The 60,948-nt window shown below is 36.4% G+C and overlaps 5 protein-coding genes across 6 annotated transcripts in view; 2 read left to right on the top strand and 3 right to left on the bottom strand.

Annotated features, from left to right (window-relative positions):
• The first annotated feature begins 1,800 nt into the window (after positions 1-1,800).
• On the top strand, positions 1,801-3,981 carry LOC146136604 (uncharacterized). Its single transcript, XM_083395862.1, has 4 exons — positions 1,801-1,963; positions 2,160-2,710; positions 3,343-3,567; positions 3,654-3,981. Exons 1-4 carry the CDS (start codon positions 1,829-1,831, stop codon positions 3,814-3,816), a joined length of 1,074 nt encoding a protein of 357 aa, XP_083251988.1. The 5' UTR covers positions 1,801-1,828; the 3' UTR covers positions 3,817-3,981.
• A 286-nt stretch (positions 3,982-4,267) lies between these two features.
• Positions 4,268-13,877, bottom strand: LOC146136603 (DNA replication licensing factor MCM3-like). The gene is made up of 18 exons (XM_083395861.1): positions 13,728-13,877; positions 12,035-12,150; positions 11,745-11,867; positions 11,576-11,681; positions 11,266-11,451; positions 10,932-11,095; positions 10,276-10,486; positions 10,056-10,199; positions 9,718-9,864; positions 9,240-9,341; positions 8,678-8,852; positions 8,213-8,354; positions 7,977-8,121; positions 7,689-7,829; positions 7,289-7,395; positions 6,390-6,472; positions 5,022-5,176; positions 4,268-4,511 (listed from the first exon to the last, which is right to left on the bottom strand). Exons 1-18 carry the CDS (start codon positions 13,794-13,796, stop codon positions 4,386-4,388), a joined length of 2,442 nt encoding a protein of 813 aa, XP_083251987.1. The 5' UTR covers positions 13,797-13,877; the 3' UTR covers positions 4,268-4,385.
• Positions 13,878-19,093: 5,216 nt separating this feature from the next.
• LOC146136602 (copper-transporting ATPase 1-like) lies at positions 19,094-42,933 on the bottom strand. Of its 2 annotated transcripts, XM_083395350.1 has the most exons (22): positions 42,778-42,933; positions 41,757-41,865; positions 41,688-41,705; positions 40,641-40,735; positions 39,912-40,142; positions 36,074-36,908; positions 35,584-35,756; positions 33,975-34,136; positions 32,536-32,772; positions 31,483-31,716; positions 30,633-30,855; positions 29,628-29,797; positions 28,443-28,570; positions 27,857-28,040; positions 27,248-27,439; positions 26,597-26,725; positions 26,097-26,223; positions 25,000-25,187; positions 24,074-24,277; positions 22,371-22,591; positions 21,474-21,684; positions 19,094-19,406 (listed from the first exon to the last, which is right to left on the bottom strand). In XM_083395350.1, exons 1-22 carry the CDS (start codon positions 42,886-42,888, stop codon positions 19,290-19,292), a joined length of 4,299 nt encoding a protein of 1,432 aa, XP_083251476.1. In that variant the 5' UTR covers positions 42,889-42,933; the 3' UTR covers positions 19,094-19,289. The 2 variants fall into 2 exon arrangements, with proteins under 2 accessions (XP_083251476.1, XP_083251475.1); XM_083395349.1 differs by having other exon boundaries at positions 26,097-26,253; positions 40,641-40,747; positions 41,667-41,865.
• Positions 42,934-46,393: 3,460 nt separating this feature from the next.
• Positions 46,394-51,209, top strand: LOC146136601 (uncharacterized). Its single transcript, XM_083396221.1, has 9 exons — positions 46,394-46,827; positions 47,221-47,334; positions 47,409-47,564; positions 47,751-47,900; positions 48,314-48,385; positions 48,444-48,551; positions 50,283-50,429; positions 50,577-50,751; positions 51,075-51,209. Exons 1-9 carry the CDS (start codon positions 46,645-46,647, stop codon positions 51,116-51,118), a joined length of 1,149 nt encoding a protein of 382 aa, XP_083252347.1. The 5' UTR covers positions 46,394-46,644; the 3' UTR covers positions 51,119-51,209.
• Positions 51,210-53,359: 2,150 nt separating this feature from the next.
• The window catches only part of LOC146136600 (tubulin--tyrosine ligase-like protein 12), a 19,881-nt gene continuing 12,292 nt past the window's right edge, over positions 53,360-60,948 (bottom strand). The window contains exons 11-13 of the mRNA XM_083395408.1: positions 60,411-60,564; positions 59,941-60,085; positions 53,360-53,693 (exon numbers count right to left, since the gene is read on the bottom strand). Of these exons, the coding sequence (XP_083251534.1) occupies positions 53,539-53,693; positions 59,941-60,085; positions 60,411-60,564 (454 nt within the window). The 3' untranslated portion in view covers positions 53,360-53,538. The remainder of the gene's footprint in view (positions 53,694-59,940; positions 60,086-60,410; positions 60,565-60,948) is intronic.

Below are 60,948 nucleotides of genomic sequence, written 5' to 3'. Positions count from 1 at the left end.
ACAATAAACAGTAATTATTATGCGTTACGCGGTGTCTGTTTAGTGCGGCCAGGCATCAGTTTCAAGATAATGCAGCCAACCAAAAATCATTTCACAACAACGAAGTAGAAACTACTCCCCCAGACTGCAGCTGCGGAAAAGACGTCAAACGTTTGTGCGCCCAACTGATTTCCTAAAATCCTAAGACTCAATTGACATATTATTGTGACATTAAATTTAAAAAAATAATATTTGAATTGAAAATCGTTTTTTAAACATTTAAACCAAAATGGGAGAGTTTGTTACAAAGGGGCCACATGAGATACAAAGTTGACTTTTGTAAATCTTATAGAATTGAGCAACGATTCCCTTAAAGCGAGCTAAATCATACTAGGGTTATGTAGAGAAACGACGCATGTCTGTTTGTGCTTGTAATTATAGCGTGTTCGCCTGGTAAAGTGTTAAATATTTCACCTAGATACCCATTTCCTTTCGTGGCCGTTCTGGCAAATCTATCCGACATTCCACTCAGCTAATCTCCATCGCAGTCGCTCTTGTGCTATATAGTGTCACGCTGCTGTTGGATTAAACACTACAGTCAACTGATGCATGCCTTACTTGCGAGACCCGTTTTTACTGCGCTGTAAGCTCTTTTATTGAAAGCGAGCTATGCTAAATTATGTGAATGTACAATAAATCTATAAGCGACCTGACAGTATGCACTTTGAAATGCTATGACAGTTTGTTTAGTTTCGATTTAGTGGAGTTCAGATAGCACGGTGGTCATGTCTAACCTGTTGAAATATACAGTTACAACGTTATACAATGTTAGCTTTTAGGGTTGAATTAATAACATACCGTAGTACGTGTTTTTTACAGTAACGTTATACGTTTCAAAGAATTGATTATATTATGGTTTGCTTAAAGCATTAATGATAAAAATAAAAATACACATATTTAAAGGCTTTTTGAAACATAATGGACAGTTTTCGTAATTGCAGATAACAGCCGATGGCAGGGAAGATGTTTAGGTTTCGGTAGTGTATTGACATACTTGTGTCTGGCGTTTCAAAGCAGAATGTACTCCCTTGGCGGAATCGTCGTTTTAACCAGATCCATTTTTTAGGAAATATTGCCACCGCTAGGTAGGAGTACAAAGCTAAAACCAATTTTACGATGACGTCATATTTTGTTTCCAATTTCTACCCCCAGCTGAAGGCCCCTAGGTAAATAGACTTCTAAAGCCTTAAAGGATCATCTACATATACGCATCCATCTTGAATGGACATTTGAAGTCTCTCCAAATTATAGTTTTCCTGTGAACCTCTGGACAAAAAAGTAAAACGGTCTGAAATAAACCAAAAAAAACATAAAAGAATTCGAGCAAAAACAAGATGTGTCCCGAAAATAAATTTTCGGCCAATATAATTATACAGTTACAGTTACAGTTTTTTTTTTTTTTTTTCTTTGTTTAAAACTTTAAATCGCAAAATTATTATTTTATTACAGAGATTATTCTTCTATAAATAAGTTAATTTTTTGTTAGATGTTGTTTAAAAATGCATTCCAGCATTTTTTTGTTTTATAAACAGTTTATTTCGTTGATTTATGCAAAAGCAAAATAAAAATAAACACAATTATGGTAAACGTTAATCTAAAGTTTTCCAAATTAAAAAAAAATCGCCGAATTCACATTTGGTGGAAGAGTGCAGAGTTGCATCGATTTGATTACAATTTTACTAATAATATGGCTTAGCACGAGATGTGTTGGTATATGAAGGGAAAATATATATTTGTTTTGCTTGCATCTAGATTATTTATATTACCGTGCTGTGTTATATTTTGTAATATGGAGGTGGATTGTTCTGAAATTGATGAAACTCAAAACGGAACAGAACAGTTGGAGATTTTAACTGAGAACGATGCAAATACTTCAGATATAAACAACATTTTAGAGCAAAATGAAAGCCAAGATGAATCACATGTGAGATTTATTTACAAGTAATTGTGGTTTTTATTTGTTACATTTTTTGACAAAGATTGTAAACCATCTGAATACAATAGCCAAAAAGTCTCAGTGGTAATCTCAATGTGAAAGGGTATCGTTTAATTGAGATGAATTTATAATTCAGATTGAAAATATTCTGCAATAGTAAACACTAATATCTATTATTTTGTAGATTGAAGAAAGTGACGGAAAATGCCCAGATGACATTTCAAGAACAATTGATGATGGCCCAGTTCAACCTCGAATGACTGTTTACCCCAAAACTGTGTTTGGCACCTGTCGTACAGCACGGTCTTTTTGCGCCAATTGGTATGACCGCTTTCCTTGGCTTGAATATTCAATTTCATTGGACAAAGCCTTTTGCTTTGCCTGTCGCCACTTCGGAACTGAAGATCCTAAAAAACTGACAATTTATGCATCAACTGGTTTTTCAAAGTGGGGCAAAGCCCATGACCGTCTGCAGAGACATAACAACAGCAGCAGACATTTAGCTGCTATGCAACCATGGCTGGAGGACACTCTCAGGAGAGAAAATGAGGAGGGCATTGAAACAGTGACTTCTGAAAACAAAATAACTGAAACTGTACCAGTTAAAAAAGAAAAGAAACATGTATCACCAGTTACTACCCCCAAGAGAGGCCGAGGAAGACCTCGCAAGAATCCAATCTCTCCAAAATCACCTGTTGTTCCAGCCTTGGAACATCACTCAGAAAACCTTACATGGTTACCATTTTGATAATTTGTTTTTTTAACTTGTAGCGATCTTTATATTTTAAGGACGCTTTATTATCTCACCTATTTTAGGCATGCAATAGATCAGGGTTGGCAACCTTTCCTTAGCCTAAGGTCTTGGTGGGCCATAACAAATTTCAGTGGTGGTTTAGAATCCTGCCACATTATTGTCCAGGGTTTTTTATTGCTAACATTCTTTGGGTTAAGGTGTTTAGTTAGTAACATTTGGGTGGGTCAAGTATTTATTCTTCCATATTTAACTATGTAATTTCAAATTTGACTCTCTTTCATAGCTAAAAAAGTGGTTACCTTCTAGTAAATTTCCACTAACAATTAATTGTCAATATGTGTAGGTTTATTTTTCTAAATCAGGGACAGATGAAGGATTATGTAAAAAAATTAAAGTCTACCTATACTCAAATAGACATTTTTGGGCTGAGAAATTCACACAAGACATAGTTAAAATAGACAAAAGCATGGTGTATGCTGTTGTGTCCAGTTTTTAAACAGGTCTCACAGACCATAGACGTGCCTACCTCTGGATTAGTTAATACAACTATAAAAGATTTTCCCTGACCTTGTTTTTGTCAGTTCTAACAAAATGCTTTGAATATAAAATTTAGGTGCAGCTGCACGAAGTGCCAAGCAATGCAAGATCCACAGAAGTGCGTTTGCTGTTCAGATGTCAAAGCGATTCAGCACAGAATTAAAGAAATCAACCCGCCATTAAAATGCATCACTGATCATCCAGGTTTTAGAGCTGTGTGTCTTAACCACTGGGTTCTACAGGTTGCTTACTATCAGCATCGCCAGGAAATGGGAGAGTTATCTGTGACAAAAGATTATGAGTAAGTAGTTCTACATGTCTACGATATAACATTTGTAGCTAAATTTTTCTGAGTTTTATTGGCTATTTTAATATTTTTGCTTTCAGACGCTACCGGTATATTGCATACTGTCAATTTGTGCGTTGGTGTTGGGGATATTTGACTGAAGACATGCATGTCCCTTTGCCATCCTGTGTTGTTTCAATGATTAAACTTATGTTTAATGCAAATTCCTCAGTCCACCCAAGTCTTTGCATGCCTTCGACATAGGAAGAGAAATTAAACTGTTGTTGTGCTCTAATAATGCTGATCATTTTAAACAGAAAAATTATTTTATTTGCTTAAAAATGCAGTTATTGTGGGGTTTGTGACAGAGGTACTATTGTAAGTGCAGACATTCTGTTTTATTTATTAATTTGGAATCAATATTAAAAAATCGTTCAAGTCTATTTATTTTTATGTAAAACACATTCCTGCCTGTTCAAACTTTTGTAACGCATTGTACTACTTAAACCTTACACTTGTAAAAAGTACTCCAAACTGTTGATTTGATTACTGTGTGTTTGTTTCATGCTAAAATGTGCAACTTTGTTCCTACAGTAAATGTTTTTCATGTTTATTCACATTATGTTTTGGTCATGTATATGAGTTTTAACCAGAATCTGCCTGCTTAAAAACACTACATTTTACAACAGTATTTATTTAAAAAAAAAAGGGCAGAAACAACATGATGACTATATACAAAGTATTGAAAGCAAAACTATACAGTTTACACTTAAGTTCATTCTTTATTAATTTAATATTTTCATTTTAAATCTTGCGAAAGCAAATTTAGGGTTTTAAATAAGGAACACAATATCATCCGAAACCATTACTTGATTGTCATCCATCATCTTTGACAGGCAACTAGTTACTTCTTGTGATGTAAACTTTTGCGAAATCTGACTGTTTGCCCAGCTTGTTATCTAAAAATCAAGTGGTCTTTTTAAAGCACAAACACTAGTGATAAATCGCCAGAAGGTAATTCTAAAGAGCCTTGAACCGATAATATATTGCATTGCATAATTTGATAGGTGTACTGATGCAACTGTACTTTACTAAGGTTTTAAATTTTGTGACATTAGATCAGAAGTAACGGGCAGAGAAAGAAGTCTGGCAACCAAATCCCACAAATCTTGACCACTATGTTTGTAGTAAAACAAAGCTAAACCTGAACCATTTTAAACTGAACGACGATCAATTAAGATGAGTTATTTGAAGTAGTTCTGCAAATAAAATGTGCCAAACGAACTATGTGATCAACTTGTTTTACATCAATGGACCGTAAGCTACTACAAAGAATATTCATGTCACGGAGCCACATATTTTCGCTCTGTGGGCCGTATTTTACCCGCGAGAAGACTGATTTATGATACACGTAAGTATACACTTATTTGTAACGAAAGCGCCCTACGCAAAGCGGGGAAATATTTTACCTCTGACACAGCGAGGCTTTGTTTGTGGGAAGCCTGAAATTTGCTGTGCACTGCGCTGCGGAATTTTTCCAGTCGATCTTTCGATACTTCAACTGGTTGCTGCGACCCGTCAACATCATCATCTTGCGAGGGAGGTGCCGGCGACTTTGTATTTACTTAAGATAAAAACATCAGCTATTATTATTTAGGGTTATTATTAACCAAACAAGGTATAGGTATTAATATTTGATCTTGACTTGGTGCAAACAAAAAAGTTAAACGTGCACCGAATTAATTAGAGCGGAGTATTTTTTTTGCAAACTTTTTTCACTTGAGGAACAAAATAAACACATGCTTAGGGAACCAAGGGATTGGCAGCACCACATAAATTTTCATAGCCAAATTTTAATGGTGCCTGAGGGTTTAATGGAATAATTCTAGTTGGTCAGACGACTCAGTATTATCTGAAGTATCATCTAAAATGAATAATATATTGTGTGATTTATTTTGTTTATATTTTGAATCACACATATAGGGCACCAAAGTCTTAAATGCTTAGGGCAATTAAATGGCATGATCTGGCCCTGCTTGCGGCACACCCAAGAGACACTGTTCCCGCTAAACGCATTTTTTCGCACTTGTTTTTTTTAAGCATGTGCGCAAGCAAAAATAAACACTACGTAGCAAAAATAAACACTACGCAATGTTTGCTGTGTTAAAGTTTACGTACGAACAAACAAGTGCTAAAGTTTGTTTTATTCGAGCTAAGTGTTAATAAAAAATAGAAGGAATTGTGTCGTCAATTATTATTTATCGGCCTCCGACATCTTTAACGAAGAGATTTTCTTTCATAGTTGCTTAAGGTCTTGGCGGGCCATAACAAATTTCAGTGGTGGTTTAGAATCCTGCCACATTATCGTCCAGGGTTTTTTATTGCTTACATTCTTTGGGTTAAGGTGTTTAGTAACATTTGGGTGGGTCAAGTATTTATTCTTCCATATTTAACTATGTAATTTCAAATTTGACTCTCTTTCATAGCTAAAAAAGTGGTTCCTTTCTAAATCTAAACGGTTATTCTGGCTTTTAAAATGGGATGGCCTTAAACCAACTTGCCAACTTTGGTAACGCTAGGCATATCGCGGACCTTGATTTCAACGTTTAACAGACTGAAAGGAAATGATGACCAAAAAAAGGCCTTCAGTGGATCCAATTTGGGCATTTCTATGTTTGATAACTTTGGCATTTCGCCAATAATGTTTGGCTCATGCTTTTGGGGTTATGAGCAAAGTTATCAGTTTTAACATAATCAGGCAACCAGAAAAAACAATACAAAACACTACGGCAATACATCGGTGTTATCTATACAGCACTTTTAGAGTAGCGACTCACTTTCTGGCGTTTCTTCTTCAGCAGAACCGAAGTTGTAGGGGTCATTGGGGTCACCGACTTCATTTTCGCCCGATGATCTTTTACTAAATAAGGTTACCGTTTTACAACACGGCGGATTATTTGGCTGCCTAAAAATAACTTAGCTAGCAATAAAAAAGAATCTTTTAAATTAATTTGGTCACGACCAAATATTTAAAGGGACAAAATTGCTCGGCAAATAACAATTAGAAACCACTGACTATAAAAAGATTAAGCGTTCGCGGACTCTAAAGTAACACGAATAATAAATAGGTTGTAAAGTCATTTATTTATGGATACACTTGCAATTTTATTTGAGCTTTAAAATTGAAAACTTTAAATGCATCGATGGCCTGCTTTGGTTTATATTTTTAACAACAATTTAACTTTTTCCTACATAGGAGTTCTTCTGTTGCTTAAGACTGGCTGAAAAATATTCCAACGTGTTGATTGGTCAGCACCGATTGATGTGGGGATTTCGTACTAATTCGAAAAAAACTGCTTACGCCTTACAGCCACGGTAATTGTAAGACCATATGTTGAAGCAATTTTAGTGAGCGACAACGTACCAGTCAGACTAGTGTTCTGGTATAAAAAAAAGAGAAAACAATTTTAAAATTAAGAACTATGTCAGCTCAAATGTGCTCTATGTAGTACCATGGACCTCTATAACAACTATAAGCAACTTGTTTTTAAGCAGATAATGGAATTATATGATTTACACAGCTCGCAACTCGTCGGTTATATGATCTATATATCACGTACTCTCTTATCAAAAAATTTGTTAATTAAAACCGATACCACGTTATATTCAAATGGGCCATAAAACCAGTCGTCTGAGTATTCGCGTCGCCGGCTCATCTTTTAGCTCTAAAACTTACGCCCTCTTTCGTCGTTTCTTCGCACTCCCTTCTTCACCATTCACAAGTTCTTCGTCGCTAAGTTCATCGGCATCGACTCTTCTCCTCTTTCGCTCACGTTCCTCCACCTAGAAGGCACTTTTTAAATTAATAATCCATTTAAAAACATTCAATAAAAGGCCTTTTGGCATGACTCTGCCTCTTTATGCTTTGACATAACTTATGCACAAATTGAAATCGAAAGCTATCACAATGTTGTTTTACATTTATTCCACAATAATAAATCGATGCGCGTAGTAAACAAAACTGTACTAATTTATTTTATGGACAGTTAAACACCAAGGCATTAGTTGAGTTATTTCATAAGTTAATTAACCTAAATACTGTTTACCAAACAAGCAGGATTTCTAAAATCGCGTACCTTGTGGAAATAGGCGAACTGAACGAGTTCAATAGCAACTTCGGCGTCTCTTAGGGACACAGTGCGAGACATACGAGCTTTGGCGTGTGCTGTCGAAAGTCGGATGAGTGTTTCCAACGTACGTGCGGTAACTGGAGTCGTCTATAGATACAAATTATGCAAGCATACTAGTTAATAAACAAATTTATAAAGTAAAGTAAAAACGGCCTGGTCAATACACCGCTGCTTTGTATAACTTAACTGCAAATTTCAGGCGTCACAGAAAAACAGTTGGACTTTAACAATTACCCTCGCTCTATCCTGATTTTCTTGGTCCTGACAACGCAGTTTGGCATATTCTTCCGCAATACAACTTGCAGCCTCGCGGGACAAAACAGGTTTCATCACCTTAGCTACGTGCACGTATTTCTTCATGAAGCCCATACTGACTAACCTGCATCAAGAATTGGGTTTAGTTTTTTTAAAAAAATGCCTTGTTGGTCGACGCTTCGAGAGTGGCCATTCGGCAGTGGACATTCACTTACTTGGTTGCCTTAACGTTTCCGGTGTTGTCACCGTGCAAAGCGTGGTCGTGTTTCTCGTATATCGGTGTCTCCTGTTTCTCTTCGTCTTCCACATCAGGATTGTTGGTCGAAAGAATGTCGGCTCCAACGTTGATCGGAAGCGCTGGTCAGGATAACGGATCATTTAAATTCTAATTCTAGTTTATAATAGTAACTTTCAATTGAAGTTACTAAAGCGTAGCTAGTTAAATAACGTTTAATTCACTAATCGTATTATTGAACTCGGCTTGTTCATATTTAGACGTTTCATTACACAAAAAAGCCTTTTAATTCTGCATAAGTAAGACGGAATTTCGAAATCAGGAAAGTCGCAGTGCTAGTAAAAAAGTCCTACAAAAAGGTTGCTATTTATTAGCACAAATTTTAACGTGCTTCGGGTTCATTTCTGGAAATCTTTGCATTACTTTAGGATTATTTTGAACTTACGGTCCCCATCCTGCTCGTTGGGAGAGCGGTATCTGTGGATGCGAAGCACATGATCCGAGATCCTTCGGTCATTTTCTGGCTCCATTTGATCCAACACTATGAAGAGGAGATCAAAACGAGAGAGAAGAGAATCCTGCATCCCGATATTTTCCATAGGTGGTTTGTACTGGTCATACTGAACGCAAAATATTGTTTTACTTGACTATGTAGTAAGTAGTATAACGACCTTAACATATAAAAAACGATAGCAACTATAGCGGCCTTCATATAAACCACTAATCATCAACCTGTGGTAAAAGAGCAACTTATCGGACTTAAGTGCAGTTTGGCAAAACCTGAGCAGTGGTGGCGGCGGCAATGTATTGTAACTTTGCAAAAAACAATATAATCAATTTAAATTACGAAGTTACCTATCTCAACTTATCAATGTACGCAAATTTGTTTCATTATTGTGGAAATCAAGTGAAAAAATGAGGTGTTACAGAAGCATTTATAACAAAACACTAGTTGGTGTAGGAAACTGGAGGTTTTTAAGCGTGTCATAATTGCAAAACATACTTACTCTTCCATAAACAGGATTAGCGGCGGCAAGGACACTGCACCTCGCATTTAGCTTTGCATGAATTCCGGCTTTAGCCACCGTTACTCTTCCCTGTTCCATTACCTGGTATAAAATTCATGAATACCAATTACCTAAAGCAGGTTTTCGGAAGCTTTTGTAAAGAGAGTCACACTTTCTTTTGGTTTTAATGTAATACAAATTAAATTGTTACTTTCTAGAAAAATTGTTCTTTCCTAGGCAAAAAATCAAGATGCCAAATATTTCACATTCTAAATAAATACTTTATCTTTATTTAACATATTAATCTCACAAAAACTATTAAGTTCCAAAGGCAGAGTGTGTTTACAAATGTTTAGTGAAATATTTGTTGCTGGTAAACGATAACGCTATACTATATGTAAGCATATAATGGTGTAAATATTTTTATTTTGGTCAGCACAAATATATTCCATTTTAAATTTGGATCTGAGTGGCTCACCTCGTGAATTGCAGTCCTGTCAATATCACTCATTTTGTCGAACTCGTCGATGCAAACAACGCCGCGATCAGCAAGGACCATTGCTCCAGCTTCTAGTCTTCTTTCCCCACTTTCCTCATCAGCAGTCACCGCTGCTGTCAAACCGACCTTGAAAATTATTGTAACAAAGTTAATACCAAGTTAAATTATCAATATTTTTCAGAAAAATATTAAGTTGTTAATGTCTAGTGTAGGAATGCAAAATTTACTGACTAAAATATGAAAATAAAAAAATTGCAGATTCCAAACAAAGTTCGCCAAGCTGTTTATAACATTACAGTAAAGCAGAGAATTTTTACCCCAGTTGTTCCGCGCCCTGTTGTTGTTATCGCTCTTGGAGCTGTATGCAAAACATATCGCAGCATTTGCGACTTAGCTGTACTAGGATCACCAATGAGGAGTACATTTATGTCACCACGAAGCCTAGTTCCATTGGCAAGAATCTACACAAATGACAATGTTTATTCAAGAGGCTAAAAGCAAGCATTTAAATAAAGTTGATTTACCAAAATAATTTACCTTTTCTGTTCCTCCCAGCAACATACAAAGCACTGCCTTTTTAATGTACTCATGGCCATGAATGGAAGGTGCCAAAGAACGAGCCAGCGTATCGAATACATCAACACTTCGTTGCTTGGAGAACTTTCTTATGTTGGCCACATCTTCGACGGTGAACATGGGCTCAACATCTTTACTGAGTGCTTTTACATTGTTTGCAATCAACACTGTCCTGTAATAGCACCATATTTCACTTTTAGCACAAAATTTTAAACTTTGTTAATGTAACTAAACTTTTAAATATTAGCAGCGCCCTTTCTGTCATTCATGTACCATTACAGCTTAAATTAGACAAGCTCAGTTAGAAATATATGTTTAATGAAAGTCACAAACCAATTTTTATCATTGATGAACTACTCACTGTACATTAGATTACAATCAAACATTGCATTAATACACAATTTGGTCAGCTTAAAAGAATAACTAAGTCTGACAAATTTTTAGCTGATTGGCTCTCACTTTCATGTTTATGGCCTAGTTAAGTAGCACTGAAGCACTGATCCATACCAGGCAATTAAACATAAATCACAAAAAATAAAATTTATGTATTATATAAGGTATTTAAGATATCCATATTATAATATATTAATATCTGTTTAAAAAGCAAAATCATATACCGAAATACTCCAGAAGTGTGTCCCCCTTTCTTTCCAGGTAAGCATCGATAGGCTCCGATTATTTGTACTCTGTCACCTGGCTTGCATTGATCCACAAGATCGTCATCAGTTACTATATCGACTGATCTGGGAAGTTGACCTGCTGGTGCTTTTTCTGGCATTTCCTACAAAAAATTGGACATTCACCTCAAACTGCCAATATCACTCAATTGCACACTAAGAAGTGATTAGTTTTGTTTTTTAAATTTTCTCATCAACAAGTAGTTATTAAATACAAACTAAAAAGTTGTAGCACAGTAATGGATCTTTAAAAAAATGTTATTAGTCAAAAGACCTGAATTGTAAGAGTTTGGTGGTCTTTGTAAACTGACAATCCAAACTCAGTTTCCAAAGGATTGTTGTCCTCATCTTTTGTGGGATAAACAAGACTGCTGGGAAAAGGGGTTGCAGAAGTCATGTCTGTGTATCGTCTGTCTAAAGTCTTGTTGGTGGCAGGACAAAAGTGAACACTTCTTACGACCTGAATTGAAAACATGTATACAATATATCATACTATTAACCTATCTATAATGAAAATCATCACAACTTAATGTTATATTATGGTTACCCAAACAAGCAATTTAAAACTTGATAGTATAAAGTACCTTTGGCCTGACCAAAGAACATTTGGTAACAATTCCTTCAACACAAACCAGATTCCCAATGTAATGTGATGTCAGGGTACGTGGTGTTACATGCTTTGCACCAAAGCTTAAAAAAACAAGACAAATGCAAATTAAGGTGTTCAAAACTAGAAAATTTCTGACTACATACCTTCCCTCAAATCCAACAAAAAATTCCTCATGCTGCTTTGCGTATACTGTATCAATAGAAGCAACATAACTTTTCAAGGCCCTTTGAAAAGCGCCAAGTTCTTCGAAGCAACCATCCAGAATCCTTTATTTATTAATAAATGTGTAAAATAGTTACAATATTAAATCTTGAGACATTGGACAAAGTTTACTCAGGGCAAGAACATTTTGTAAGATTTAAAATGATTAATTGAGATGGATAAATAGAATCATTAAATTACTACTTTGCTATGTTAGAGTAAATAAGCTTACTTTTGACATCTAGTGTTGTTTTTCCGTCTCAAATCATTGATGTTGACAATAATTCTGTATTGGTTTTTCTCAATCATGTGGCGAACAAGTTCTGCATATACTCCTTGATCAGTTACCTGTTGTTAAACAAACACAAATTTATCGTTTATGGGTTGAGCCGCTGTCTGCACACTTCCGACCAAATTTACAACTTTATAATTGCGCGGGGGATACAGTTACGTAGCTTAAACAAGCACGGCTGTAATAAATTTCTGCAAATATTCCCGTATCTAGAATAACGAAAACCGTTAGTGAGAAAACTTTGCATGTTTGAATGACATTCACAGCTGAGCGCATTTTAAGGAGATTTTACATAAAAGGTGCGGCTGAGCCAAAGCTGAGCGTGCAACTGTGCAAATCCCCATGCAGACCTTTTTCCCACCTAGCCTTTATACTTTGTTGCATTAATATAGCGAGGTAACATTGTGGTTCGGGTAGGTCAAGTAATATTATCATATTATAATCATATTGTTTATTACTAGCATTTTCATTTTTGAACACTTTTTGTTACTGTAAAAAGGTGGTTGGATTGCAGTCCTGGGCTTTCCAAATTGGAGGTCGCACAGTGAGTTTAACGGGTCGTGAAGTCGCACAGTGAGTTTAACGGGTCGTATAGTTTTTTTATAGGAAAAGGGAACATAGATAACATTTTTTTTCTGTTTGATATGCTAATGGTAAACCTTATGCAAAAAAAAACTTAAAATACATTACTTCCAACAACGAGAAATGTAATGTTTAAAAAACCGCAGGGAACATGCAAAAATTAAAAGGGGTCGCCAACTGTTTTTGAAGCCCTGTTCCCACTGCTGGAAAGTATGACAGATCTCGACGAGATCTCGCGGGTGCACGACCGAAAAAAATCCGGGTGACCGGGTGCAACAAAGGTAAAAAAAGTGCACCTCGAGTGCACTTTATGATTTTCCGTATCGCTTTGTATTGCACACATTGCACTGTAAACGTATTCCGTTTTACATTCGGGTGTAGTCCAGATTTTTTCGGGGTGCACTTTTAAAAGGTTGAAAAAATCTCGCGGGTACACTTGTCATACTTTCCACAGTGGCCTGTTCCCAGTGCCCTTATTTTATGCTAAACAGCGCGGGCAAGTAAATGTCAGTCAGCAGTCGGCCAGATAGAATTGCAATCGCATTGTCGAGCAAGGCTAAGTGCAAACTTTGGCGCTCCATCGATTGCGTACATAGAAAGTAACGCAAAAAACGTCTGAAAACGGTCTACAAATACCGCAACACACATTATTTGTGTTAGGGTTTAACAAATGTTGTGTTTTCAAACTTAAGGTTGAAGTTTAGGGGCTCTTTCTATAAAGTAATGCAAAAAAATGCCCGAAAACGGTCTACAAATACTGCAACGTACATTATTTGAGTAGGGTGCATGTTAGCGTTTAATTTTGAGTGGGTCCTGCATTATAATTAATAATGAACATAATAATACTTGAACCACCCACGCCACACCAAACGCTTACCGACAGGACACCCCAACCCAAACAATGTGCGTTGCAGTATGCGGTATTTGTAGACCGTTTTTTTTGCGTTACTTTCTACGTACTAAATATAAAAGCCCAAAAACTTTAACCTTAAGTTTGAAAACACAACATTTGTTAAAATACTACAAAAATAACTAAATTAAAGTGACTTACCCCATCATCTAGAAAATCCATGTACTGTCGTTCAGCTTCCCTTAGTTCTTGATCTATATCCATGTCCATATTGAGAAATAAATTTTAATACACTATTACAATTTATAAAGAAAAACTTAAACTTCTCTGGCAAACAAATGCTTATCTTTGACAGCGATCCTCGTTTCCCGCGAGTTGTACGATTTCCCGCCATTCAATATTGTAAACTACTGGACCATGAAATAATTCTTTTATATGGGTTAGTTTTTTCTGATGATCAGGGGTGAGTCCAGGTGGAAGGCGAAAAAAAATTAAAAAATTGTGCACATTGTGTGTGCATTATCGAAATGTGAGCCAAATTTGCAAACGTGCAATTTATACGCACGGAATGTAAAATGTACACAGGATGTGCATTTGAACTTTATGTGCCGCAGGTAGTCTAGTCTAGAATCCTACCACAACGGACATTATTTGGGTTAGGGTGCGTGTTAGCGTTTGTGTAGGTTAGGCAATAATATTTAATAATAAATATAATAATACTTGACCCCCCTCGCACAAACGCTAACCTGCACCCTAACCCAAATATTGTGCGTTGCATAAGTTTTTCACCGCTGTGAGAAGGCGTAGTACAAGAATGTACTTCTTAGTTTCAAACTAATTCTTACCGAACTTTCAGGGACCGGCTCATTGTTACATATATGAAAAATGGACCGGTTCAGTACTTCGAAGTTCGGTAACCGGTTGCTGGAAAAATAGCTTTTTCCAAATTGTACTACCGGTACTGCGCATATCACTAGGGCACATTATACGCACAATGTGTATATAGGTGGGGACCACTGGTATAAAAAAAATCCAATTTTGCCTATTTAAGTTTTGTTCTATTTTTAATTTTTTTTTTTCAGACCATAGATGCCGTAAAAATGCATTTCACGCTTTAAAGGCCCAATTCAAATCATAATTTTTACTAGCTTTAGTTAGACCAAGGATCACCCAACTTTTTTAGAACAGGCAGAATAAATTCTGCCTGACAACTATAAGTAAGGACTGGTGTTCGCGTGACTGACAGACAGTTCAAGCTGGCGAGCCAAACGGACTATGAAATTACAATATTTATCTTAAATGTTATAACACGAAGGAAACATAACAAAAATATTACCAAAATTTGTACTAAGACTTATACAAAATTTAGTATATAGTTTTGCATCCCCCAACATGGATAAACATTTTGCTTAATATTAAATATGATTGTGGTCGCTGTATCCCGCCGTTGTGCCTTTTACCCTTCCTTCACCTAGGTATTCAGCGCCCCGTGCCTTCTGCTTAACCTGTTGGCCAGACGTCGGGCCTAGCTACAAGGTGCGGCCCTTTTGAGTGCTATTAAACCGGACTGGTAAATTAAGTGGTGCTGGATTGATGTTATCCACCTCTGATAGGAATTAGAAATAAGGAGTCTTGGGGTCTTAATAAAAGTCCCCCTAAACATAAGTCATCACCCGTACCCACTAGGGCATAGGCTACAACCGCAATTGAGGACCATTCAGGAAATATGCCACGGGCCAAAAAAATATTAAACTGGCTGGCCGGGGCTGGCCCGCGGGCCACAGTTTGGTGACGGCCGTGGCTTAGACTATAGCCTATGCAAACGATAAGTTATCGCGTTATCGACAGGTTGACTTGGACAACTAGATAATTCTAAATAACTAGTAAAAAATTTTAATTCTTAACAAAATTGTAAATGGATTCTGTGCTATAACAAGTTCTAATTTCTGGATTCTGTGCTATAACAAGATCTAATTCTGGTTTTACCTAAAACACTATACTTTGTCCGACAGTATTTTTTGTCTTTTAATCGGAACAAACTTTTTGAATTAATAGGTTCTCTTAGGTCAAAACAACACGTAACTTTGTGACGTAGGCCTCTGAAAAATTCCCCATTACAAGTTTCTTGCCTTATCAGTTTCGAAATTTTATAATGCGGGTGCGCATGTCGGACTAAGGACTCGGGTAGTTTTATTTAGTGTTACTCCGACTCCGTAGCGCTGTTTTTTAGCAAATCTAATTCTAGTGTTTTGTCTGTTTTTAAAAACTGCACGAGAAAATTGGCAGCAAGCTAAAATAATACATGACTGTAAAATATTAATCTTTAAAATTTAGCAAATTTGTATGGTAATTTTACAGCCCACATGGAAGTTAATTGTGGTGCCTTGTAGGCCTACTAGGATTTGACTAAAAGGATTATTATTTGTCCTAAAATTTCTGAATTTCAAACTAACATTATTAGAATAATAAGTAACTCTGTACATTATTATTATACTCCTTGAAAGTCTTGTTTATTATATTAGCTTGACATTGGTGTCTCAGTAAAGAAACGTGCCTTCGAAAGGGTGACAGGTCAGCGAAACATTTTTTCGCAATTTTACTGGTCCGCAGCCGTCAAAAGTTTAGAAACCATATAATTTTAAGGTGTTTGGTAAACTTTCTCACGACGATAAGCTCTATAACAGCAATCAACACACCATCGTATTAGAGTTAAATACATATTACGTATCTATTAACTTTATAGCATTGTTTGATGCATAGAATTAAAATACAAATATGAAAGAAACGCACCACATGAAAGATATATGCTGGTTTGCACATAAAAAAACATTTGTTATATGAAACAAATTGCAACAGCGAGCTTCAGTTTGAATTGCGTTCACCTCATTTGCGTAGAAGCAGACTCTTTTCGTCACTTGTTTGGCCTAAATCCGGTTGCCTATTAAGAAATGATATTCAGTGTTAATCGAGGCAAGTCTACGTTTGATCTCGCAATTAATTGCCAAAGTTTATTTAAATCTACAGTCATATATGGCTTGTCTGGTCTTCTAGATGTTAAAATCCTTTCGGGTTTCGTTTTATGTTTGTAACAAATGCGCGTTTTTATATCGTCAATCGATATTTTGGGTATTTTTAAAAGAATGTTCCTATTATACAATCATATGGTACCAAAGCGACTTTATGAAACCAACAGTTCCGGCCTTTAATTTTTTTAAATTTGACAAAAACTTAAAGTAGGCTACGTTCTATTTAGAGTAAATATGTTTGTATTTTCAAGAGCGATTCTGGAAACAGCTACAACACTGGGTTCTTCACCCAGTGGTGAAAGTGAGCCAGAACGGTCAAGAACGGTAAACCGCTAAAACAGTGGTAGCCTACCCAACCGTGAGGGCACTTAAAATTTTCAAATTGTATTTGGCGTGGTCTAATTATTTGGTTATAGGCCTATAGGTTGTCAATTTCGTTGATATTGAGATTACTTCTTCAACCACTGTGCAAAAGTTCTGACTAATTACAGCATGATGTCAAAAAACTAAAGGGACGCTTTCCATGAAAAGTATTCGGGTACCGGTATCTTGAAGGGTGGTGTATCATTTAAAAATCCTTTTCTCATTTGCTTGAACAACTTTGTTCACCAACGTCCTTTTCACGAAGACCTTCTTTATTGGTTCTTAACACCAATCCTACCAATCTCTGGCAAAACAAGTGTTGAACTTAGGGCAGTAACTTCGCCGATTGGGGCCCTGGTGCAAACTCTACTATGGAGCATTCAGGGGCTTAAGCCTACATTATACATAAAATATTAAGAGGTTTACATCTCATTTTACAATAAAATATATCAATGCGGGGTCCCCTCATCCTGGGGCCCAGCGCAGTGCATCGGATGAACCAGTCGTAGCTACGAACCTGGTTGAAACTACTATTTTTCGAATCTTGCTACCATTAAACCAAACACAGTATAATCGTTCGGACATTGATATTCGTGAAGCTATTTTGATAGCCGTCAAAGTTCAGCGATTTCTTATGTTTAATTAAAAAATGTTTTACTGAAAAGGTTGGGAAACACTGCGCTAAGAATACTTAGTGTTTGAATGACGTTTGGGATAGATAGCTTTTTGCAGCAACAGCGGAAATATGTTGACTTTCAGGGGCCATGTCCCACAGTTATTTATCTGCCTATTTATTTAGTACAAATGTAAAATGTCTAGAAAGCGCAAAGCTATGTGTTGTGCTGCTTTTGTCAACTCAAGGGGAATCTTTCCCTTCTTAAATTTCCAAACAAATTACGCTTTGCGCAAATGTTTCGTGGTCACCTCTTTGGATGTGTTTAGCCTAATATTTCAGTTGCACATTTACGCACGGAATCCACCGAGAGCAGTAGTTTGCCTGCGGTCTCTGAAAATGTACGCTTTACGGTAAGATTTTGAAAATGAATAGATATATTCGAAACAAAAAAGTTTAAAATGTTACATGGGTTTTTATATTCCTACTTCATCTAGTCAATAAAATTATTCTATTTTATCGCTTACCATGAAGAATCACTGAACGAGCATAATTCAATAAATCATATTAATTGTGTGATGCAACATGCTTTGCACTGCAACAAAGCACACATCGCAGACAAAATGTATGACAAATTGGCAGTAATAATTAGTTGACATATATTATTAAAAATGACGAGGTATGTTTGTTTTTTGCCTATCGAAAAACAAAACATTTTTTTTTATCTGAAAATTCAAAATTCTGTCTCGCAAAAGACAGGACGACGATGCTACAAAAAGTTTAATGTGACGATTAACTAAAGCAAAATATTAAACAGGTTATGCAAAGAAGAAAAGTGCATAATGGAAGGCTTTCAAAGCTGTACTTCAATCTCTTAAAAAAAACGGCATTTTTTCGTTACATTGGATCTCCATAGAAATAGCTAGAATGCGTGTAATAATGCATAAACTCACTGGTCGTTTTGCTATTGCACAAAATAACTTATTGTTCTATATATCAACTATTGTACGTTTTAAAAAAAATAGTTTTCTATTTTCCGTAAAATATTTAAGTTATAGGCCGTTTCAAAAGACTCCTTTTTTAGAATTAGTGATGCTTTTGCATATTTGTAAACAATTTTTCAAGTTTACTAATTTTGGGTTGCATTCATGATTGTGCGAAAATACCAAGTTTGGATGATTACTAATTCTAGAACGCGATATCAATAATTAACGTATTTTCTCGGTAAAACGTTATAAAAAGTTTAAGAATTTCACACAAGACACAAAACGTTAACAACAAACGGAATTCCTCTTGAAGCAGTTAAACAAATGCAATCTTAAAAAGTCTCACTGGTGATTTGAAGCTGGAAAAAAACAATATTTTTTCCACGTATTATTTCAACTGCAACGAAAAATCTTTTAGACCATGCTGCTGTGGGTAACTGATCGCACAGTGCTATTCGACAACTTTGCGCATTTCTCAGCAACGTAAAAAATTTAAATTGAAAAAATTTAACGTTACGTTTGCAACATAAAGGACGAAAAGCAAATGCCAATTGACGAATCTGTTGATGTGTAAAAGTGTGAAAGTTCAAGGTTTTCGCCAACTAGGTTTCGGCAATCCCTAAACTGGAATAGCACTGTCACTGTTTTGTATGGCAAACAATGAACACGCCACACAAACTAGGATTAAAAAAGTTGTAAAAAACGGGGAAACGAAGGACAGGTTCAAGTACAACATGCAATCCCCCGATATTTGCAGGCCGGCAAAAGCATCGCCTTACAGCATTTCTTCATGAATGCCATCGTCCTCAAGAAGAGATCGCTGCTGCTCGCTTTTAGTCGACTGCTTAGTCGCGGATAAATTGGTGTAACTTCTCTTGGTCGAGCCGCCGTCCTGAACCAAGTAAAAAATAAACATGAAAACTGGGATTTGACCCGAAACACGAAACTTGCGCGATACGTACTAGTCAAAACAGTGGTACTTCATTTGGGGTTAAGGCTTCGTATGACATTACTTGTGAAGTAGTTAGTTCATTTATCTAAATTCTAAAGCATTGGTACTCAACCGGGGGTCCGCAAGACGTTTTCAGGGGGTCCACAAAACTTAAAATATACCATTATTAATTTAATTACCGCTACGAAATAACTAACGCTTGGTAGCATGCTTAATCACAATCTTGGTTGTAACATGTTGTAAATTACATCGAGTGTGACAGAACACTTCCATTGTGATGTAACACAATGGATTGTAAAATGGAAGGCAGAGGAATTCCAACAGTTTAAATGTACTGGATTTTGGTTTATGTTACCATTCTCAAAGATGACATGCGTCTAGCATTGTCAAAAACACAACCACGCATTTTAAGACTTGCTTCGGCGATGCAGCAGCACAAATCACTTAAACGTGTCATTAAGTAAATTGGCAGATATCACACACGAAATATGTTAGGGGTCCGCGACCATTTGAAAGCATCAAAAAAGGGGGTCACCGGTACAAAAAGGTTAAGAACCACTGATCTAAAGCTATGCATGAAATCCAAAGTAAGGCTTTGAAATAGACCATCATCGCTTTGACGATAACATCGGCCGATATGTTACGTATTCCGATATCACTAAATTTGAGCCGATATTTTACTATTAATGTTACAAAATGTTTTTTTCGAAAACAACAAATTTTTCAATTTTATAACCTGTAAATTTGACATTTGTGTTTCTTTTCTTGGCTGATGCAACATATAGTGTTTGGTTAATTGTCTTTAGCATCATGTAAAGTTAATATGGGTTGTATAGATAAATAGGCGGAAAAACTGAACAAAATTTGCATTATAGGTTCAGTTCAATGAAGAAGTTGCTGTATTTAAGGTTTCCCAACAAATCGGGTAACGGCGATGGAGCCACTTGTCTCCCTTAGGGAGGAAATTTGTTCCAGGTAGGAATTGGGGAGAAAAATGGATTAAAAAAGAAGTTATTTAATCGGTTAAATTCAATAAAAAGAATATTAACTGTGATGAACTGATGATTGATATTGCAAAGAGTTTACTAGGCCCATAATCAAGTCTATTGTTTCTTCACAGTTACAGCTATTTAGGAAAATACATCAATGCAGGACATTTTTACATACTGCAAGTATAAAATTAATACCTACGTCATGTGTTCAAACAAACTAAACCTTTAGACCAGGGATGGGCAATTATTTTAAACCGCGTGCCGAATATGTTAATTGGGAGTACAATGGCCATATTTCGAAGACGGCATTAATCGGGAAAAACACACAACATGGTATTCACTAAATTAGGTTTACAGAGTGTGAATCGGTATGTTTTAGACTTAAGAGTTTAGAAAACCGCTGGTATTTTGTTCATATTTTAAAGATAAAACACATTCGACAAAGGGAGCAAAAAATTAATTTAATATTAGGCTAAGTTTGGTCAAGTTTCGTTGGAAAGAGTGCCACAGTGCAAAGGACGCTTTCGTCTGTAAAGGTGCCTAAACCTGCGTGGAACAAGAAAAAGATAAGAAATTGGCGCGAAGCGATTTAACCAACCATGAAAAAAAATCATTTCAATCTTTAAAACAGGCTTAAAATAGAGTTTGGATCCGTCCCTGGAAATAGTATTTACGAAACAACCAAACATGTCGAAACTCGCCCTTGTCTTCGCATCATCTGGCGGGCCCGCGGGCCATATGTTGGCCCAGGTCTGCTTAAGGCGATTAGCGAATTTGTAACAAAGTCCTGTCTATTGCGCAGATGTGTATTGCAGTTTTACCTATTTTTTTTTTAATTTTGTGGGGAGGAATTGACACTGTTTGGGCTTGTAAGGGAGGAATATGAAAAAACAATTTTAGAACCACTGAGGTGAATATCATAACGCGCTGTAGCACTGCAAAGAAAGAGATCTGCTGCGGAATCTGCGATACAAACACAAATCTCCCCAAAAACAGTCTAATAAGCGAATCTCACCTGTCCATCATTATCGCCACCAATCGATATGGAATGTATTGACTCCAGCACTTTGGTTTTAATGGCGGACAGCTGGCGACCAAGCTCACTGGACTTCGGCTTAATCGCTCCTTCGACTCCCGAGATTGCATGGACTTCACTGTCTTCGATGACGTCAGTGCTATTGACGTAACGAGGCAGAGGAAAGTGGTCGTGGGATGGCTTGCGGTACCTGCGTGCGTGAATTACGCTTAATTGGGGTGAACTCTTGAAATCAAACTTTTTTTCAATTTGCTTTACCCGGGTATAATTTGTTTGTCAATCTATTCTCAATTTCTAGGAAAAAACCAAAAAACCTTTAAAATAAGCATTCAAAATTTATACCTTTAAAAAAATATAAAGCTGTAAGATATCAATGCGTTTAAACCTCGTGATAATAAAGGAGGATTGTTTTCAACACAAAATACCAAAACACCTCTAATCTAAGGTAACGTTTCTATGTGTCCACTACGACACACTACTCCACCACCAATGCCCCGAAGTTAATTACCCCAGGTTACATCACGATGTTTCCGTGACGGAAACAAGGCAAACCATCATCATCCATAAAAGGAAATGTTTCAGATTTGACCAGAAACGCCACTGAGGGGCGACAAAGGGCGTCTTCCAAGTCTTGCTGATTACTAGTGGGCGCCAGGGGGTCAGTTTGTGGGTAAATCATGATGGCGCTTGTGAAAGAATGAGAGAGCGAAATGTTGCTCTCCGTTATCAACCTTCTTTGAAAGCTGCGTTTTAAGCGGGTAAAATTTCAACCTAAATTTATTTTACATTACAGAATATAAAATTTGTCATGGGGACTGTAAGCACGCTTTCATATACCAAAATGTATGTAAAAATAGAGCCATTGCTGCTACTTACATTTTCAGGAAAAGTGAAGAAGTGACAACGGACACAGAGCTGGCCGCCATTGCTGCAGATCCCATCCACGGTTCCAAGACGGCGCCCAACGTGTAAAAGGCACCGGCTGCCAGAGGAATCCCGATGAGATTGTAGAAGCAAGCAAAGACGAAGTTTATGCGAATTCTTCGTATGACCAGCTTCGAAAGGTCGATGGCTGCCACCACGTCCATGAGGTCGTTCTAAGTTGGTACAGTTTTGAAGTGAAATCATTTAGCGTTACGAGAGAAAGGTTGAAATTGAGTACCTTGGTTGGTCTTTTAAATACATCGGTTCGAGATATACACTGTAAACTGTAAAAAGGTCGGATAATACTGCTTACACCCTATGTCAGTGATTCTCAACCTTTTTTACAGCAAGAGCCGCATTTCAAACCTAAGGTTTGCAAGGAGCCGCATAAAAAACAACAGTAGGCATATAATTAAAAAACATTGAGAAAGCAACTAGAAAACAACAAATATACATTACGCTAGCCTAGGCTAACTAATTAACAGTGTTTGCCATAGCTTGTCGATCAGGACTAAATATATTGTGATATAACAGACCACAAAATTATTTTTAAGAGCCGGATGGAAGAACCAGGTCACATCAGTACTTCGTACTCGGGATCCTTGCTGATACAATTCATTAATTCTTGATTTCTCTTACTTACTTTGTTGCAATTCTGCTACTTCTAACTAATTTTTCACTCGGTTAGAGAGCCGCAAAATGTTCAGTTGAGAGCCGCATGCGGCTCTGAGAGCCGCGGTTGAGAATCACTGCCCTATGTTAATCCACCCCACAGGGGGAGGAATTGTACGAATCCCTATCCTTTATACCAGACCTGTAAACCATGTGGTAGCATTTCAATGCGGCCCATGTGCTCCCACGATGTAATAACACGTTTACGACTTTCTTTTTAAATCAATGCCGACTGGCTTGTGTATAGTATAATCATACACAATTGCTTTACAGTTCGTCGAAAATAACAATTGGCATAGCTTAGTTTTTCGTATAATGTTGTGACTGTCGGGCTGTGTATAATAGTTTAGGGATGGACCTTCCAGGGGTTAGCAAAGTTTGTAACTAGAGTCGTATTTCAAATTAGAAGTTTAAAAAGACTCGCGTAGAGCAGATTAACGTATAGATAATTTTTGCCACGCCAGAATACGTGGGTCTGTTGTGCGGCCACGAAAAAACGAAAAGGCATAAACACAAACAGGGAAGATCCCGAGGAAAAAGGTCAACAGCCCAAGATCCCCAACACAAACAAGCGCTAGGGGAATTTCTAAAAAAACAAACAAAGCGCTAGGGAAATTTCGCGCGATTAGATTGTTTGCGGTGCATATATGTACACAGATGTTTTTTAGATAAATATCGTAATAATGCCGTAACTATACACAACGTCATCCTTGAGATTTGTCATACAACGTAATTATACGACCCGCGAAAGATCTTTGCTGGTCGCGGCATTGTATTGTTTCAAGTTGTGCCGACCTACTTTAGACCGATATTATATATCAAATCACTAAAAACATTCGAGTGAACGACACTAATTATTTTAGTAAACATCATTTTTTTCTGATTTAATGATCATAAAGTGAATTCGCCTAGTAAACAATTTAAATATTCGTCCAAACGGACCAAATGAAAAAAATCCCAAATCCAACTCAGTGAAAGCTTACCCGAATGAGCACAACATCAGCCGCCTCGACTGCCACGTCAGTTCCGGTGCCAATAGCGATGCCGACGTCTGCCTGGGCGAGGGCAGGGGAGTCGTTCACCCCGTCACCCACCATCGCCACCTTACCCCCACTCTCCTGCAGCTGCCGTATCTTGCCAACTTTGTGCGAGGGAAGGACTTCAGCGTACACTTGCCTAATGCCGGCCTGTCGATTGTAAAAAGTTTGGTCAGATTGGATGAGGTGAAAACATTATCCGCGTAGTCACGATATAGGTTTACTTTAAACGTTTTTTTTTAGTGCTGAATATATTTTATTCCAGGTCCATTTACGACTTCCCATCTCAATTTGCGTATTGGCGCAACAAACTGTGTTGTTTTATTTTCGACTAATAACTGATATATACAGTTTAAGTGAAACTTTAATGATATATTATATTTTTTTATAGTTTGTCCAAAAAGATCAAATAATTTTTTAAAATTAAAACATCTTATACAGATGTCAAAAAACACGAGTGGCAGTCTTGCCTCTGTGTGACCGCGTTATTTAGTTTGATGAGCTAAACAGGGTGGTCCAAGGTTGACAGCATCGCGGGCCACAATATTTCTTTGATATACTTGGCGCGCCACATAAAGTAGGCTATATATGCGACATGCGTGCTAGGAGCGATCAACGATTTTCGTAAGGTCGGGGCATGAAATGTTTAAACATGACGACAAAAAGCATCGTCAAAAAGTAATGTGATCACATGCGGCCCGCGGGCCTGGGTTTGGACCACCCTGAGCTAAATCATAAAATTAAATGGCAAACTGAAAGCTACAACATTTTATTTGTAATCAAAAACCAAAGAGCCCGGTGAATATCCTTTGATGTCCCAGCAAACCCAAGAACTAGCGGCAACGGTTTAATAGTATAAAAAAATACTTAACCTGTCTGGCGATCGCCTTTGCCGTCTTCTTGTTGTCGCCGGTGAGCAGAATCACGTTAATTCCCATGTTTCGGAGTGTAAACACCGCCAGTGCCGCTTCGGACTTGACCGTGTCAGCGATGGCGAACATTGACTCAAGATGCCCATCGATTGCTGTTAGGATCGCTGTATAACCAGACTCTTCTTGTTCTGGAACATACGTTTGTCTCGTTATCAGGCTACTTTGCAGCCACAGACTTGATTAACTAGAATTTGTTCACTATTTGTAATTAGACCAGAATTAATATTAGAGCTTATTAGTTTTCCCATGGGCGTCGTTCGAAAACAACATACAAGATGGGGAAGTGCCCAAATCAAATGTATACAAGCACAGCGGTAATTGCGTTCATTATGACAAACCAGCAAAAGATTCTCCGATTATTAAGCTTTTTAAAATACGTCCATTTTTTGTTTCTTATTCACCTATATCCCATTGTTATAAAGTGAGTAAAGTAACTTTCGTTGAGCAATCTCATGTAAACAACCTAGATCTATGCGAGGACAATGTGCTGAATTTTTTAAAAGCTGACACAAACGAAATATACAAAGAATGACTTTACCGCGGAGAAGGTCTGAATTTGTTTTAAATAATACAGCGTTCTCAACCGGTTTTAATGTCGTGGACACTTCTCGACAAGCGCATTTTTTCGCAGTGCGCATATATTTGGGCCGTTTGTGATTTTTTTTTATGATTTCGACGCCAATCGTGTCTCCTGAAGCCCATACATCAAAACCTAAAGATTACTTAACGAAAGTAAAAATATGTGTCCAACTGGCCGCCCCTTTCCTTCAGTTAGATACTTAGTAACATTTTTAACTAAACGACAGTTTTAAAAAGCTTAAAACAACTTTTTTAATTATTTGCGTTTCCTTCATTTAAAAACATCAAACAAGTCAATAAAAGTTGGGAAGATTTTATATCCTGTCGAAAATTGCCCGTCCTTATTTGATAATACCTCTTAATAAAAAAAGAAAAAGGCTTTATGAAAAAATTACGAAATAGCCTTATTTTGGTGAAACAAACAGTAAGTTGCAGTTTCGACATATTTTAAACCTCACCTGACATTGCATTTTCAATCGAGTTGGGAAGCACGATCCCGTTCCTCTGCATCCACTCCCGGTTGCCGATGAGGACTTGGTACTTCTTGGATGATGCGGCGTCGAAGCTTGCGAGGGAATTGGTTTCCTGCAGTGTCAGAGTCAGCGCTTCGTTATCCTGGAAAGTAAAAATGATACTGAGGTCACCGAACATAAAAAAACACGACGAAAAAACGCATTTGTTTGAACTCAATGATTTATCAATAACGAAAAGATGTCTTGCTTCGCGCCTGGTGTTAATGTGAAATAGCAATTAATCTGAACCTGTAGGTATTTTTACCCTAAAAGGGGTAGTTTGACAACTTAGAAGGGGTAGTTTATCAACGATATGAGAAGCTATCTTTAAACACTCAATAGCAAAGTAGGATCGATCCCCAAAATATTAAAATTATATGTTTTAAATACAACAAGTAGTAAAGTGTCACAAACGTTAAGCAAGGATTATCGTAAAAGATGCTCACGGCCTCATTGTTGATAACGTTGTTGCTATTTCTCAGGACTGTTTCGATTCCAGTAACCGTGCATTGGATTCCACAACCAGCGACGCCCTTGAAGTCGGAAGAGTTGCCTAGTGCATCGACTTGCAAAAGCTGATGAAAAACGTAATATGTCCAAACTTTAGCTTTGTTTCAGTTTAAAAGGTTATAATTTTTAACAGTGGATTTGAAAAGTAACGCACAACGTCTTGCCTTAGGAACCAGACAAATATTGTAGTGCTGTTAAAATTTTTCAAAGATCAAAATTTACAAGGGCGTCTTATCTAACAAACTGGCAAAAGACAAAAAAAAAGTTTAATTTAAGCACAACTGAATAATAAAATCAAAACTGACTTTGAAACACATTATACGTTTTTTTTACTAATTTTAATAAAAATACTAAAGCCATTATATTCGATAAAATCGCCATTTCGGTGTTTACAAACGTTTCAGCAATACCTCATGCCATCACCTTCACTTGTATGTAAAAATACAAGTGAAGATAAATACGATAACACATACACAGCGAAATGTCAATTTTATCGAATACAATGGCTTTATTATTTTAATTAAAACTGACTTTGTTAATATAAAAACATAACACAAAGTAGCATAACAGCCAGTTTTGATTTGTACCTCTTTGGCTCGTTTTACAACAGCGACAGCCAGGGGGTGTTCACTAGCATTTTCAGCCGTGGCCACGATCGCCATCAAGTGTCGAAGAGACATGCCAGTACCCCCTTCATCGGGGGTGCAAATGCGCTCCTGCATCACCCTCGGTTCGCCGTAAGTTATCGTTCCAGTTTTGTCGAACACCACCGTTTTGACCTGGTTCGAAACAAAAATATTTTTGGACGCATGTTGATTGCCTTGCCTCGATTTAAAAATGGTTGTAAAACGTTAGGTAAAATTAACTTTTGTAATAAAAAATAAGGTTAGTTAGTTTTAATGTTGTAAGCAAGTTTTGAAATTAATAAAGAAAATAAAATGGTAAACGAAAACCCTTGATTTCAAACCAAGTCAGTTGACTCAATAACTTCAGTCCAAGTCAAGTCATTTGTCTAAAAGACTTAAGTCAAGTGAATTCATTTGACAAATGGGACTTAAGTACACTGAGTCAAGTCATTAACTTAAGTCATTACAACACTGGTTAGTTTAAACGTAATTACTAGGATAGGCAACCAAGCTTTTAAGGGCGCCGTTATCTGCGCTAGCATAAGCTCACACGGGAAGATAAATACAAACCTTGTGTGAGGTTTCGAGAGGTTCTCCTCCTTTGATAAGAATCCCATTTTGGGCGCCGACCCCGGTTCCAACCATGACAGCGGTCGGTGTGGCCAGCCCCAGGGCACAGGGACAAGCGATCGCCAGCACTGTTATGGAGGTTTGGAAGGCAAACCTTATCACCATCTCGTGACTGGAAAGGTAACTGCAAAATAAAAGGGTTGTTAAATTTGAATGAAACCTAATTATGCAGACATTTTGTTGTGTTCATTAAGATCGCGTTGGCTATTATTATTTTCGGGCAGTGCGCCGACAGTAAGTTTAATTATAGGAGAACGTGCATGGCCTTAAATGCCTTTAGTGTAACTATGTGGTAAAACATAAACAATCATAGAAACGTTATATTTAGAGATTTGCAGCATAAGATATAAACGCCTCTTTGCACTTAACTGCTTTATTCAACAATTTAGATCTGTGCAGTCAGAAAATTTTATCGTTCAATTTAAAACCATACAATAAACAAATCTCCTTAATAAAAGTTCTACACACTTGTGCAAGTTATCCAACATATAGAACGGTTAATATTTATTTGCCAAACGTAACTCACATGTGCTTCTTTGCAAAGTCGTCGAGAATTGATGGGTTACTAAATCCGACAATCACCCAAATTATCCATGTTAAGGAGGACAAGATAATCACCCCCGGCACGAAGTAACCAGCAATCTTATCGGCAACCTAAATAACAACACTGGGCGTTAATAACCAAAAGTTTGGATATTTTTACATGGTTGGCCTTAATACATTGACTGCAGTAAAAGCAGTTAAAGCTGCATTGAATGTATATTGCATGTCAGCATATCAGGTTACCATTATAGTAAAACAAATATTACAAATATTGACTGAAACAGAATCGTTATTTATTATGTTGGAAAACCGCACAAAATCACTAAGAAAGCAGATTGGCATTTGCTGGATGTAATATTATTAAGCCATAGATTAGTATAACTTAATAAACATCGGTTTTCTTCATATTCGTTTAAACTTGCGAAATAACGATCGATGGTAATTGCCTTACCAACATGTAATATGATGCAACGCGTTCTCTCAAATATGGTTTTAAAACGTTGACGCAATTTTACGACCAGGGTTGCAGTAGGCTCTCCATAAAATATAAGCTGGTTTTGGATGTGTAAAACGGCTTCCAATGGCTAACACATTAAAAATTAAAATCTTGGCAAAGTGCAAGTATATGTGTGGGACCCCAGCCATAAGACCGAAATAAGAAAACATCAAGATCGTAATAAAACACAGTTTGAAAAAAGACCGAAATAAGTATAATATCTAATAGTATAGTAATAGTCCCCCGTCTAATTCGGAATAAGTCTTAAACCCGTCGGAATCCAGAATCAGGTCTATAAAACATTTTATGTAACCCCAAACCCACCCTAAGTACATCACTAATTCCCTAATAATTTCAACCCTAACCCATTTTCTTTCCTCCCATTACCCACCAATAACCCCAAACAGGACCAAAAATCCGGTGCCAAAACAGCGGCGCCCTAACAGCGCCAGTCAAACTAGGGCATCCAAACGTCGACACAAAAACGGCCGATGCCAGACCCATGCCCCCCGATCGTCCATACACTCTCCCTACAGTTGCAGGCCTCATTTTGGCCGATTAGGCGATGAAATTTATGACTTTTTCCGACAGGTTTATGTCTTAGGTTTTATTGATTTTTCTGCTTGGTATTGTTGCATTTTAGGCCTTATTGTGTGTTCCTGTTTGTGTGACCTGTTGTATCGGAGCTTTTGAGGTCTGCGCTTCCTCCACCAAGCGGACGATTTGGGAGAGCGCCGAGTCGGCTCCGACGTGGGTCGCCTCCATGAGAAGCGAGCCGTTGAGGTTGATGGATCCTCCGATCACAGATGCGCCTGGCTTCTTCGTGACCGGCATCGATTCTCCTGAAAGCGGAAGGTCACGTTGCTGATGGTTTTTTGGGGTAATGTTTTTCGTGCGAATCGGACAGGCTTCCGTTATGTAAGATACACCAGTGGTCTTAAACCGATGTGCACGGTGCACACTAGGGAGCACAAAAATATGCACGGGGTGCACTAGTACGAAAATGTATACAAGTGAAAGGGTACTTTTAATGAACCATTACTTTTTCACTTCTCAAGTTTGTTTGAATGCTGTTTTATGAGTATGACAATAGTACTTGCAAGAAGACTGCAGATAAATCGACAGTGTGTAAACTTGGGCAGCTCACCGACAGTGTGTAAAACTTGGGCGGCTCCGCTCGGTTTAATTGACATGATGATATTGATATACATAATGATTTTTTATATCGCTTTTTACCTCAGTTTACCTTTTAAGTAAACTGGGTGCATGAGTTCGTCACAACAACTTGTCTAAATAGGTTTGGGTAAATATTGTTTCACTGGAACTTGCAACACAACCTATTGAAACCGTGTTTTCGATTCAGAACTGAATTCGATTTAAAAACCGGATACACATGTTGACAATTGATGTTTGTACAATACAATGATGTTAAGGAACTAATTAACACATCGCCTAAAACGACAACAAAAATGGCATATCTTGGTGAAAATTAAGAATACATACGAATCTAAACACACATATGAAAAAAAGCAAGCACAATTTGAGCGGACCCATTTCGTCAAAAATCGATATTCAGCCAAACGTTACACAAAAATTCGGTTGGCACCAAGCAATTCTCTCCATGTACGTAGCACAAGCCAGCTACAAATACATAAATAACCCCAAACAATATTTTACCTGTTATCAGCGACTCGTCAGCCATGGACGAACCCTCGACCACTTTGCCGTCTGTGGGTATTTTGGTACCAGGCTGAACTCTCAGTATGTCGCCCCGTTGCACCAACTCGACCGAAATGCTGCTCTCGCTGATGATCGTCGTCTTGTCGTCGTCGAATTTCACCAGGATAGCTTCTGTGGCCTGCAGCTGCATCAGCTTGGCGAGGGCCTCCGATGTTTTGCCCTGTACAGGATCACGTTTTTAAGGCAATATCGGATTTCACACTTGTTGTGGAGCGCTTTTAAAACGAATTTAACAGGAACGCAGGCGTTCTGGGAAAATTATTAAGCGATGTGTAAGAAGGAACTGTGTTGGAAGGAAATGAGACTCCAAAGGACGCCAAAAGCGTATTAATTGGTGTTTACCGCTTCGCCTTAAATGGTTATGTTTCGGTAGTTGCTTACTGTATGATATGACTGTTAAGTACCAAAATAAAAAGCGTCGCGCGTTATTAAAAAAAACAGTGCCTCCGACGCAATTGTAAATTCTACAAATTGCTATATAAAATAATACAACAATAAAACATATCTAAAATAAACTGACGGTCAGTATGTGGCTAATTGTACAATTTACAAACGAACAACTTTTACAATGAGTTTAACTAAAACAAAAGTTAGTAGGCTGGCTTGATGGTTTCAATGATTAACCTCAGTGTGATCGACAGCACGTCCATAGTCCGCAAATACCTCGAATGTGCGTTACGTAATGTCTGAATAATGGCGAAACGCGGTTGCAAGCGGTGCGTCACACTTTGACGTAGTTTGGTCCAGCAGTTAAATGAGCTAAACGGAAGCACGAAGAACTTTTTACCTTAGCGATGTGTTCAAGCCACCTCCCCAACGCGATAAAGACAAAAAGCATGGGCGGCGTTTCGAAGAAGGTTTTCGGCGTCGATTTCGATTGCTGGATCATGGCGATGATCACGAGTACCACGGAGTATGTGTACGCGATCACGGTCGTCATGACGATTAACACGTCCATGTTGGCCGTGCGATGTTTAACAGCCGCCCAAGCCTGAACGTAAAAGTACCTTCCGCCATAGATCTGAAAAACAGGGGCATAATGGCGTTGGACTTTAAGTTGCATAAATCAGTTTCTACAATTTTAAACTCTGAAAAAGTGTTAACATATCGCCTTATATTTATAAAATGTGAATTCACCAATTAACGACATAAATATCGATTGCCTTTAATATAGTATTTAAAATCCCCAACATCGGGAATTACAATCCTATTTGAAGAATAAAAAATATGTTATTGTAAGGGTTTTAGGCATAAATGCCAAAGCTAATATAATACTGGTTGTAATATATAAATAAGTACAACTGTAAGTTGGTATAAATGTTAAGGGCAATATATATTTTTTTTTATAAATAAAGCGAGGTGCATATAGAGCCACACAGTAAATGAGACAAAATAAAGCTAGAGTAAATTTTCTGCTTTTATTCAATGACAAACTATATTTTGGAAGTACAGTGAAAAATATGTGGAAATTGGCAGGCTGGACTACCAGGAAGTACAGTCGCCCGTTTACACACACTGTTTAATATCTTCAATATTATTACATCGCACAGTTTGAATTGAAAGCAAATGAAACACACTTTTATGGTCCACTTGACGCCAATATCCTGCTATGCTTAGGCCAGTAAGCTGGGTATGTCATTGCATAATGGTAAAAAAATAAAACGAAACTAGTGACCAGAATGAAACTAGTTCAAGTCATCTACCGTGTTTTGTCTATACAACTTGGAAAAGTACAATTCAAATTATCTACGCAGCAAAAACAGACAAAAAACAAATTTTGATCAAAACATTTTCTTACATCATATTTTTCTAATTATGAAACTTGATTATGTGAAAATACCTGAACTGGAGTAGAGAGCAAAAACATGAGCAGGTTTTGAAGGCTTAATCCCGGAATGAGCATAAGTGGGTGGTTGTGTGCACCAGACGCCATGTAGTATATCATGATTATCATCACAGGAACACCGAAAATAAGCGAAGTGAAAAAAGAACGACGCCATTGAAGGATTTCACGCTGATGATCGAGTCCGGACAGTTTGTTTTCCTGGCTACGCATGGTCGCACTAAATCCTGAATCCTGAAAATGCGTGGTGTATTTTGTTTAATTGTTCATACAAACTTATAAAATGTTGAACATCCAATGAGTAGAAAATAAATATACACAATCGTGGGCGTCGAACGTTCAAAAATCCAAGGCGTTTTTTTGTAAATCGGTACAAAATGCTTACTGTCACGAATAACCACTAAAACGTAATAGTATTTGGGAAACCGATATAGCGCTTCTGTCTTTTATTATTGAAATAACGCGTTGTGTCTCTCGTAATTTTCTTCTTTACAAATAGAAAATGCGCGCTCTAAAACGATGAAAGGCAACATATAGTGGCGAACTACTCATTTCACAACAAAGTGATCCAAACGCTGATCTCTGTCAGTGAACAATATAATACGTAATAATGAATGGTAAAGCGTTTAAGTTATACTTACCCGTATTATTGTTTAAGTGCCTGCAATTTTTTTTACATAGGCTTCATCGTTGCGGTATCTTTAAAGTACTGAACGACAAATTTGTTTTATGTTGGTTGCGATTGGAAGCTTATGCTTTGGTATTGAGCGACCGAGCGTCATACCGTGATTTAGGAATTGTTACGTCACACGAAGCAGTGTGTAAAATGGAGTTTGGCAACATTTTTCTAGACTTGTTTCAATGCTAAACCTAAAATGTCTCGGCGGCCTTTTAACTGACAATTTAAAATGGTTCTAATTAAAATAAGATTGAATACATTAAGATATTCAAAGTTGTTGAAACTTTAGTGGTTGTAGTTTCAGGCTACACAGATGCATTAATAAAAAATATATACGGGGAATGGCCTCGTGATCAGTTTGTAAAACGGTTGCAGGCTGGGTGTTTTGCATTGGCGGGTCGTAATATTTTGCAAGTTAAGCATTTTGTATGTGCGAACGAAAACTGTCCCACTTATAAGTTTCGCACATTATTTTGGTAAACCTAAACTGTGCAACTAGCATGGCGTATCGTCATTATAATTTTTAAGTTTAAATTGCATATTATTTACAAGCACGACTTGGTCGAATTCCAGAGCTTTTGACGCCCTGGCATAATTCCAGGGCGTCTAAAAACGCTCTGAACACCCACGTTTGGTGCCTATGTACCGTGTGCACTATGTTCATTAAGCAACAACAAAAAAAGGAGTGCTCAATGCCACAATCCAACATATTCCAATAAATATTATTATTATGTAGTACACATAAAACACAACGAACCTCAATAATTTCAATTATGTCACGAATCCCAATCTCATCACTGTCAAATTTTACAACAGCAGAGCTGGTTGCCAAGGCGACCGAAGCATAAGTGATTCCCTTAATAGAGTTCAGTCGAGACTCAATGGTGTGAACACATGATGAACATGTCATACCGGTGATCTGAAAATAAAAAGAACATCATATATAGTTAAAAAATCGAAAAAAAAACCTTTCCGATTTTCTAACTTTGGAAATTCCCCATTTCCCCGTACGATTTCAATGACAAGTGATGTCATAAAATAGTGCGATTAAATGACATCATAAATCAGAAAAAATTGTTCTAGAAATAGCCAACTAACGTCCAGCGAAATCGAACATGTAGAAAAAACACGGAATCGTCGACACTCCTATTAGGCGCTAGCTGCGAAACCGACAAGTGTGCAATCGTTTACTTTAGAATTAGATGAAAACCGAAACCAAAAAACGTGTGAGATTTAGTACATCAATAATTCTACTGTCGCATCGTTACTAAATTTCATGTATGAAACTATGCTAAATTACGAGCACGCCTTTCGCCACCTCCAATATGAAACAAGTATATTTTCCGGTTGTTATTAAAATCTGCTCCGCAGCTGTGTGCCATGTCAGCTAATATCTAATCTGTTGTTAAGGGTAAAATAATTACGTCATGTGCATAAATCCCGTGGTATTACAATATGAACTCCTGTTCATTGCAAAAACCTTTTGTGAACGGAATAAACTATTTTAAATGCTGAAGGGTCGTGTGCACTTGCTGATCAGCCATCCTGAACGAAAACGCACTTGAGTGAGAAACATGTCCTGCGTCTAAGGTCAGCAAACAAGAGATGAAAAACAGCAATTTGCGTTTGATTTTGGCTTGGTTTCACATTAGCATAATACACTTGACCTAATGACATTTAAAAACACTGACGCTTCAGATAGTGAGTTGATGCCTATGAAAAATGATATTATGTAGATTTCCCCGTAAATAAATTAATTTGTGTTTTGTGAAATCCTGTATTTGTCATTTGCCATTTTCAAGGGCTGACTGACTGAACTTAGTGTTTGGTTTACTGCGTTTAGCATAATGCATAGTTAATAAAAGTTGTATAAACAGGTAAATAAACTAAATGTAATGTTTTTATATGTTTATTTGATTAAAGGTATTACCAATACTAAGCAAATACTTTATAAATTCATTATCGGTATAGATTATTGGTTGTTAATTACATAAAAAATAGGCATCAGTTTTTACAAAGAAACCTTTAGCTATTAAATACATGGGGTTTTTCAGGCTACTAGTCATGGGATTTTTTATGTCAGTGTAAGTTGCTGAAATAAAAGCACGCCTCACTTAGTTACTGTGACTTACATATATTATGTATATCAACATACATCAACTGAAAGAAGTATAAACAGTGTTTAACATTTCTAGAAAGTAAAATAATTGTTTAAATTTAAAGTTTTTGTAAAATTATTACGGTAAATATAGCGTAACAGCAAAAACAATGAATAAAAAGTAACAAAAATACATAAAACAATAAAAACTATCCCAAAAACAATAATTTTCCACCATATTTCTCTAAACACCCAGTTTACAACTTACATTAAGTTCTACTTGTCCTGCTTTTCTGTCTCCATCATGTATTGTGGCTCCGAACCCAAGGTCAGTTATCAACTCAGCAACATGCTCAGAAGTAACAATATTTGGGTGAAACTTCACCTCAGCTTTCCCTGACATCAAACCCACAACTATTGACACAACTCCTTCTTCGCGGCCTGAAATAATAATAATTGTGTAAAATAATTAATGTGTGAAGAAGCGTTGTTTGTGTGTGGTAGGTTTACATAGTTTTAAAACAATTCTTGTTAACATTGTTAATTGTTAACATAATAATGTACACATCATACTAAGAACAAAATGTTTCATCGCCATTGAAAACTCTTTCTACAGGAAAAAAATAAATTGGGCTAATTTTGCTTAGTGCCAATAATGGTCCCTATGTTAAACTTTAACATAATTATGTACACAATTAAATATATTAGGACATTTATATTATTGTATTACTCAAAATCAAATAAAACAAATACACTACCAATATTTCGTTCAATGTTGTTGACACAAGAAGCACATGTCATGCCAGTGATGTTTATAAAGCATCTTTCAACGTCAACCTCAATTGGAATAGCAATTTCTGGGACCTTTTCCTTCATTTTTCTTGTTTCTTGTTTAGCTAAAATGTGTTTCTTAGCATTGTGTCTGACATTGCCTGTACCATTTGATACTTTCGTCCCACCAGAGTTCCTGCTAGATTTGGATTTTCGAGAGCCAACTGAAACAGTGGAAGGATTGGTAGGCAAAACTGCAACAGAGAGTTTTGAAGAACCATTTTCAGTGGGTGGTGGTGGGATTTTAACAATGGTAGAGTCATTATCAGTTTTGCTACTTGAATTTGGCACAAACTCCTTGCCATTGGGAAGAATAGCTTTAAAATTTAGGTCTTTGATTTTCTCGGCCAATTGAACTTCTGTAATTTGACTTGAGTTAAAGTTAATTTTGGCAATACCATCACTTAACAGCACTTTAACTGTGTAAACTCCCTTCACTGTGCTGAGGTTTTCCTCAATTTTTCTTACACAGGACTTGCAATGCATTCCTTCCACACTAATAACAATCAGCTGGCAACCTTCTTCTGGATGGTCAGGAGAATTGGCTAATGAGGCAATTTCATCAATGTTCATCACAGAAGATGTCTTATTATCACAGAATTGTATTAAATCAGCATTCTCACTGAAAGAGGGTTTTTTCTCCAGAATACCTAGCACAACAGCTGCATCAAAACCCATATCCTCTATTGCATCTTTTACTTCATCCAGCTGTATCAGTTCTGAATTGTATTCCACAACTGCTTCTTTTTGCTCCAAAGATACCTGTAGCAATTTAAAAAATTAAAATTTGTGAATAATAACTACTGTTTGAATATCTTAACAAATGGTAAATGATGGTGAATAAACATTTTTTAAATAAATACCACCTACTAAACACAAATTCTATAAAATCAATTTTTTGAACATCATTCATCAACCTACCTAATCAAAAAATTAAATTAAGTACAAAACTTAGTAAACCGAAAATCAGTTTGTCTGGATGGTATATAATAAATATTCAAAGAAACTTCTGATTACCTAACAAAAAGATACATGTTTTTCGTTTGATTTTGGCTTGGTTTCACATTAGCATAATACACTTGACCTAATGACATTTAAAAACACTGACGCTTCAGATAGTGAGTTGATGCCTATAAAAAATGATATTATGTAGATTTCCCCGTAAATAAATTAATTTGTGTTTTGTGAAATCCTGTATTTGTCATTTGCCATTTTCAAGGGCTGACTGACTGAACTTAGTGTTTGGTTTACTGCGTTTAGCATAATGCATAGTTAATAAAAGTTGTATAAACAGGTAAATAAACTAAATGTAATGTTTTTATATGTTTATTTGATTAAAGGTATTACCAATACTAAGCAAATACTTTATAAATTCATTATCGGTATAGATTATTGGTTGTTAATTACATAAAAAATAGGCATCAGTTTTTACAAAGAAACCTTTAGCTATTAAATACATGGGGCTTTTCAGGCTACTAGTCATGGGATTTTTTATGTCAGTGTAAGTTGCTGAAATAAAAGCACGCCTCACTTAGTTACTGTGTGAATAAAAACTACTGTTTGAATATCTTAACAAATGGTAAATGATGGTGAATAAACATTTTTTAAATAAATACCACCTACTAAACACAAATTCTATAAAATCAATTTTTGGAACATCATTCATCAACCTACCTAATCAAAAAATTAAATTAAGTACAGAACTTAGTAAACCGAAAATCAGTTTGTCTGGTTGGTATATAATAAATATTCAAAAGAAACTTCTGATTACCTAACAAAAAGATACATGTTTTTCATTTTTTTTCTTTTCCCAAACAAATATGTCAAAAAAATGTTTACATATAGTAAGAAAGTAGTGTTTAGTGTTTTCCGTCAAAGCTTGAACAAAAAACGCTTGAGCTGTTTACAACCATTTCCTAAATGTTAAACAAAATTATGTAATTTAAAATTCTGATCTGGGATTTAGACAACAAATCTTAACCATAATTTGCAGAATTATATACTTGAATAAAAATCTGGTAGAAGTAAATAGATGATGCCACAGTTTATTGTATACTTCAGCAACATTTAGCTTCATCGTTTAATTACATAGCAGTGATCCAGAACCAGTGTGCTGTGGCAATGTCAGGTGTGCTGCAGTGTTTCTAGAGGTTTTTTTGCTTGCTTAGTTTTAATTTACCGTGTAATAAGTCAAGTAAACAAGTAAAATTAATATGAATAATGTACACCAAGGCAGGCAGACATACAATAATACAGTGGTAACATTTTCGTAAGTGTTTTCCTAAATCTAGGTTACTTTTAATCGCCAAAGGTCTTATTTTAAAATATTTGTTTTAACTTAACTTCAAGGATAGCAGTGCCTCTAGACCAGTGTTTCTTAACCTTTTTTAATTGGGGGCGCACCTTGAGACGTATGAAAACGTGGCGGCGCACCTTGGGGAGGGAAGCGAGCGCGCAATTTTAAGATGTACCGATATTTCTCTTAAATTGGCTGCATTTTTTTAGTATATATGGGTTTTATAGTTGCCTATCATTACTCCCAGCCTTTGAGACTAAAACGTTATTTTGTCCATTAAAATCTTATTTCGATTAATCTAGGACTTATTTCGACATACTTTTTCCTCGCTCGCGGCACACCTGGCAGCCTTCCATGGCGCACCAGTGCACCGCGGCGCACTGGTTGAGAAACGCTGCTCTAGACTCTAAACTGCACAATAATATTTTTTATTTAATTTTTTAACTAAAGCTGAAAGGAAGACTATTCACACACTTGAAACCTACAAAATATCATTTTAAAAATATTGACATTCTTGTTCTTTGACCATCGCCATTGTATAAACTAATTTATTGAATAGTTTTCTGTAAAAAAATTAAGCAAAACTATATGCTCCATGTGATATTTGATCAATTAATTATATATTTTAAAGGGGTACAATTTCAAGGACTTACAACCACTTAAATATTTCAGGGAAACCATAAAACCGCAAATTAGGAGATAAGGAAAAGTAATACGTCGTATTTTTGCTCGTTAAATGATCCATTATTCTTGCCTTAGTCAAGTTTTTAGCTTTGTTAGTGTACCACAGTTTATAAAGGTTGCAGAGAATTGATTTATAATTCAATAGTATTTTTATATTTACAATATTTTTGTATATAAGCTGGTTAACATATTCTTGATTTAATTATTTACCCTGATGAGGTCAACTGACACTTTAACTTTATAACACAGAATAAAATATATATGTATATAATAGAGATGACCAAAACATAATATCAAAAAGACAAAAATATAATTTTGCACGAACAGTAATACGTATTATTTATAATCATAACCCTTTTTGTTAGTTTGTTTGCTTGTTAGCAAGTGTCTGCCAATTGTAGGCATTCAAACAATTTGTTGTTGAGTTATTGTTGATAACTTCTTGAATTATTGTAAGTGATATAAGCAAATTAAACATCAATTTGCCCCAGCTTGAAAAACTGAGTAACCAATAGCTGACTGATTTCACACATAGTTAGGTTTTTGTTGGCTAGCATTAATTTAGTTAAATAAATAAAGAGAGATAAACATAAGGTAAATGCATTACATATTTAAATTATTAAAGATACTGTTATATCTATTACCTAGGTACATAAAAAAGTATTTGGTGATAGGTATCGGTTAACAAAAACATAAAAATCAGTTTTGGCATTAAATTTACCAAAACTGTTATAGCGTTTACCAATATTGAGTTTAAGAATATACTAATCAGATTTTCCTTGTACCTTGATCCTGTGAATTCCAGTATAACTTCCGACTTGCTGCTCAATTGTTTTTACACAAGAATTACATGTCATGCCTTCAATAGATATCCTGCCTGTGAGGGTCCTCTTCAAAATCCCACCTTCACTAACAGAAGCATCAAATCCCATGTCTTCAATTTCATCAATTAATGATTGGACATTTGTTATGGTGGGCAGAAAGTGAATTAGACCCTGCTTGTTTTGTAGGGACACCTAATATTAAAAAAACTTTAAGCCAAGATACACTTGCTAAGCCTATCTCACGCTAAGCATGACAAAATTTGTAATGCAGTTTATAAAATCATTTTAGAGAAGATTAGCAATTAATGAATATAAATACTAGAGAATAGAGATAGACAGATATATTGTTTTACCGATAATATCGGCTGATACTTAAGCCGATGTTTTTGTACAAGAATTTAATATAATTTTTCATGCACAACAAACAACTTATCCATTTTTGGAACAAAAAAATTTTGATTTTAGCATTACGCACAGTTAATATGCAAACTAATAGTTTAGTCATAAAGGAATATAAACTAGAACGTTATTTGGATTTTCGGTATCGGTATCGGGCAACAAAAATTGCAAAAAATAGGGTATCGGTCAAAAAAGGGATATTGGTCGATCTCTAATAAATACTTAATATTTTGTAATATAACTTATTCAGGACAGGTTCATCTTTAACACAGACTAAAATTGCAAACAAACCTTAATTTTATTGACACCTTCCACTTGGCTTATTCTTGTTTCAATGGAATTCACACAGGCATCACAAGTCATTCCGTCAATATTAATAACAACTTCTTTCTCAGACTCTGAATTAATCAATGTAACAATGTAAGTTCAAAATCAATCTAACTATGTAAATGACACATTAACACTTTTTAATAAACTGCCTCAAACCATATATTTTCAGATTTTTAAGTAAATCAAAATAAACAGTATGAATGCAGTTCTGAGGTGGCTGAGGTGGGTCTTTTGTGGAGCTGGAGCCGGAGCCCTTTTTATTATTTTTGTGGAGCTGGAGACATTTTTCAATTTGTGGTGCTAAAGCTAAGAAATTATATTTTGTTCCATCTCCAATGTTGGTTAGCCAAAAGCAATTTTTAAAACGTGCCATTGAATAAGTGACTGGTGGCACCGGAGCTGGAGCCGGAGTCATTGGGTGTGTGTTTAATGGCTCTGGAGCTGGAGCCGGAGCCAACGGATATGAGTTTTACTACTCCGGAGCTGGAGCCGAAGCTAATGCTATTTTACGGTGGCTCCCCAGCCCTGATTATAATACACCGTTATTATTTTAATTTCTCCCAGTTCAAAAATAATTTTTGTCTTCCAATTTTAAGAATTTTTTTCTTGCTTTACAATCTGATTTTAAGCTGCATGTGTGCACATGAGTTCGCCCAAAAACAACTTATCTATGTAACAGTGTTAGAGTAAGAAAAGCAGACATGTGCACCCCCAGTCCCCGCTGTACTTCAGCATACCCCGTATGTATTTCTTTATTCCACAAAAAATTTTGCGCCTTCGGCGCAACTGTTCGCCAACTTATTTACTTCTTAACAATCTTGTTTATCACCTAAACATGGCAAGGTTGATACATGCCTTTAACGAACACATCATTTAAGTTTTGGGGCACGACCAAAAAACCGAAGAATTTACGCCAAAAATGTTCGTCACCAGAAGGTTGGCAAGATTCTGCCAGCCTGGTTATTACTAACTGATGTGTTTTCTGACCTTTCTTTGAAACATCAAAACCCATATCATCAATGTTCTCTTGGCAAGATTCTGTCAGCCTGGTTATTAGTAACTGGTGTGTTTTATGACCTTTCTTTGAAACATCAAAACCCATATCATCAATGTTCTCTTCTATTTTGTCAACAGACAGGACTTGCGGGTCAAACACTACTTCAGCTTTTTCATTTGTCAAGGAAACCTGAATTGAATTAAGACAGTAGTGGATTTAAACCAGCGATGTAGTTAGATGTAACGTTGAATCAGACTTAACTCAAAATAAAACTAAACCTAGAATAACCGAACCAAAACAGAACAGCTAACTCCATTAAATATATTTAACCTTAACAAGCACAAATAATGGTATCACACCTTTACTATCGACATTTTTGTATCTACGTAAGTTAACTTCAGGTTTCTTTTTTAAATAACAAACAATGTGAAATAGATGGGCGCTCTTTCACTATTGTACGTAAAAATTAATAAAAAAAAAAATTTTCTTCAAATGCCGCCTACCACAACACATATTGTTTTGGTTAGGGTGCGGGTTAGCGTTTGGTTGAGGGTGGGTCAAGTTATTATTAATAATAAACAAAATATTACTTGACCCACCCTTACCCAAACGCTAACCCGCACCCTAACCCAAACAATATGTGTTGTGGTATGCGGTAATATTATTATGTTTTTTTGCATAACTTTTCACGTACAATAGTGAAAGAGCGCCAATAAATGTTTGTATTTTAGTGGGCAAACCTGCGATAGTAAAAACCATGAACATCACAGTTTATTACATTATTCAGTTATTACCAACAGTATTAATCTTGATTTATTATTTACTCAAAGTACACAGCACAGATTTTTGTGGTTGTTTGTGTAATCCATTTTTTTAAAGAACACACATTTTGGGGGGCTTAGACTCAATGTTTAGCTTAGCACTAGGAGGATAGTAAATAAAATGCTGCACCACTGTATTTTCACAATTTAACCCATACACAACTAATCCATAAACATGCAACATTATATTTCTTTATTTTTATATATGCACACGCAGTAAATGGAAATCAATAGAATAAAACTAATAAAAAATATTGTTTAAAAGTATGGCAGAACAAACCTTTACACTAAGCACTCCATCTTGCTTCTTAAGTTGAGTTTCAATAGTATTAACACAAGATTGACAGGTCATTCCAAGAACAGAAAACGTTACAGTTTTATTCAAAGCCATTATGATTTGAATGAACACATCAACAAATCACATTTCACACATTTATTTGTCTGAAACACATTTTATTTAATAAACCATTTCTTTAACAAATAAAATGACTGTCAAATACACCTTATTGTGTAAATCAAAATGTTCATAATTTGGGTAATTACTGCATATAATTCTTGCTGAGACTACTGTTTATGTAATTCAAGCTTACATTAAGACTAAGATTTATAGAAGGCCTAAGACTATTTGTAATCGTTCAGTCAAATTTGATTTCTAAAATGTTACTTTATTGTTCAACAAGCTTTCTTTACTTGCTCTTGTACGGATTTTTTTGCTTACTCATCACATCAAACGTCACATTTTTTTATAGTCATATAACAACTAAAAATGTTCTGTGGAGCTTTGACACACTTCGTGGTTACTTTTTAAATTTTCCCTAACCACTAGAGGCAAAAACGGCTATGCATGCCAGAGTGCTTGAAGCTAAAAAAACGGTGATTCTTAGCCCTAGGGGGGCGCCAGCAAATCCTCAGGGGCGCGAGTACTGTTACAATATTTAACTTATTGTGTAGCAATTTTGATGATTAGGCCTACATGTTACGCTAGGTGTTATCCTCTATTTGCGTTGAAATTACGCACATGTGTAGTTTAGTATCTGTGAAATACGGTGGTAATTTTGCGATTTGCAAGTTGATGAGCCACTATTTTTTAACAGTTCTTGGTTACTAGACCCTTTTAAAATATATTGCTACTTTTACGACCGATTTGGTATATAAGTTGTGCATATAGGGGTTGGACACCAGGCCATGGCTCTCAACAAACAATAAGTTTTTTGCAACCAAAAAATGCTAGTGGATTTTTTTTTACTTTATCGAAAAAAAAAATATTTATAATGTTTTTGCATAATGGCTACGGTATATTGTAAGTAACGTCATTCGAAACAAGATACACTCAATTTATAATGATGTTTTCTCTTCATGGCACGAACTTTTTAAAGTGTTTTTTGTAGCTATTGAGTCAAATCAAAGAGATTGCTTTTATCTTGATTGGAAATGTGTTGTCCAATATGCAACAAGCGTACTGCAAAAACGTTATATAGATTTGAGAAAAGTGACAAAATGCAATATTACACTGGTCGACTGAAAAAGAGTTAGTAATTGCTCTGAAAGTGAGCCGGGTGGAATGAATTTAAAAGTGGCTTTTGTAGAGACATTTAAACAGAAGGCGGTAATTTTAAGCGATCTCATCAGGGATCTTTACTACTCAAAGAAGCAATAGAAAACCGTTCGAGAGAAAAATAATTGCTTTCATATTTTTGAAAAACCGATGTAGCCTAATTGTTTACTGCAAAGACATTGGAGGGTTTCTGCTGGCATTGATGCCTCTTTACCTTTCAGCTCAGGGGTGGGTAACCTTTTTCTAGCCACGGGTCAAAACCAAAATCAACAAGGTCTCGGCGGGCCGTACTAATCTTTCACCAATATTTTTGTTGTTAACGCGTTAGGCTTATTACCGAAAAATACCGAAATGTTATCAATCATTTTCATGAAAGGATAAATGTAAAAAATCAGTTCTTCGTTAGATAGCATTATACTCTTTAAATCAGGGCTGCCCATCTGTGGGTCGTGCAAAAGTGTTTTAGGGGTGACGAGTGACGATTAGGCCTACATTAACTGCACCTCAACCAATGCGTGCAGAAAAGCAGACAACTGAAAGAATTTTGTTTTTCGCTGTGAAACGTAAAGAGTGGCGATTCTTAACATTAAGAGTTCGCAGACAAAAATATTTATAAACTCTGGTTAAACCAACAAACCATGATGAAAGCTTTCTGCTGAACTCCTGTAATCCCATAAAAAAATGCTGCAGCATTTTTCAACTATTTATCTTCTTAATATTTGTGGGACTCCGAAATCATACAAAAATTACCAACCCAGACAATAACACTTTAAACGATGCAACAGCAGAGTTTCGCATAAAGTTACCAAATAGTTAAATAAATGACCCACTTGAGTATTTTGTAAGGATTAAGGTCGTATTTGTGACCCGCGCGATGAACAGGTTCGTCATCCCTAATATAGGCTATCACTCTCAAATCAGGGAGAATCCAGGATTTAAAACATATGAAAATATTCTTATAGTTATATTTAAGAAAACGAAGGCGAGGGGTTGGCGAAAAGGGCAATAATGCATATAAATAATGTGAGGCCAATTTTTATCTAGATTTCGTTTGCCAAACGTTCAATTGTTGAGACCTTTGTATGCGTGGCGCTCATATCAGCTTAGAAGATTTCCGCACAATACCCAAAAAGTCAAGCTTTTAGCGCAAAGCTCGGAAAAATGTTTTTTTGGTAATGTAGCAAAAATGTAGATACGGCGGGCCAAATAATTCACGTTAGCAGGTCCACCCCTGTTTCTGGTGGGGTAAGATAGATCACACGTAAAGGTTTAGCATGCAGAAAAGAATTTTCTATATTAGCCTTTTGGTTAATATGTCTCTTATATTTAGGAAACAAATCTAATGTCGACTACTGTAGGCGATGTAGGATAATTAGTTTTCGATTTGCTGAGATAGCACCTTCTCCGCCTCAATTGGCATATTTTGGAGCAATAAAGGATTCTACGCAACCATAACTTCAGTTTTGCGATTTGAAGCCGAATTGAATTTGGGGACGATCATTTTCTGCATTATAGACTATAATTTTGGGGACGATCATTTCCTGAATTATAGACTAAAGTGTTTCAGACGATGCATCGTGCCGCACAACCAGCTACACGAATTACCCCCGCATAATAAAGCCCAACACGTGCTGTTTGCATATTGTACAAATGTCCGACGTTCTGCGGTAGCTGGTCGACTTTCGATCCGATCCTGGGAGGATTTAAAAAAAGAACGTCGCTAACAAACTTCTCGGAACTTTTTTGTGTTCCAGAGGAAATACAGCTGATAAAGCGAGCGATCATCTGTATTTTGATTTAACGTGTTTGTTGAGCGTGTTCAGAGAAACCCTGTTCAAAATTGTTCTTACCTATTTCCCCTGCCTGTAAGCGTCATGGACTCATGATGTCGAAGTCGACAACAGACCAGCCAATCCTCAACGCAGTCTATTCGTGCTATCATGCCGCTGAGTTCAAAAGACTACTGATGTATTGCAATACTTTACGACATATTTTGATGCGCTGTGAGCTATATTCATTCAAAGCGTAGTCGTTTAAAAGCGTGGTTTGCTGGAAATTTTAAATGTACAATACATTTAGAGACCTGACAAAATGCACTTGAAAATCCTGAGGCAGTTTCAGTTTCGATTTAATTTGAGTTATACAGTACGGTGGATATGTTCCCCCGTTGATATATAAAAACCAAATCGTTGACAGGGTGTCAATTAATTGGTGACAGGGTGCCACCACTGATCAGTGGGTGCCACCAGATCGTTGTCAAGTGTCATTGATTTGATGTCATACTTTGAAAGACATACCAGATCTAAAACTACAGCCCAGTTGCTTTGCAGAAACTTTATGCCTAAGCAATTGTATCTTTCCACAGTCACATGTCGTAATATTGTTTACATTCCCTGTAAAAATTATGGCGCTGGTATACGATGCTACCACCAGCAGCATTTAAACAATTATTAAATAAAAACACTTTACGGTTAGCGTGTGGGTTATATTATTTACTAGTTAATAATAATGCTTAACCAAGGCTTATATGTATTGTGTAGGTATTGGCTTAACCCACTAAAAACAACACGCTAACCGCAACCTATATTAATAATGTGCGTTGTGGTAGGATTCTGGACCAGCGCCCAATATTACCAATTTACCATTTGCTTGTTTTTCTACTCTTGTTTTAGTGTCGTAAGTGTGCCAGTTTTGCAAGATAACCAACAGATGGAACCATACCTTGTAAGAATTGGTGTGACAGATGATTGGGTTCGTCTTGCAAAAAATACAACAGTAAGGCAGTTTCAGTTTTTACTAAAAATGCTTATCTCGTTTGGTTCTTATAAAACCTCCGTTTTAAGTTATATATTTAATTGGTTACATTTTACGAAATTGGAGAGGTAGATACAATTTTTTACACTTATTGTAATTCTTACAAACACAGTTTATATATGGAACCCTATATACGGATCTGTTCATAAGTTTTATGGTGAAAATAACGGCCCAAATAGACGTTAAAAGCAACATGCTTTATTTTCAAACGTTTCGGCAATTTCTAATGCCATCATCACGACGATCACCTTTGTTAACTAAATGTTTATATGACTGTAGATTTTTGTGTTACACCTCTGTGGTGTTACAGAAGATGTAAAATTTTGTCATAACAACTTGGCTTTCCGTTAATAGGTTGCTTTTGGAAGACATGCCACAAGTGATGTTTTGCTGTACTCAGAATTTGTGTCTCGCTGGCATTGCAAAATAAACCACTCAACGACTGGGATCTCAATCACAGATTTAAAAGTATACTTATGTTAAACATATGTACATTAACATTTTTTACTATTTATTAAGTTAATAATAATAATGTTTTGTAGTCGACAAATGGAGTTCATATTAATGAAACAAGAATTTTGCCAAACAAAGAATATTCACTCAATGTTGGAGATAAAGTTGAAATAGGAAAACCTCCAGACAATGAGTATCATTGGAATAATTTGCAACACTGTGATCGCTTTGTTTACACTGTGAAGGTAGTATTAATTTGCCAAATAAATCTCTGCAATTCTGTTGCATTCCTTAATGTTTGCCTAGTATATATATTGGTCATTTTAGTGTTGTAGTAGTAGAACATAAATGTTTATATATAATATCATAATGATAAAAACTGTCAATATATATATCCTCTTTTGCATGTTGCCTATTTTACACTGTTTTAGGAAGAAAACTCACAAAAGTTGGATAAATATTTGCCTCCACCTAAAGTCCATAAAAGCGTTTACTCGTATAAAAAATTACAAGAGAAGAATAAAGTTGGTGTGAAGCGTGAACATACAGAGATCTTGAAAAGCGAAAGAACAAACAAGCAGGTTTGCAATTTTTAAGTGTTCCATTGATATATAAAATTGGGATTTGTGGTGTGACAAAAGCTGCTTGTTTTTGTTAACTAGGCTAGATTGGGAACTTCGGATTTTGCGCGGGGGAGACAGTTTTGCAGCTTGAAATTGCGCGGCTCTAATAACGTTATTTGTAAAATGTGCATGACTGAATATGGACTATGGAGTACTATACTGAAAATTGTTAACACAACGAAAGTTTTGTGTGTTTGAGCGATTTTTTGCAGCTGACCGCATGTAACGTTGATTTTACACAAAATGCGCAGCTATGACCACGGCTGAGTGGGAAACTGCGCGGGGGATAAATCCAAAAATCCCAGGCCTTACTTTCCAATCTGGGAACTAGGTAGCATGGGATGCACCAAATTTGTATTTTGTACTTACAGGAAATTCAAGATTTTGCCCAAAAAGAAGCAATGTTAAAACAATGCCTTGAAGATATGAAAAGAAAAGAAATGGTATTTTTTTATTATATTGCTTTCCTAGGGTTTCATCAACTAAATTCAAAATTATTAGATTGAAAAAGAAATATCAAGAAAGAAGGAGGAGTTCATGAAAAAGAGAGAAGAGCAGCTGCATGAGGAATTGCTCAAAGCACAGGAGTTTGCGATTGCAAAAGCTGAAGTAGGTTTAGTTAAATTTTTCTTCATTGTTTTACCAGGGGTGAAAGTAGAATAGTTTTGCTTCCCAATTAATGAATTTTTTTATCTTGAAAAACATAACGTGTCACAAAGGTACAGTATAACGTGGTGTCATAAGCAAGTAACCTAACGTAACACAGATTAATGTTCAATGTAGTGGACGGATGTACAACTAAATTCTAAGTTTAAGTTTCGAGATGTTTTTTTGAGTTAAGTGACTTGAAATTATTTGATTGCTATTTAGTTATTTGTCATAAAAGAACTAGTTGACTGATTTTAATAGCTTAAAGCAGTGGTTCTCAACCGGGGGTCCACGGAACCCTAGGGGTCCGCAAAACAATTTCAGGGGGTCCCCAAAAACTTGATATATACCTTTATTAAATTAATTTCCATTGGGACACATGCTTATCGCAATCTTGGTAAGTGATAAAATCACATTGTAACATGATGTAAATTCCATTGAGTGTGACAAAACAGTCCCATTGTGATGTAACACAAAGACATTGTAAAATGGAAGGCAGCATTACATGTACTGGATTTTGGTTTATGCTGTCGTTCAAAAAGACGACATGCGCCTAGCATTGTCAAAAACACAACCACGCATTTCAAGACTTGCTTCGGAGATGCAGAAGCAGAAATCACAATAAAATAAACGTGCCATAAAGTAATTTGGTGTTGTCTGTTACTTTACTCAACATAAGTTGCACTAGGCAGATATACTGAATTATTAAAAAGAACTAAACGCAGATATTACACCAGAAAAATGTAAGGGGTCCGCGACTATTTTACAGTATGAAAAAGGGGCCAAGGGTACAAAAAAATTGAGACGTGTTATTTTTATGTATATGCTTTTTTGTTTTTGTTCAAATGACTTAACTAGCTTAGGCCTACCATATGTCCTCTTTTAGGAGGATTTGTCCTCTTTTTTCAAGAAAATTGAATGTTCCTCTGAGGACGCTCAAAAATGCCCAAATATCCTATTTTTTCGCATTTTGAGTAAGTTGCTTATACTTTCAGTAAGACTTTTGGACGAGACGTTGTATTTATTTCCAAAAATACTGTAGCCATGAAACATGCACAATTGCTGGTTACAAAAAGGTTTTCCAACAATTTGCCCTACCAGCCTTACCTCCTTGATTGTTATTGCAAAATTGCGTCAGAAAAATTGCAACCGAACCTCTCATGTAAAACAGCCCATTAATAAAGCAAAGGAGTGTAATTATTCACAAAACGTAGGATTTTAAATCGTCACTTATAACTCTTTCCGTAGCCGCCAACAGCAAAATCTATCGCGCTCGAGTCGGCCAGCAACATAAATTTCCTATCAAAAATTAATCAGAGAATCCCCAAACAACCAAACATCCATAAATCAACATAAAACATCAATAAACTTAAACGTAACAATTCTACTTTCGTTTTACTTGAAAAAAAAAATGTCCTCTTTTTGGGTGCTAAAAATATGGTAGCCCTAAGGGTGCTGAAAATATGGTAGCCCCCTTAAAGTCATAGTAAAATTGCTTGCTTACAACACTGCACAATGTCTGATGAAAAGGGGATACTTTGAATGTTCTTTTACCATTAAAATTTAACCAATTCTATATTTTAGAAGTTAGCAAACAGTTATTTGTAATTTGCATAGTGTATGCTGTAAATTCAAAAGCAAGAAATTATCAATCAGCGAATCTTGACTTTAGCAAATTCATTTAATTTTCAGGAGGCTGTGGCCGTGGCGGAAAAAGAAGCGGAAGAGAGGGCTAAGCAAGATGTAGTAGGGAAACTTGAAGAAGAATTACAGTGCATAATATGCAGTGAACTATTTGTAAAGTCAACTACCCTCAACTGTGGCCACACATTTTGTAAGGTATTGTACGGTGTTGAAATCTACTTATGGAGTCCTTTATAAAACAAAAGTAAAACAAGTTAACATGTGGTAAAGCACAGACTTCATACTATTCGTTTTAGCCGCGAAATATTTTACCTAAAAATATTTGTACACTTTGTTTCACAGTTTTGTATTGAAGGCTGGTTAAAAAAAGAAAACATATGTCCTATTTGTCGTTGTGCGGTGAAGTCCAGAAACCGGTCCTTGGTACTAGATAACTGTATTGAAAATGCTGTAGCTGAAATGCCGTCCAATGCAAAAGAACGTCGCTTGCAAATAATCAAAGAAAGAGACGATTCAGGTGATAGTTTTCCGTAAAATACGTCGTAATAAACTTTTTTATGGCAAAAGGTATCTCAAAAGTTGTTACAGTAACTTGTATTTTTCTCCGCTAATGTCAAACATATATGCTACCAACATTTTCACAGCGATTACATAATTTTTTTGATTTGACGACCATTAAAGGTTTATTTCAAGTTTGCTAATACCAAACATCGTCTAACCGTAAACCTAATAAATAGGGCTATTACCGAAGATTTATAGGGTTCAAGCAAACCGGCACTCGCAACCAATTTTTCCTTTACCAATGCTTCCTTTATTATTAATGCGTTCTGTTGTATGTAGATGTCAAAGTCAATCCAAAGAAGAGAAGAAAACGTGCAAGGTGAAAATTCACCAAAATGTTGTGTTTCGTTATCGTTGTCTTCGATCTTTGCTAAATTTGGATTCTTTTTTGCATTTTTTACATGTAGTTTCGAAATTAAATACATTTTACATACCATACCATGCTGTTGAGTATTTGAGGACATTATTTGCGGTCGTACATTTTTAACTTTGCTAATATTTGATTTAAAGGTCGGATATTTTTTCAGTACGACTAAACTTTCACCTTTGTTTACAATTCCGCTGCGGCGCATTTCTTGAACTCATTTTATTTATAACTTCCCGTAGGTATAATTAAGATTCAACTGGTGGTAGACTTAGGTCTTTCAACTTTGTAAAGGCACCAGTTTATTTTAACAAGAAAGCTGCGTGCAATTACAATGATCTAACATTACGAGCTAGCGATGTTCAAAGTAGAACATTGAATCCTTCATATTCGAATCCCTATTCTGCCACTTATATCAAATAGTTAACCGGACTGCTTTCCATAATTTGTGGCCGTCAAAGATTCATGCCAAAATTTTTTTGGCTGAAATCCTACGCCACAATAGGACGATATACCACGCCAAATGATGACACTGACGTGATTTTTGGCAAGCATTTCAAGCCAAAGATCTGCGGGTAGGCAGTCGAATGCAATCAGGGTAGTTGGAACCGGTATAATTTATTATTTTTGTTATTTTACCGCTATGGGAAGACTGCGGGCCTAATTGGCTATACACGAGGGGCAAGTTTTAATTATCGCCCGCTGCTTGTTGGGTTAAATGTAGGCATGTAATAAAGCGTGAGCGTTTTTTGTGACCTAATAATTGCTTGCCGATACCTTCGCCCAATAATTATTAGGTGTTTATCAATCAACGATCCTCATTGTAACGAGAGATCCAACACTTTTAAAGCTGCTATTATAAAGTAATTCAATTTAAAATTATTTTGTATGTAATTTATCTGCTAAATAGGCTATATATAAATTTACCCAAAGTTACCTTATTATGTATATTATTATACCACGCTAGCTGCGAATACAATACGCTGCGGGTTCACGAAAGTCCAATATTTACTAGTTAACGCCACAGCATATTTAAAATAGTAATGTATTACTGACAAAAAAGTTATTTCGTATTCTTTGCAGCATATGTTTCACTGCCTAATTAGTTGATCACGATTGTAGCTAAGTAGAACTAAAACACAACAATATTTTAGAAAACGGACTGACATACCATACCATGCTGTAGAGTTTTTAGGCACATTTTTTGCGGTCGTACATTTTTAACTTTGCTAATATTTCATTATCAGGATCTTGTTCTTTTGGTGTCGAGATGAACTATAAAATAAAGGCGTACAGTGGCGGATATTTTTTCAGTACGACTAAACTTTCACCTTTGTTTACAATTCCGCTGCGGCGCATTTCTTGAACTCATTTTATTTATAACTTCCCGTAGGTCTAATTAAGATTCAACTGGTGGTAGACTTAGGTTGTTCAACTTTGTCAGCCGATTTGTCCAAAGGTTTATTTTAAACAGAAAGCTGCGTGCAATTACAATGATCTAACATTACGAGCTAGCGATGTTCAAAGTAGAACATTGAATCCTTCATATTCGAATCCCTATTCTGCCACTTATATCAAATAATTAACCGGACTGCTTTCCATAATTTGTGGCCGTCAAAGATTCATGCCAAATTTAATTTCGGCTAACATCTTACGCCACAATAGGACGATATATACGCCAAAAATAATTTTTTTTTGGTAAATTCACTAGGCCGGCGATTCACCACGCCAAATGATGTCACTCGCGTGATTTTTGGCAAGCATTTCACGCCAAAGATCTGCGGGAAGGCAGTGGTAAGTTGGAACCAGTTTATCATTTTTGTTATTTTACCGCTATGGAAAGGTCGGGCCTAATTGGCTATACAGGAGGGACAAGTTTTAATTATTGCCCGTCGCTTGTTGGGTTAAATGTGGGCATGTAAAGAAGCGTGGGCGTTTTTTATGTCTATTAATTGCTTGTCAAAACCTTCACCTAATAATTATTAGGTGTTTATCAAAAGTTATTTTGTGAGCGGCTAATGTGTAATGCCACCTCAAATGCGTTATTGCAAAAGTAGCATTCCATCGTAAACCACGGTGGCTGCAAATACCATACGCTGCGAGTTTACGAAAGGCCAATATTTAATAGTTAATGCCACAGCATATTTAAAATAGTAATGTAGTACTGACAAAAAAGTATCTTCGTATTCTTTGCGTGTTTTGTCACTAAAAAGGTGTGTTGTAATCCATTCCCCCGAAAAATAGAAGTTGAATAACTAATTAAAATATACTTTGGGGCGATATTTTGGATTCGTTACTCGATAATACCTTGGGATTCTACTTTGAACATCCCTAATGATGTAGCACATCGTTCACTCTGAACAAAAGTCACGATATCGTTTACAAGTCGGATATGTCAATAAAATCTTCCTGCGGTTCGTCGAAGAACATCAGCTTGAAGGCATTGTTTAGGAAGTCTGGGTAGTACTTGCAGGCTCGTGTGAAGTCGGGCATCAAGTTACATTCCAGCAAGGTGGGCTGCATGGACTTGCCACCTGAAGCGACATAAGATTATAAGTTTTTATAGTGAAACTTACATAACTTTGTGGCTACAAAAGTGTTCCTGCGGCTCCGTACGTTGGTTAGTCATAACTCATAACCTGTGTTTGAAAACCTTTGGTACTAATTTCGGGTTGGTACCACGAAGATTGTTTGAAACAACAGTCAGCCAAAAAATGCTACAAGTTTGGCACTGTTGGGACATTTTTTTAGAATGGCGTCACACAGTTACCTTTCACGTGACGTCATAAAACAATTCTTCGTAAAAACATTTTCTAGACTCTAGAGCAGTTTTTCAACCTGGGGGCCGCGACCCCCGGGTGGGTCGTTTGCCTTTTCTCTGGGGGTCGCGAAGACGACGGTTAAATAACAATCACCATTACAAGAATGTCAATTAATTGCCATAAAAAATATCTGTAGATATTTGTGAATGTTGTTGACAGTGAATGTTTAAACATCAGCAGCCAGGAAGAAAGTTTCGAGACTATTATTTTAACAGTGTGGGCTTACTATTGAGTTCCCGGTATCAATCATAGCCTCATAGGTAGCCTACGGCAGTGCTTTTCAACCTTTTCTGGAACAGTACACACTTTTGCGTTTACTGAAGAACTTGTACACACACCAGCCCAATTGGTGCAACAACCAAGTAAAAACTCTTAACCTGTAATCCAAGTTGCAATTACTTATATTGCGCTATGTTTAAATTCAATAAGACAGAAATCAGAAGCTAAACAAGTGTTTACTGTACTGCAAAAAACTGCTATCCATTGTCGCAACAACGGCGTTATGACAATAACTAGTTATTACATCACAATAACCATTTTATCGCGAAAAATATTTGGGTATGACAAGTAGAGCCAGATCTCAGGTGTGCTCTGGCAACAACAGCGCCACGCTGGCACGCATAGACAAGCTTGTAGCCAAGATGGAAGACTAGCCATCTCACTGATGCTGCCTCATGCATGAATTTATAAATGAGTATTTTTTTGAACAGAGTGGTACCATAATTTTTGTTATTTTTAATACTATTTTTTTGTTCTACTGCGCATACACAAATGTTTTATATATGCAGGAATATTTTTTTCGAGGGGGTCATTTGTTACATTGGGTTGTTAAAATGGGTCGCGGTATGAAAAAGGTTGAAAACCACTGCTCTAGAGCGAACTGGTATTTCGAATATTGTTAAATAACGGAATTTATATTATAATTCAACACAAATAGCTTTTTTTCGTAGAGTTTATGGGACACACGAAACAACATGACATGCAGCATGCGCGTGAAGCGCGAAAATTGTATTTACATAGTTAAATTTGGTAATTTAAGTGTAGTTTAGGAGGCGACATGACCTGTTGTGGGGCAACAATGAGCCAAGATATAAACTGTTACTAACACCCAACTTTAAAAATACTGACAATAAAGGTACGGCTAACACGCGACCCACAACTAAATAATAAATCTGACATAAAATATAGCCGTGGCCCATAAACTATGCTTCATCTTAATACTTTTATCGATGATTGTTGCCGTAATGCGTTTAATTCAGTAAAAAAAACATTTTGTCATAACACCTGCTTAGGTTCAGAGTGTGTCACGCGCCAACTAAAATGAGCAAATATACCCACGTTTATGACATAATTTTATTTGTGAGCTAAACTGTTCGCATGTTGTATACAATGATCAACTCATGTGTTTTTTATCACACTTTAAACAGGAGGTAAAATCCGCTTAAAAAATACAAGAAACATCACTCATGACGCGCACAATTAACATCAGGGCAAACCGAAATTCGTTGGCGAATCAAAGGCCGAGAATGGCACGGATTATAGTGGTTGTTGCCAAACGCTTTGTGTATGAACCAGAGCCCAAGGCATTGTCACGTCATTGTTTCCTGCCACAGGCTGCAGCAATGACAAAGAGTGAACGTCCTGCGTACTTTTAGTTTACAGTTAATAAGAAGTTACATCAGTAAACAGAGGCCAAACTAACGCAGACCTTGAGAGTTTAATCGCTATAGCAAATCGACTGTTTTGCACTTATGAATGTTGACGTTGATTGACGTTTCCATAAATTCTGCGATTATATTGTTGGATTACAAGCGCGAGTGGACGTGGGTGCCACACAGCTGCAACACATCAGGGAAATGTCAAATTGTGCTGCTAAGAATGAAACCAATTCGTCAGCAAGACATGATGTATAGAATAAAAGAAAGAATAGGCAATAAGCATACACATGCATGCCTAATCAATTGCATAAACAATAACCTAAGGACCTTACACTGTGACCAGTTCAGAAACTAGAAGAAGTTTAAAACGAAACTATTATGAGCGGTACACCACCACAGACTGAGAGCAAACAATAGCGATCTCGCTTAGTTGCTGTTGCGTGACAGTTTTTACAATAGCCCAGGGCCAGAAAATTCACGCCGGCCTGGGTTTTGTAAATCGTTTTACGAAGGCAAACTAGTGCGGCGACTTTATGGCTTGGCAAGAACCGAAATCCGATGCGGCAACGTGCAGTTTTTTTCGCACCAGTGAGCTAAAACGCAAATTTGATTTATAATACTTGGTTGAAAAATTAGAGTTGTGATCGGTCTGCTTGTTGGTGAGTTATCGTTTGCACTAGAAATTATTTAAATCAGAGGCGACCTGTGAGACAGTGGTTGGTCCCGCTCTTGTGGTTACAAACCGCCGGTTATACCATTCGCAAGACTGTGAAACATAAATATTAAAATAGTCGTCTACGATAGCAAAATTGGAAGAATGTGTTCAACGATACGCAACAGAACTTTGTTCTCGTGGCGTCACGCAAGAGAGAAACCTTACGTTTTTCACAAATGGATTTTTTTATTTGACAGCTTTTATATACCGGTACAACGCTTTCAGAGGCTGAAAACCGCCTACGCATTTTACGCTCGGTCGGCATTCACATGTAACATTGAAGAGAGAAACAGCAGCAGAAAAGGAGTACACTCACTACTCCTAAGAAAGTAAAAAATAGTGTCCCAAATAATTATGATATTTACCAGAGTTGAAAGGGGAGTTAAAAAGTAAACTGTATCCATAGCAGCTGTTAAAACCAAAGGCCAGTTGGATGAAACCACAGCTTGTCTAAATGGTTAGAATAAGAAATTAAAAAAACTCGTTGTTACAGCCATTTTTAGTTAAGTGTCGTATTAGCTTTTAAAACATTGCTAAACGCTGCGTTAGCATAAAGAGAAACAACTTATATACTTCGTCTGTAGTAACATCGCACAAGGCAGAAAGCTTGGCAATTTCATATGAATGGCGAAAGAAAAAAAGGGTCGGAAGGGCACAACAAATTGCTGCAATACAGGTTATGCAAATACTGAAAACAGGCATTTAAATTATAGGTAGTGAGCTGTTACACCGATAACTATTAATACGTTCATTTGGTACATGAGCTAACTATATTACTTAGTGCAAATATTATATCAAAATAAGGTGAGTAATTGGCGTAAGTGGTCTAAGGCGCTGCGTGCGATCAGTGATGGCGTTAACGATGATTGGCAATCACTAACCAGTTTGACTCAAAATGTAAACTTGTTACTTCATATAAAGAGGTTTCGCATAATATACGTCAAATATGTAGTAGACATTCGTTTTACAACGCATTAAATGTTCTTTCTTAAACTAATTCAATTAAGGTAGCGGAAATAAATTTATTTATTTGTTTATAACAAGCAAAATCGTTTAAAAAACTGTACTGCATGACAAGAATGTTGATCCACTGTGACAAGCTATGCTACTTGTTAAATTTGTAAACTTTACAAGCAAGGATTATAATAATGAGCACATGAGTTACTATATTAGCGTATAACGGTAGGTAAATGGAGTTTCGTTGTAGTCGGTTGATGCGGGGAAACAAACGCGCAAACGTAAATTACCAGTCAAGAGGCAGGAAGCCTGTATCATCAGATTGAATATATTACTGACGTCTGACGATTATAAGCGTAAAGCTTTAGCATACTGTTTGTGCGGTTAAGCGGTAAATATAGATTTTGTTCAACTTCAATTATTTGTTTTTGCTCTTCAATTGGAAAGTTTATATGGCAAGGCTTCACAAACTTATTACGTGGGATACCTGAAAGTTTGCTGAATATACCTTTTAAACAGGTAACGACGTAGGGGAAATTCAAATATAAATAAAACTAAGCAATGGCTGACTCTGGATCACAAGGAAATAACGACTGCGTCGCGACGACCTTACAAACAATTTTGGTCGGAAGCGGAATAATTATTTTTCTCTTGTGGTGGAACCGCAAAAATGACACAAAGTCTGTGTTGTCTGGACGTGAAGGAGGCGAAAAAGAAGGTCATTTGGACACTTTCGTTCAGGATATTTCACCGGTCAAGACGCCGCCGCGTTTAACGGAAAGCAAACACACACAAACCAGTGGCGACGGCTTCACTTGGAACGCGATTTTTGTTGGGAACCATGAGGACGAATTTCAATTACGTCATCGCAGTGAACTCAAGCTAGATTTTCGCACGGGTGACGTCACACGAAGTGAGGAAGTGTTAAGGTCGCCTAGCAACTACGTACTTACAAAAGTCGGTTGACCAAAGAAAAAAGAAAGCATTTTTTATTTTACACCGAAACACTGTTATATCCATGCAATGATGAAGATACAACGTTAAAAATCATCTGTCAACATTTAGTAAGATCGATACTGACGTTCTGTTTGCTCATTTATTTGTTTTACTGTGGTGGACCAACGTTGACTTTATGAGAAGATCGATATGAAAGTGAGGATAAAATATGTTGCTGCTTTGCAATATCAGATGCAATTCCAAGAGGAAAATCGGGGGCATTATTTCCCTATTTTCCAGTTAGGATTTTTTAAATCGTAATCCACTTTTTAATACTGCTTTCGAAACTTTGCAAACTATACGCAATCGTAAAAAAATCAAAACAACTTTGTTAATTATAATTATATATTAAGAGGTTTATAATAGCCTTACTGGATGTAAACCTGTTATTCGTAGTAAATCAATCAAAAAAGTTGGCCATTTGTACGTTAGTTATTTTATCTATAGTTCGTCAATAAATATAAGTACACCAGAAAAGCACAAAATATTTAATCAAAATTTCTTGTTACCAAATCAAAAAATCAAAGTGCGCTGTAAAAGATTTTCTGCCCGTCTGTCTGTTCGTTAATGGCATATAAAGAGGGCAGACTAATGTTGAGCAAAAAAGTATAGGGTTACATCATCGGTTCTTTTAGCGAGAATTTTGAGAAGCTTTTTAAAAACATAGTATTATCTTGCCTTAAAGCTTCATTGTCGACCATACAACGAAGTGGGAAACAGTATTTTTTTTGTAGTGAGGTTGTGACATCAACTCGAACTCTCTAGGTATCGTATTAGCATATATGGGTCCGACACAATTCAACTTGGACTATTGGCGTTGTCCCGGCGAAACGAAATAATAGCGTTGCAACAATCACAATAATATGTAGAAAATAATGAGCTGAGAAAGAATGAGTTGCCTAAACCAATACTACTTACAAACAAAAAACAAACGACAGATCGGTTGTTTGTTAAATTAAGTTATGGAAACGATCTCCCATTGAGTAGTCCTCCCATTGAGTAGTCAACAACCTCGATATTTAAAAATGTGTGGCCGAATGAGAGAACCATTAAAGTTGTGGCATGATTAAACAAACCGTAAAAAGCCGTTTCAATAGTCTTGTGTCGGGCACAGTTTTTACACCGCTGTAGTTAATTGCGATCGCTCAGATAGCGAAAAAAAATATACTCTTTAATGTATGCTCTTTCAATTTCGCTTTATGTGACGTTACAGTACAGGACACCACTAAGCGAAATACCAGTAAGGGTGCCGCGAACTATTTAGAATTTCTATCGAGTGCCGTTGTGACTGCACTAAAGCGTGCCGACAAACGTATAACTACCTTCTATTATTCGCGTGTCTGAAGTTTGTTTTCTTTTAACTCATGGCTTGATAAATTGTGCTTGCTTAAGCCTCATTCGCCCTTTCTCTTTCAACGAACAGAGCGACAATGAACCCATAGACAAATCACCAAACATGTATATTATATGGTTCATTTTAACATAAAGTTTGCACAAAATATGAATTCCATGTAAACCTCGTACGCCTTGTCGTCGTAAAGAAGTAATACAATAGGCGTGGTAAAATCTCTTATTGGTTGTTATCCTTGATACTATCTATACACAGCGTTAGTCGATATGGTTTAGTTCTTACCCGCAACACTCTCGTCGTCTTTCCAAGCCAAAATCGCGTCAATGCTGAAAATCGCCCGAGAGTTTGAATACTCGCCTAAACCATAAGGTGGCGCCCGAGAAGTAGCAGAACGGAATAGCTCGGCAAAACACTTGTGTACGTCGTTCTGCGCGTAAATTCGGTTTTAGAACTTTGTTTATATAATAGTAAAACATAGTTTCTCCCAAATGCTTAAAATTTAAAAAGGTTAAAATAATAAACTTTGTCAATATCAGCCTTAGTTAGGATATTTACAGGTTCCAAACTTCAATCTGGGAGTACCACCAGAAAAAATCCTGATGCGATAAAACTGCCTGTTAGTCAGGCTTTCTGTTTTTGTCTTGTGAATAGTCAATTTAGATCAGTTTAAAACAGTGTGTTTATGATTTTAAATTGAAGGTTAAAACATAATAAACCAGAAACAATTAGTTGGGAAGACTGGAAAAACGTACTTCGACTGTTTGCCATGGATGTTCTGGATATTGTTCATCAAACATAGGCTTAAAATCTGCACATTTCAAGTCTTTTAGGTTTTTTCCTTCTCCGAAGTAATTCATTACTGTAAAGTGTTTTTGATAGTCATCAAAATCGTCCAATGAAAATGCCCTGAAATTAACCAGAATTTTTTTACAAAAGGAGGAAACACTTCCTGCAATATTATTGATATATCTTAAATAAAAAATATGTTTTTTATTAACGACTATAGTAAATTTAAAAACTACTAAATATATAAAATGATGAAATAGAACGTTTTCACTCAATCCGTCAGAAATTAGTGCAGTTAAGCAAAAAGGTCTACGCCTTAAGAAAAATACCTTATATCCACCCGAGTTTAGGCTTTTTTACCCAGCGTTCAAACAATTATTAAATCAACGCACATTATTTGGGTTAGGGTGCGATTTAGCGTCTGGGTTCGGTTGGATCAAGTATTAATATTTCTATTTAGCCAATGTGAATTTTCAGCAGATATTTTTATTTTATGTCGAGAGT

The sequence above is a fragment of the Ascidiella aspersa genome, chromosome 8 (genome assembly GCF_963924565.1).
Source record: "Ascidiella aspersa chromosome 8, kaAscAspe10.2, whole genome shotgun sequence".
Classification (NCBI taxonomy): Eukaryota; Metazoa; Chordata; class Ascidiacea; order Phlebobranchia; family Ascidiidae; genus Ascidiella; species Ascidiella aspersa.
The sequence above is the reverse complement of the archived record's forward strand: the minus strand, read 5'-3'. Positions and strand labels throughout refer to the sequence as shown.

Bases quoted from the DNA above. Each gene is read 5' to 3' on its own strand.
- LOC146136604 (XM_083395862.1), top strand. From the start codon at position 1,829: ATGGAGGTGGATTGTTCTGAAATTGATGAAACTCAAAACGGAACAGAA. The intron at 1,964-2,159 runs GTGAGATTTATT...ATTATTTTGTAG, and splicing joins AAAGCCAAGATGAATCACAT to ATTGAAGAAAGTGACGGAAA. The intron at 2,711-3,342 runs GTTACCATTTTG...TATAAAATTTAG, and splicing joins CACTCAGAAAACCTTACATG to GTGCAGCTGCACGAAGTGCC.
- LOC146136603 (XM_083395861.1), bottom strand. From the start codon at position 13,796: ATGGACATGGATATAGATCAAGAACTAAGGGAAGCTGAACGACAGTAC. The intron at 11,682-11,744 runs GTATGTAGTCAG...TGTTTTTTTAAG, and splicing joins TTTGTTGGATTTGAGGGAAG to CTTTGGTGCAAAGCATGTAA. The intron at 7,830-7,976 runs GTAATTGTTAAA...TTGTATCTATAG, and splicing joins AAAATCAGGATAGAGCGAGG to ACGACTCCAGTTACCGCACG.
- LOC146136602 (XM_083395349.1), bottom strand. From the start codon at position 42,888: ATGGCTTTGAATAAAACTGTAACGTTTTCTGTTCTTGGAATGACCTGT. The intron at 40,748-41,666 runs GTCAGAAAACAC...TGATTAATTCAG, and splicing joins TTTTGATGTTTCAAAGAAAG to AGTCTGAGAAAGAAGTTGTT. The intron at 32,773-33,974 runs GTTCGTTGTGTT...ACGCATTTTCAG, and splicing joins ACATAATTGAAATTATTGAG to GATTCAGGATTTAGTGCGAC.
- LOC146136601 (XM_083396221.1), top strand. From the start codon at position 46,645: ATGTGCGTTGTGGTAGGATTCTGGACCAGCGCCCAATATTACCAATTT. The intron at 47,565-47,750 runs GTAGTATTAATT...ACACTGTTTTAG, and splicing joins GCTTTGTTTACACTGTGAAG to GAAGAAAACTCACAAAAGTT. The intron at 48,386-48,443 runs GTATTTTTTTAT...CAAAATTATTAG, and splicing joins ATATGAAAAGAAAAGAAATG to ATTGAAAAAGAAATATCAAG.